The sequence below is a fragment of the Aythya ferina genome (genome assembly GCF_964211825.1).
Source record: "Aythya ferina genome assembly, chromosome: 3".
NCBI lineage: Eukaryota > Metazoa > Chordata > Aves > Anseriformes > Anatidae > Aythya > Aythya ferina.
Genome location: NC_140298.1, coordinates 10,944,612 through 11,008,815, shown reverse-complemented (window position 1 = coordinate 11,008,815; position 64,204 = coordinate 10,944,612). Strand labels below are relative to the sequence as shown.

Genomic DNA, 64,204 nt, shown 5'->3' with positions numbered 1-64,204 from the left:
TTTTGTTTCTTTGGGACAGAATTTCCACTCCATGCTTTATCAGTCACTGCTTCATCTCACTTCATTTTCTGAAATGCCCTAAGCTTTTCTGTGTGTGATGGGTGTTGTTTTCAGCTGGTCCTTGGGAACGTCTTTTGCATTCTGCCTTGCTCCTGCCCTTACCTCAGCAAGGATTTGTGAGGCTTAGTTACTCTTTAAGAGTTGCTCAGAGTGCTGAGCAGCATCTGTCTTACCCTGGGAAAGGTTCTGTGCTATGATACGGCTGCCTGACAAGCAGTAGTGAGCATTGAAGGGTGCCAGCACTTGGCTGCTGTTAGAATATTTTCAGTAAACACCCATTATCACCAGGAATTGAGCTTTAGCTGAGTCCCTGCTAGCATGTTGGTAGTTGCACTGCAAGATTCAGTAATTCCAAAGGGCAGTGCCAGAGTTAAACATGATCCAGTGCTGACCATTCTTAGATTACTTCTCTTGTGTGTGCTTTAATATTTTACAGTAGAAAAAATGAAAGCTGAGACTATTCATTGTTGAAAGGAGAGCTTCCTCTTTCAGCTCTGCATATGTTGGAGGTTGCCTCCTTGTGGGCTTGCCTAAGGTACAAAGCCACTGCTTCTTTCTGCACAGATCTGTAGTGTTAGTCAACACTTTGGGCTGAATCTTCACTCCCATCTTCTGCTAGCACCACACATTTTTTCGGTCCCTAGAAAACGTCCTTCTGGTGGAAGTCATTTTTTTCCCTGACCCTTCCACAGGTCATGAGCAATGTGCTTGAGGTAGGAAGTCAAGGGGTCAAAAGACAAGCTCTCGCCAAAGAAAAATGTCACATTTTCAGGAATTTTAACTGGGCCATGGCAGCTTACAGTCACTTCCAGACGTGCTTGTAATGACTGATCCTGTGACTGATGGAACAGCACAGAATTAGGCAGGTCACACAAATTCTCTGCCTGTGCTTCCTTTTCTGTAAATTAGCTTTACAGATACTTACCAGTCTCTCACAGGCAATTATGTGGTGGATAGTGTAAAGCACTCTTAAGATACAGAGCACTAAATCTTGGATAATAATAAATTTATCCAAAATCAGAAAGGAATCAAATAATTAAAGTATGCATCATGAAGTCAGAGTTGCATTGTGCTAAAATGTGAATGACTGCCTGACAGGAGATCCATTTGCTGGGCTAACTCATGGGAAGAGTGGGAGCTGGAGTCAGATCAAGTTGCTCTGCTTTGTCTTCCTTCTTCCATCTCCATCTGGGATGCCACGAAAGCCCACGTTTAGGTAAAACAACAGGCCTCTCCATGGATTCAACACCTAAATTAAGAGCCTTGTCAACTTAGTTTTTATCTAGCTTCAATGGAAGAGCTTTTCATCTAACGAGACAAGTCATCTCGGTGGCAGTATGGGAGAAAAGGTGGAGAAAAAGAAGATCTTGAGGATTGGAGGCAGAGCATCACAAAGGATAGGGCAGTTAAAAGTTCAAAGAAGCTATGGCACTGAAGGAAGCATCTTTTCCTTGGCAGTTTGATATGGTTGGCAACAGAAAGACTGCAGGCGTTTGTTCAGCATGTATTAGAGACGATGCACATCCCTGCCCCCTGACTGGCAAGGCTTTGCAAGGGGAGGCAGAGGCTGAGTGCTGATATTTCTGAAGCACACTGTCACTGAGCAACAGCTAAGCATACAGCAGAGCAGCGTGGGGCTCTGATAAGCTGCTCCTGGCTGCTCGCCGTGACCACAGAGAAATGACAGTACAGCTCTGGATCAGGGATTGACCCACATTCCTCCTCGCACAGTAGCTGAGACAAATTCTCTTCAGATAAATGCATGGTAGCCATTATTCTCTGAGGACAAAGACGAGCTTGTTGTTATCTACATGAGCGTATTGATGAAAGCCGTGTTCACTTGCTGCTCCTGTTTCAGGGAGGAAGGAAATGGTTAGGGCAAATGGTCTTAAACTTTTTCTAAACATTAGGCAATGCATCGAGACAGTTGCCCCTGAATACTTGCACAAAAAGTGATCAAGAGCTTTATAGGACTCCCATAGCTTTCTCTCTTTGCATCTGAAGCACCATCTTAGCAAGTTAATTTCACAGCTCCAGCAGTGAGTATGCGCAGAAAAAAGGAAAAGGATGATTTCTTGAATCACGTGAAGAATCATCAGGTGGGCTAGGAGCAGACCTCGAATCCCGAAGGGCTGTTGGTAGCTAACAAACTTCACCCCCCTAAAGAAGTTAACATCTGAGGGTTTATAAATACATTTGAGTATTGATATCATGATCACTCATCTTTTAGGGAGGATGAAAGACAAGAAATGTAGAAGTACAGGTAGAAGTACTGTGATTCTGTGATTCTGTGAAGTAGGAGGGTTATCTTCTCTCTAGGGTGGATTCTTTAATATAGAAAGGAAAATCTTTTTCAAGAGTTCACAGCATGGTCCTTAAGGGCCTGATTCTATCTCAGTGTCAGCAGACATATCATCCTCATCACCTGTGAAATCTCATTTGGATTTAACCACTGATCTTAGCAGCAGCAGGAGGTGATGGCTCTGAACATTTCAGCAGGCCAGCTGCTCTGACTCAGCGTCCCACCCGAGAGACTTTTATACTTGTATTCGCCAAGGCTGCAAGTTCCCACAAGGCCACAGATGCTGTTTGCAAGGCAAGCAGGCATACCAACAAGAACCAGCACGAGGAAATGAATTTTGAGCCAACCCTGTTGTAATGCAAAGTTAACGGTGTGGTTTAAAGCCACAGAGACCGAGAAATTCAGTATTAGATGTTCCTTAAGGTGGCTTTCACTTGGTCCTTCTGATAACACTGAGAAAAACAATCAGCTTCTTTGCAGACATGTATTTAGTAACCGAGGTTAAACTGTGTATGGCGTGTTGGTACAACTTGATTTCTGTTACACATTGCACAAAGAAATTGAGAAGGGAAATCTTTTCTTAAGGAAACTGTTTGCACATGGCCTGAAACCCCTGCTGTACACTCCCATAGAAGAAAAAAAAAAAGTGCTTAACCATAAAAATGCCCCAAGTATTAACTGGTACAGATGGCAGCTTTTTAAGAACCCAAAGGAATGCCACAAAATACACGAGCCAGGGCCTTTGCTAGCGTGCATTAATGTAATTTCATGAGCTTTCAGTGGCCTATGGACTTCTGATGGGGATGATACCTCCCCAGCAGCAAAGGGGTTTGAGTTGGTCCTCTTAAGAAGATGATGTTCTTGAAAGTGCCTGATAAAGGAACATTTTTAATACTTGCTGGCTACGGCTAGAGGCATTTTATGTGCTCACAGTACTCTCATGAATTTGTGCCTCACAGAAGAAAAATGTGTTTTCTAGATGGTCAGTGTTGATGCAGAATCAAGGCTTCCTGATATTCGGATCAGTTTTCCTTCTCCGTGTCCCTCTTGCAGGGTCTGCTGCAGTCTTTAAAATCTGCAGAGACCCCAGCAGGACCAGGCTTCTATAGCACATGGATTAAACTTAAAGATATTCTAGCTCCACGTGAGGTCATAGACAATCTCACATCCTGTTATTGAGGGGACAAAGACAGAGATTCAACTTCAGAGGAGGAGCTGGACCGAAAAAAAACCAAACAACCCTATGTGAAGGCAATACCTTAGTGACATTTTGCACTTAATAACTCAAAAACTTGTGACCAACCTATCCCTTACTGCCTCCTTGGTCTGCCCCACAATGCATGTTCTGTTGACCTTGCTTCCCTGAGCACCAACATAGAGGTAATGTTTGCCATTCCTGAATATTCCAGTCTTTGAAGAATGTAGTCTTATTTAGGCTTAAATCTGTTGCTATCCTGGCTGCACTTCTGTAAGGTCATGCACAAAGCGTGTGCTGTGCAGGATGGAGACTGTGAGTAGCAGTACAAATAACCGTGTGTACCTCTGCTAAGGGGAGATGTGCCTCGTTTTTGGAATTGCTTCTTCTTTGTGGTAAACTGAGACTGACTCACTCACACTTAGGGAGGAGGAAGGTTTGGATTAGCCCTCTAGATTCAGGGACAGCAGGACCACCACTAAGACACGAGGTGTCTCCTTCTGCCGCAGAGGTACGCGATCTGCCTTACTACCCTTAAAGGTGCCTTGTTTGGGTTTTTATTGAAACTATGCACCAAAGGCAAGAGACTCCGTTGTCCCTGCAGACAGGAGGGAGAACAAGATGTCCTGATGTGAGACGAAAGCCTGGTCTGTAAGACAGGGAAAGTGGGTTTCTTTTATCCTCTAAGTTTTCTGTCAGCAGTCCTGCCTCTGATGTGCATATGTATGTGTATGCTTTTATTTCTACATGAACACAAACCGCTCTAATTAGAAGGGAGGATCCTTGTATTTTTATATGCTAAGCCATTTGATTAATTACTTTAATAAAGTGACACACGGATGAACTCTGAAATTCACTGCCATCTGCTCCAGTACAATCCAAATTGACAGATACAAAGGTACCTGCCTTCAGATAAAACCTCGTGCTGAATGCATGTAGAGCAACCACTCCATTGAATGAGTACGTGTGCCATGTGGGTGTGTTGACGCTTGTGAACTTCTCTAACTGTTCCTGTTCTAAAGCAGTGGGTTTGATCCACGTGACTCTGTATCAGCCTTTTTATTATCTACCGAGAACAGATGGATATGCAAAAAGGACCATATTGCTGTGTCTGGGGGGGTGTGACCCTGGGGTAGATATTACAGATGTTTACTGTGTAGGGCTCTCCTCGGTGTTAAAATTCTCCCTGCCTGCCTGGGGAGAAGACAGTCCTGTGGTTCAGGTTGAGATGGTTTGCTGCATTAGAAGGGTGACACAATAGGATGCTCTCTCTTTTTCCCTTCTGTCATGGAAATGTATATTTGTTCTCTCTTTGTGTAGCTTCTCAATCTGAAATAAAAATCACCCCAAATAGAATTCATGTTTTGGTCTTTGTTTGGAGAAGACCTGGCTTTTTAGCTGGATCAACGTTTGCCCTAGGTGGCTAGGCCTTTTACTGGACTGGGATCTCGAGCTCCGTGCTGATACCATAACCCGAGCAAACTCTGATTCCACTGGAAATGCATCTGAATTAAAATCGTGTACCTTGGTGTTTGGGTCCACTTTGCAAGATCATGACCTTCACTGGCATGCCGATGTCACTGGTTAACTGCCTACCTGTCCATTTACCTCCTTCCCCTGCAGCTCGTGGTGACCTGATGCTAGGTAACATTTCTTCAAGCCCTAGGCACAGATACTCAGCTCTAAAGGGTCTTCAGGAGAGCTGAGACTAGTACACAGTTTTTAGAGACGTGCATCATAGTGGGGTACAGGGGCTGACAGACCTGTGGCCTGTTGTGCCAAATGATCAGACATCATTCCCTGGAGGAGTACTGAGGAGTGGGAGAAATCATGTAGCAAATCCTTTGGGATAGATTGGTACGTTTGGGGTAATTTTGCATTTGGTCCCCATACTCAGTCTGATCAGTCTGATGGTTTCAGAACTGAGGCCTGGGTTTGGAAACAAGTGGTTTTGATACAACATTTCCATTAAAAGCTTGTATGTAGGGTAGATTTTATCCTGAGATGCAGAATATCACAAATCCTGATAAGAATCTACTATCTAAGTGTATTTTTGCTAGCTTCAAGCATTAAATTCAGGTCCTGGAACTAAAAAAGAAGGGTGCGAATTCATAAGAATTGCAAGCTCCAGAAGAAAGAAGTGTAATTTGAAGGACCTGTGCGTGTGGGATTTACAAATTGTAATGGTATTGTGTCTTGGTATGTTAATTTTATGAATCTATGAATGTGATGTTTTCCAAAAAGCCTATCTGACCTCAGGGTTGTGTCTTTGTCTTCTTGCTTCCCTGCTGAAACCCTAAGGAGATACCTGGAGGAACGCTGCTTGACCAGCGAGCTGCCAGAGGAGTGCTCTCGCACATTAGTTGCTATCTGTTCAAGTGTCAGCTCTGGATACAGAGATGGCTGCTGCCTGAAACAAGCAGGTTTTCGGACACTTTCTGAGGTAAGTGGTGATTGTCAGAGCTGTAGTGCCTCACCATTTGAAAGCCATGCAGCTTTATGAGACCTGTGGAAAAATGTGGAGTGATTGGTTTGTCTTTAATGAGAACCAAGTCAAGCACTAGGCTGAGTCCCAGCTGACTCAATCCAGACATTTTTAGAGCTTGCCAGGCATTGTTATTAACACTAAACTAAACAGATGAAGTTTTGCATGATATTTTTACCACCACCTGCCAATCTGGCCGCATGCTTTTAAATTTTGTAGTAATTCAATCGTTTTTTAAGAAGAGAGCTTTCAGGAAAATGTACTTCACTTTTTCCTTCTAAAAATTAGTGATGGGTTAAAAAGGCAGACCACACATTTTAGTAGTTCACGTGAAGAAAAGCATTTAAAATAAATTTATAACAAAAGCAGCTGCTACTGCTGTAATTGAATATGTAGAGATGAAATCCAATTATGGCCAAGGAGCAGATTAGTTCTTTTATTATTATTATTATTTTTAATCCTCAGCTTGCTTGATTAAGGTAGATATAATTGTAGGGAAGTGCTTTGTGAGTCAGCTAAAAGGTTGAAAGACAACACCATGTTGTTCTGCTATCAAATGACTAGTTTGGGTCTAACAGGTTGCGTGGTGCAGCTGTGCTAATAGTCAGGTCACCTTTCAGATACGTGGAGTGATGTTAGGTTATTGAAAATCAGATCTCTGCTGTCTTCCCATTATGAGCATTCAAGCGAATGTATAAGTACGTTGCACCTCTTGGGAGTCTCGTGCGCTGTGATCTGCATGAAAAGAGCTTGGCAAGTTTACAGCTAACTTGCTGTTCTTGCAAGTTCTTGCATCTTGGATGTCAGAGTAGAGCCACCATGCTAAGGAGGATACCTGTGGTTTTAGACTGGGCAGGAAGGGTAGCAGCTGGAATTTATTTCCACATTTCGAAAGTTATCTCCACGATCGTAAGGGCTGGGTTTGTCAAACTTTGTGCCAGAGACCAGACACATTACAAACTGGCTCTGAAACCTAGGAGCAGAGATGCAACACAAAGCCACTCCAGAGTCTTGGGTAACTAGACTTCACCATCTCCACAGGATAGTGATCAGCGATGCTATGTAAATTACTGTAATTACTGTGTCACAAAAACTCGTACACAATCAGGCAGATCTGGATTCTCTTCACTGTGGTATGCTACAATATAATTAGATGGAGATGCCCACAGCTACCAGAGGTTGAGGGAGGCCTCCAAATGTTCGGAACTCAAAGCTTGCAAACTGAGCAGGTTCCAACCAACAGCAACAGAGCCACTGAGATTAAACATTGCTTCCCTGGTACTGTAACATTAATTAGCTCAAGTAATTTGGCTCACTGAGCTTCCTTAAGGTATGGGGCTTGGTCCTTTCAGCAGTACCATTCCTGCTGAGTTAGGAAACCAGTGTAGCCAAACTCAGAATAAGATCTTATAGAAGGGGAATATAGTATTTATTTAAAGAATTTGCATGTAAGCCAATTTTACCCGCTCACACTCATTCTTTTATAGATTTCACTTATTCACACTCACAAGCCACAAAATGTGTGTCCAAGTGGTCTGGTCCCAATCACCTGAGTGCCACATAAGCAAAATGGGATGATGCCTGTCAAATCTTCACTAAATCTCCTTGTTTTTGGAGAGTTCTTTAATAGTCTTTAAGAATTGTTGGGTTTTGGTGGTCCTATGCTACAGTCTCTCTTCCTGCTGGGCTGCCAAGAGAAGGACTAGGAGATGTGGAATGCTGCGACCCTGATGCCGTCCTCCTATTACCAGAGAGCAGGATCTTCTTTGAACAAGTTGACTGTGCTATTATGTGCAGGCCTTCTGGGCCTGGAAAAAACAACAAAGGCCAAACCTTTTGCTAGGCATACCATCATTTGTTATGACTCCAAGCCATTCTTCAAACCACTGCTTTGCTATTGTGATGCTTACATTAACTAATTTTAAATTTATACCAAACCGTCTATTTCTTTTACAAAGCTCCGTGCTGATGATTGGTTCGTGCAGATCACAACTCTGGTTTTGAAGAGTCTCTGAGTTCTGCTCAAGACAACATACAAATAACAATACAATACAATCCTGGAATTAGAATGAAAAAGAAATCCATCAAGTTTCCCATCAAAAGCAGTGGTAAAATCTCACACTTAAAAAGTCAAATTAGTCCCAATTATTCACTGTCCCTTATAATTTATATTGACTGAAAGCTGTCACCACCTCCTGACCGCTTGGCTCATATTTATTCCACAGCAATGCGTCACCTTCATCCAACAGGAGGGAAGTCAGAGCATTTCTGTCCCTAGAGCAACTCCGTCGCATCCATCCCCACCTGCACAGCAGCACCGAGCCTTGATCTGCACTGCCTGGGTGTTTCAGAGGGACGACAATGCTGCCTCGGCCTGGACAGAGGTAAGGAGATGCTTTGGGAGAAGATGGAAACTGGCAACACCTGCCTTCGGGGCTGGATTGCCTGTTGCTGGCAGTTAAGCCAGGATGTTTATGGTGCGATGGGTACATCGTGTGGCCAGAAAGGAGAAGTGCAACTTCTACTTGGCCTTTTTCTAGGGCTAAATCCTTCCATTCTGTCCAGCTGAGCAACTAAGTGGTAAAGAACTGAAGTTGTCCACCTGCTAACAGTACATTTCATTTCCCTGCACTCCAATGTTGACACTCAAATAGGTATCACTCTGTTTTTTCTCTATTCTTAATTAATCCTACTTTGTATGTTTTATTTTGTGAGCTGCTTTGGGTTCCCTTAAGTCAAATTTTCTGGTGTTCCTGCAAAATTAGGAAGGAGAAGAAGCAGCTACCTTTTTTTTTTTTTTTAGGAAATCCTTAGTAACACTGCAGTAGTGGTTTTTATCTAAATGTTTTACGTGATCTAAATGTATGGGTAGGAGAAGGTTTCTAGGCTTTTGGTGAGCTTCTTCTAACTAAACAGAAGCTAAAGCAACATGGCAGAAGTGAAGCTGCTTACTCAGACATTACTAGAGTAAATGTGCAGCTGAAGGACTGGATTCCCCAGGTGCCTACCATATGGCTGTAAGTATTTGATTAACGACAACCGTTTTGGAACAGAAAACCTGCAGGTCCCACCTGGAAGAAAAGGTCTGGGAACAGGGAGGAGGGCAGGGCTGAAATTGAGAGCAACATCAGAAGAATTGGCAGAGGGTCTGGAAAAGAGAGGATCTGAAGAATTAATCTAGATGAGAGTAACGAACTGCACAAATACTGTCGGGAAGCGGTGGATTAAGGAGCCGGATCAGGAAGTTACGGGCAGTTTGAAGCATGAGTCAAGTGCCCTGCTCTGTGAATAATCAGGTAGCATACCAGGATGTGTAAACAGGAACACAGCCTGCAGAACCACACTAGATTTGCCTTATCATAGCCAGGCCTGTGCTGGCGTTTGGGACAAGGTTTGGGTTTTGAGTTTCAAAGAAGCATGTCCCAGGGAGAGTGAATCAAGAGAACAAGGGGAATGGGTCCAAGACATGGAAATGCAGACATCTGGGGTAAAAAGGGTTGTTAACCCCAGGAAGAAAAGGATTTCTCCCAGTCCTGTGAGACTGAACCGTTTAGGAACACGTCTGGCAGCAGGTTCACTCACAGCATAGCTCAGGCAGGGACCGAAGGACTGAAGGACTAAAAGAGTGAGTACAAATTAAAGCGAGGAAGGCCTAGGTGAAACCTTCTGAAAGGAACTTTAATAATACAACAGGGGGTTTTGCTGTCTCCTTGAGGTGACAAGCAAACAGAGCCTGTCCTGTCCTGTTGCCCAAATGAGCTGGCACCTCTAAAGGTGTCCAAGTGCCAACGCCAGGGCTAATAGCAAAACGCACGAGCACATCACTGCTGGGCTGCTAGCACCTTGCAGAGAGGGGTCGGAGCAGTTCTGTGCCCAGACGGCTCCTGCCCACGAGCACGGGTCAGAGTTTGCCCACAAACCTGTCCTGAGGGAGCGAGGAATGCGGTGCTGCCAGGTTACAACACAGCTATGTTGCAACTCAGTGCCCGAGCCGTTCTAACACAGGAGGGGGATAATGTGAGTCACCTCCTCGCTGCCAGAAGAAGCAAGGAAGACTTGTGGCAGCTCCTTCCCACTGCAAGACAGGCAGGTGAACCGATGGGTTACACATAACATTCACTCAGTGGCTCTTAAGGGTGGCGAAGCGCTTCCAACTGCTCTTTCTTCCCCCTGCAGCACTATTAATATCCCTAGCAGTGCTCTGGGAACGAATAGGTCAGCCCCAAGCCCTGCATTTGCTGATGTCTCCCCCAAACGTTCACGTTGTCAGACTGAAACTTGATGCTGAGGCCAGTGCGAATGCACTGCGAGAGCATGTGGTGCACGGCCAGGCCTTGGGTTTCCTCGCTGAGCATTAGCAGCAGGAGGCCACGCAAAGCTGAGCCCGCAGACCGAAGTGGTGAAACGGACAAAATGGAGACTTCCATCCCAACTTCCCAGAGAACAGAAGCAGTGCTTCCAGGTTTGTTCATCACAATCAAGCACTGCTTTGTGCTGTAGGTACGGGGATTGCTCCTTGAGTGCCAGCACCCGCAGAATGGGTTAAATAAATCCCTTCTCTTCACTGCAGAGACTGCTGGCTGGGAAGCACAAGGTCCTGAGCTCCCAGACCAGCAGGAAAACGCCTGCATCGGCGCTCACCAACCCTGAGCGACCCGGGGTAGGGGCTCGGCTGGATTTGGCAGCATTATATGGACGGGAGAGCAGGGTCTGCTCCCTCCCAGCCCTGCCCTGCAGCAGCCCCAAAAAGCAGAAAGGGGAAAGGGGAGGGGGGGTTCTCCGGTAGGGGAGGGGGGAGCACGCCCCGCTCCCATTGGCCGCCAGCTCGCCCCGCTCCCATTGTGACGCGGCTCCTCGCGCTCCCATTGGCTAAGACGCGGGGGAAGGGGGCGCGGCGCCGGGGCCGGGGGAGAGCGGGGGCGCCGGGGCCGCTGCTCGGTAGGTGCGGGCCGGGCACGGGGTGCGGGGGCTTTGGGGGGTCCTGGGGGGCTGCTGGGGGGGATCCGGGGGGCTCCGTGAGCCCAGGGGGGTGTCCGCGGGGAGAAGCGAGCGGGTTCTGCTGTTTTGGCCCCTCTCCGTTACAGGTAGCGGTGTTGCAGCTGTGGTTGCTGCGTTAGCAGGGCGTGCTTCGGCGGGTCCCGCTGCTCTCCCCCTTTTTGGGGGGGTTAATGTGCAACTCCGATTATTTCTTTTTAGCCGTAGAAGGGCTTTTTGGGAGAAAAGCATGCCAGAAAAAAAAAAAAGGAAAACTGTAATAAAAAGGAAATCCTGCAGGCCCAAAAAGCAGTGTTGGTGTGGGTGTGATCCCAAAACAGCAAAAAACTGCCCGCAGTGTGTGTGACCCCAAACCACAAGCAGTGCCCCGCTGAGCAGGACCCCAGGACGGAAGCTCCGGCCACGTCGCCGCTTTTGTTGCAGCCCGTGGGCCGAGCGCTGGCGGTGGGACGCGGCGGGTTGAGGCACAGCCCTTGTTTTCCACCAACTTCTGTGGCGACTTTTTGGCAGGCAGCTTCCTCTTGACAATGGGGGAAAGTCGAGGGATCGGTTCCCGGAGAGATCCCGTTACTCCTTCTGGACGTGCCCCCCCTGAGGTGAATGAAAAGCTTTTTGTTTTCATTCATTGTTTTCTCCGAGAAGTGGCCATGGGTACTGTTTCTGTGCTCCTCCATCGCTGGTGGGACAACTGTGGTGAGGATTTCTGGCTGCTTTCCTGAGGTTTTAAGGCCAGTGGAAAGTCTCCGCTGTGCCTAAAGCCCTGGCTGTACGTCACTCTGTGGCTGTGTCGAGCTTCTCTTTGTCTGCCCTGGCCAAGGGCTGGGGCTTGCATCCCATCGTGGGGCTCTTGGTGTGTCCTGGCCACCAGCAACATAAACTTCGGCATTGCTGCTGTTGGAAAATGGTGAGAAACCCAACTGTCTAGATGCTCTTGGGAGGTGCAACTTAGTGCTTTAGTAGGAGGAGGAGGAGAGTTTGAAAACTTACAGAAACTTCATTTTCAGTCTGTTTTTAAATGCAGCTTATTGTCCAGCTGCCCGGCGTGTGTGGGCTGGAGGTATCTGTTATTATTGGGCTGGCTGACGCGAGACTTAAGCCACTAAATCTGATGGAAATAGCAAGGTACAGCAGCCCTTTAAAAGTAAGGAGGTGTGCCAAGGTTGGTCATTAACTAATGCATGCGAAATTTAAACTTTTAAATATGCTTTATGCCTTGCTAAGCTTTGCTTTCTCTTCTGATTTTTCTAATTTTTAATTCACTGGTTGTAGAGGCATTTGTGTCCTAACCTGTGGGTTTCTCGAGCCCTCCTGGCTGGTAGGATTGGGACGGAATTGAAAATCTGGATCGTTTCTGAATGTACAGAGAGGGCGGCTTCCTGCTCGTGTGCTGGCTGCAGGGGATGTGAATGCATCTTCCTGTGGTAACTCCAAGCCCCCGGGAGGGTTTAATTGAAAGGATTATGTGCATGTGAACAGCGTGGTGTACTATAAATACATATTAATGACGAGAGAGAGTTGCATAGAGAAGGGAAGAGCGTTTCTTAAGGCGTGAAGCCAGGGACTGAGCCTACATCCCAGACTGTTGGATTTGTGTTAGCTTCTTGGAGATCCGGCCACAAATGCCTGCCTGCTGCTTAATGACGGCACGGGGAAGGCACTGCGAGCATGTGAAACACGCCGACAAGGAGAGGAGCGAGCTGCTGGGGTGTCTGCTCACGTCCTGGCCGCTGGTGATGCCCCCTGCTCAGTCGGGTAAGAAAGCACCAAAAAGGGTGAGCGCGAGGTGGGAGAGGGGGGCAGGCAGGCTGTTAGGCTCTGAAAGTGACACTGGGATTTAATACGTGGTACCCATTTGGGTTAGAACAGCAGGAATCCCACTGCGAGTGTCACTTCTCCCCGGTGCAAAGACCCTGGCTTTCAAAGCCAGGCACACAAATACCCTGAGAGGATTTCCTGGGCATTTAAATCACCTGGAAGTTGGACTTGACCTTTTGGCATCCGATTCGCTGAGGCTTCTGTGCGTGACTTGTTCAAACAAAACGTGGAAATTAGCTCTGAAAGCAAAGTGGCTGGCTGGGAACCAGTTAGGGCTGACAAATAGCAGCGTGCTGCCTCCTGGGATCCAGAAGACCTCCGTCATCAAAACTGTACAGCCTGCTTGGAGAAACTCTGCATGCTGCAACAGAAAACAGAGGTGGATTTGGGAACTTGGGAATGCTTTGGGATGCTGTTGCTGTTAGCATCACAGATTTACCTACTGATAAGCAAGCTAGCTAAGCAGATGTATCCTTTTATGATACTGTTGTATAATATGTCAAAGGGGCAGGTTTATTAGTCATTTTCCTCGCAATCACCATGCTGTTTTATTTGTATATCCAAACTTTTTTTGGGGGTAAAAAGAGCACAATATCACCAATTTTAGGATAAAATGGTAGTGTGTAGGGCTGTATGTGATAGTGACCGTGACAAATAAGTGAGTGAATCCAGGTGATGGCTGGAGGAACAGCCCGGGGCGGAGGGTTGGGAGAGCCCAGGCGTTATCTGCCCGCCGCCGCAGCTGCTGCCACGCTGAATATAGCTGCCCAGCACTTGCTCTCACACGGCGATCATGTTCCCTGAGGCTGTCAGCATTCAGGAAGGAGGAAGGTAACACGGGAGCAGCAGCTACAGCGCCTGCCGTGGGTCACGTCATGGATCTGGTCTCCCCTGGAGCCCCAGCACATCATCCCGCTGCCCTCATGCTATAGAATCGCGTTGGCTCTGCCCGTGGGAGCACCTCGCTGGTCGGAGAGGCAGCTCATAAAGCCAGCTCCCAACAGAGGTGCCACACAAGCAGCTGCCAGCCCCATCTTCTGCAGCCTGCGCTGAAATCACTCTCAGAGCACGCAGATCTCACCCTGGCGGTCGCAGGGTCAGGCAGCTGCTCGGGGCCTCGTGCTGGGCAGAGCAGTCACCAGGGCTGCACCTGCCTTGCCTTATTTGAAGTCACACAGAGCTCCAAAATGCTTCGTCCTCATGGTGTGCTGCTACTTGAAGCCACCTCTTGCTGCCGGCCCTGTACGGTGAGAGGCCAGGGTCCTAGGGAATAAAAGGGAGAAAAAAAGATGATTTTAAAAAAGTAGTAATAATAATAATTTCATCCTCTTTCTTTCCTCAGCGCTGGCAAAAAAAGACTCCCCATGTGCTATTTCCAGTCGCCTTGCTTTAGCTCAATGTAGTGAGCCCGGGTTTCTTTGAGCCAGGAGCGTGGCTTTGCTGACGGAGGTCACCCCGTGGCCTGAACTGCTGCCTGTTCCCATGACTTCTGCTTTCCCCAGAGGGGGGAGCATTTGTTGCCTGAAGTTATGATCTCCTTGAATCTGCCCAGGCCCAGCTAACCTAATTAGTAAGCGCTTTAAAACCTGCCACATGCTCGTTAGCTCAAATTGGCTCTGTCCTCTGCAAGCCTGTGTTGGGAGCTTCCACCTGAGGGGGATTAGAGAGCGCCTAGGCTCCCCGTTTGGGGACCTGCCTAGCAGTGTGCTGGCTGACAGGATGGATCATTCATCTCTTACCATTTTATTGCTTTAATGAGCATTAAAGGACACCAGCCAAAGCACTCTCTTCCTTCCCCTAGACCCCAAGTGCAGTGAGGATCAGCACTTTGCCCCACAGGAGGCGAGCAGAGGCCCTGCAGGCCCTAACCTCGGAGAGGCTGCAGGTGGGGTTTGATGCTGCCAAGTGCCTCACCCCACCTGGGGGGAGCCCTGCCCTCTTTGCAGGGTGCTGGCAGGGGGCAAATTCAAGGTCTGAAACGCTGAGCTGCTTCTGCATCACGAGGGTATGCAGACAGCACAAGTTCTAGCCACGGTGGTGGGCTGTGTGCTGTAACAAGCCCATTTTTCACGCACTTTAAAAAATAAAACTTGGCTTTTAACCAAGATTCTTTGTTTCCTAACAGTGCTTGATGTGCATTATCAAAACCCAACTCTTCTGCCCTGTTGCAGCTCCTCACCAGAGGCCCAGCAAGGGCAGGTGGAGGTCCAGAGAGGGTGCTGGTGGAGCATCCCTGTGCGTGGAGTGCCTGCGGAGCCCAAATCCATCCCCAGCAGGAGCTGGGTGCCCATCCCACCTCCCCAGCACCCGCTCAGGACTTTGCCCAGGCGCCAGGAGCACCCGCTAAAGCAAACAAACCCGACACAAGGGCAGCTCCACGGGGCTTCTCGAGAGGCTGCGACGCGTTGCCTCGAGTCATTCGGCCTGCAGAGGCAGCAGGAGGTGCTCTCCTAATTTCCCAAACCGTCGCTGTGCGGGTGGAAATTAGGAGTGGTCTGGAAGCCAGTCACCTGAGGTGGCTTTTGTCAGACCTGTCTGAGCTGACAGGCGTGTGGCCAGGCACAGGCGTGCTCTGGCGTGTGTGCGTGTGTGAATCAGAAGCCGAAACCAGAGGGAAAGGAGCCCCACCGACCTGCAGCACCCTGGAACAAAAACCCAGGCTGCTGCGGGTGCTCCGAGTGAAGGGACGAGCCAGCAGGCTGGTGAACCTAGCTTCTGTGCTCAACAAACCCTTGAGAAGAGGGAGAAATTGCCTACATTTTACCAACTTCTCCTTCAAATCTAGGGCTTAGAGGCAGGCACAGGGTGGCACAGGTGGTGTTGGCATCCAAAGTATTTTGGTTGGGAGGAGGTGAGGCTGTGCTATCGCCGTTGTTGTTGCTGCTGCTGGCTTTTGGTTTTAAACTTGCTTCCAGCTCTTCCACAGCTGCTGCTTCATTCCCCATGTGTCAAGGTGAGAAGGAAGCGGGCAGTGTTTCAGGTGTCCTTAGTACAGAAATCCAGCCCTCAGAAGCTGCCAGAATCAGAATAAGAGGATCATGTTGTTTTTAATTTATTTTTCCCCCCCCACCTGATGTGTTTGTTAAATTGGGGGCTTGCTTCATGAAGCTGAGAGCTTGCTGCACGCCTATTTACAGGGCTCTGGGGCTCAGGCTGCAGGAGTAATAAATGTCTGATGGCTCTGCAGTGCGATGCAGTGGGCTTGGCTCTACGGCAAATGTGCCATCAGCTGAGCAAGTGTTTCCACTAATTACTTTCACAAGAAGTTGATTTCATGAACACTTGTGAGTTGGGGCAGAAGTTGCACATCGAAGTGCCAGGATTTGGGTTTTATAGCCTCCTACCTCCCCCTCTAACTTATTTTTTATACACTTTTGCCTTCTGGGTGGCTTCCAGTCCACGTTTTTTGTATTTATCTTCTCAAAAACTCCCTACCTCGGCACCCTTCGGGGCTCAGCCACGTTAATACAGGCTTTAGGTTCTAATTACCGATGTCTCATCTGGGCCCAGCAAGCTGTTGGTGAGACTGGCTGTGCATTCAGGACAGAGCTGCGAGGTGTAAAACACAGGTTTGTTCCTGGCAGTAAGAGCTTGAATTAATTTGTGCCTGCACCGTGTCACGGAAACCAGGAAACACTGGTCGGACTGGACGGCCACTTTGCTCTTCCCTGTGTTCGCTGGATGTACCAAGATATGATTTTTATGATTTTGGGGGCTTGCTCTACAACACGCTTGTGATCTTTGCTATTAAACGTAGCAAAGCTTCTTTGCTGTGCGTGGAGATGAGGGGAGGTGACGATGTGTTGTGTGTTTCAGAGAGCCCAGGCCGCAGCAGCACCTCTCAGGAGCTCCGTGCCCATGGCCTTGGATGTGGGAAAATCCCTCTCCGAAGCCTCGCTGAGCCAGAAGGCCAAGTGCTATGGAAGGTGGGACTGCACAGACGCACGGACGGACTGCCCGGAGCTGGCTGACAGCGTGCACTGGCTCTTAGAGGACGCCAAACCCTCCCTGAAAGGGATGGAGAGCCTGGCGAGGGCTGGACACGGTTGCTTGGCGGCTGGTGTCACCCAGAGAGGCTCGAGCTACTGCAGAGAAGCGTCTGCAGCCCTCACGTCCAGATTGCCCAGGGTCCCTTCGTCACCCACGTCCAGAGCTGCTCGCGGGGGTGATTCCCACCCTCACCTCAGCCACCGTTTCTTCTCCTCGGACGAGCAGCAGGTAAGGGGGCCGTGCTGCCTGCCGCTGCTGGCTCAGACCCAGGCAGGGCTGGGATCTGTGTGTTTGGGCCCTGTGGAAGAGGGGAGGAGTGTTTGCCCCCGAGAGCTTTCATCTCAAGTGGCAGGAGAGGCCCAGAGGTGAAGGGCTTTGTCTGACACCAGGCAAAATCCTCCTGTAGCACAGCGCTGAAAAATGCGAGCTGGGGGCTGCCCTCCTCCTGCAGTGGGCACCGAGGCCCAAACCCTTGCCCTGGTTCCTGCGGTGCTGCCGTGGGGCTGGAAGCTGCTGGGGATGGAGCTCCTCGAGTAACGGTGTCCCCGGGGCTGCCAAGTGACTCACGCAGCCTCCCGAGGCCTGGAGATGCCTTTCCCTAAAAACAACTCCCGTGCAAGCCCACGGGAGGGGCAGGGTTTGCATTCGAGCCTTCTCTTTGGGCAGAGCCCGGGCTGGGTTTTTATCTCTGTAGCCTGGCTGCATGAAGGGGCTTTTTGTCCGGGCGCAGAAAGCCAGCATTATTCACCACCCCCTAAGCGTCAGAAATGTTTCTCCCGGTTCTTTCTGCTGGGATTTCCCAGCGGCGCGGGAGGCATGTAACACAGCGGAGGTTGTAAACGGAGCAAACATGTGAATTACCTTCATTTTATGCCTCTCCTTCTCTTTTTCTCCCCTCCCTGGGTGCCTCATCCGTGGATGTCCCAGCAGACAAAAACGTTGGGCTGCTCGGAGCCCCCCTGCAGCGCTCCCAACGCGCAGAGCTCGGCAGAGGAGAGCAGCATTGCGGACATCTCTCACGACATCTCCACCAGCCAGTGCAGCCAAAGGCCCCCGTCCCCCTTCTCCTCCACCTTGGACTCCTTGCCCCAGCCGACCCCCCTCAGCCCCAGATCGAGCTTCTCCACCCTCTCTTTGGAAGAAAACAGCGCCTCCGAGCAGCAGGAGGTGAAGCAAGCCCCGGGCTCTCCAGCAGAAGGGAAAGCACCACGGGCACGCGAGCCCCTCGGTGCCCTGCTGGCTGAGCACGTACCCGTGGGGCGTGCGAGGAAGATGTCGCCCTACCAGGCTGATTACTGGGCCTGTGCCATCCCGGACTCCTTACCCCCTTCCCCAGACCGTGGGTCTCCCCACTGGGACCCCCACCAGGAGTACGAGGACTTGCTGGATTACGCCTACCCGCTGAGGCCCAGGTACAAGCTCGGCAAGGCGCCGGAGCCGTTCTTCCACGATTCGGGGATAGATTTGGACAGCTTCTCCCTCTCTCCTGAGGGCACGCTGACGTCCACCAGCGTCTACGGTCAAGGTTGGCAGGCTCAGGGAAGCAGAGAAAAAACACATCGGGGGTTTGGGGCCTCTGCGAGGAGGTACTCGACCCCGGTGTCTGGAAAACCAGGCTGCGTGAGAGCGATCTCCTACTGCGAACCTTCAGCCGCTGCAAAAGCATCTGTTGCAAAGAGCGCTTCATCTAATGGCCCAGCGGGTCCTTCCAGAGGCTTTCTGAAGGATTTCAGGACGGAGTTAGCGGGGCTGAGTTCGTTTGATCACCCTGACGTGGGTGGGAGAAGCTGGTGCCACTTGAAGGGGAGCCCCTCTTCGAATTCCAGAGCACAGGCAAAAAGCGCTCGCAGGTTTTTGCCCACAACACAAGTGCTCCCCCTGAGGAAGGAGTGGGACGGTGACGAAGAATTTCTTGCCCTGCCTCCTCGGCTCAGGGAGCTGGAGAGGTTGTCTCAGATCTTGTCCGATCTTTCCTTCACTAAAAGGACGTCCAGGCAAGGCCACCAAACCCCCCTGCCGTACAGCGACAGCAAGCCCGAGCGGTCTCCGTTCAGAGCAGCGGGCAGCAGACACCAAAGAGAGAGCACCGAAGGCTTTCTTGGGCTGTGTCATCCCTACAGCCCCCAAAAACCCGGCTGGGAAGGCACTGGATCGTGTAGCCGGGCCGATAGGGATCCTCTGAGCAGGCTTCAGCTCCCTGCAGGCATCGGGGGCGCGTTGGATGGGACGTGCCCCAGCGAGCTGGGTGCCAAGGGGAGCCCTAAGGAGAAGGGCCAGCAGGGCGAGTCCCTGGCCCAGTGCATTAAGGTAAGAGCAGAAACTGAAGCCTGTTCTGGGAAGCTCTCATGTGCAGCCTGCCTATATTTAGTTCCTGGCCTCCCAGTGCCTTCTGCGTGATGTTTGGTCCCTGGCAGCTGCTAGTAATTTATGCAGGGCGGCTCACTGGAGCAGATAATTTCTTCTGATGGAGCAGGAACCTCTCTGGCAGCGAAGGGTTTTGCAGCCTCACAGCGTTTCTGGTGTCTGGGGTATCCCTGCTGCTGGTCTGGGCCCACCTAAAGGTGGTCACAGCTTTTGGGGAGGGCTTGGATTTCAGGGCGCAGCCACACAGCAGAGCAGAGGCGTGTGCCTGCCCGGGCCCTTCCCTGTACCGCTCATAGCAGCGGGTGCAGCAGCACAAACAAATTCTTTCCATTTTAGTGCCTCGCTTTCCAGGCTCGCCTCTCCCGGGGCTCAGCGTCGTGGGGCTGGGCTTGACGGAAACGTGGTGATTTGTCTTCCCAAGCCCTTCCTTCCTGCGGCGAAGCTGCGAGATACAAGAGCCGGGGGCAGGCTGGACCTGGCCAGCACAAAACCCGTGTTTGCTGCCTGCTCCAGGGTTTTTGAGGTGGTGTGGCTGTCCCTGCAGCTCAGCCCTGGCTCGTTCACCTTCCCCAAGCTGGGTTTTGCCCGTGGATACAATAAGGCCAGGAAGTTTCCCAGGTGTATCTGGTTATCGTGCCACAGAGGCAGGGAGAAGCAGCTCGGCTTTTTAACAAAACCCAGCTCCCGAGGAGCAGAAGCGGGGCTGGAGGCTGGTTTCAGCAGGAGCAGAGGCCCCAGGGTTTTGCACAGCATCCTGCAAAAACAATCCCTTACCGAGACGCTTTAAAAATAAATGAAAGCACTTAATTGAACGAGACAAACCCTCAGGGAGAAGAAACTGCAAATTAACTCGGTGGGTCTGGTTTGCCACGGGGAGGAGAGCGTTTCTTTGGCAGGGAGCTGGTGGAGGCAAAGCCCCTCCTTCAGCCTGGGTGCCGCTGGCTTTTGACACCTCTCCCTAGCAGCCACTTCACGGCACGCTCACTTCTTTCCACACAGTATTTTGGGTATGTTTAGGGGGTTAATTTGCTTTGTGCCTTTTTTTTTTGTCCTCTTTTTTTCTGTTGACCTGAGCGTAGGGATGTTTGTGTGCAGGGAGGGATGGCAAACGCCACCAGCTCCGTGAGAGGGGAGCAGCAGGGAGCAGGCGCTCTCCGGGAGGCTGCTCAGCCGTGTATCCCTGCTGCTGCCTCTTCTTTGTTAGAGAAATAGATCACCAACACCTTTTGTCGTGCTTTGTTAAGCAGATGTTCTGCTGCCAGCTGGAGGAGCTCATCTGCTGGCTGTACGACGTGGCAGAGCTCACGGACAGCTGGGTACCACCGACGCCGGACGCTGCGAGCGTGAAGGCAGCGCTGCGCCGCTACTTGGTAGGTCTCACCCTCGGCTTCCCTTCCTCCCCCCACGGGCAGGAACGCTTCGCATCGGCCTCCACTGGCTCTGTGCAGCGGCAGCGAGGCCGGGCTGGGCCTCTGCATAGGGGAGATAAGTCCCTGAAGCTGGCGTCGGGCGCTGGGAGCGCAGGCTGGGTGCCCCACGCCCTCTCGGGGCTTCCTCTGGCAGCACGGAGCGAGGCACCCCCCGGGCAGGTGCTGCAGGGGTGTGCAGAGCCAAATCTGGGACCTGCATGGGGAGAAGCCCTCCCCAGGCAGCACGTGGCCACGCAGCGCAGGCCGGGCACCGCAGGCGGGTCTCCTCCAGGCGTGTGCTGCCCCAAACACCTGTAGGCAGCGCTCCTCTCCTCTCCTCTCCTCCTAGGAGTTCAGGAAGGACGTGGCCGACCACCGCAGCCTGACGGAGAGCGTGCTGCAGCGGGGAGAAGCTCTCCTCGAGTGCATGGCGTCAAATTCACCAGGTGAGAGGGGCCTTTGGGTGGGGATTGGGGGCACGGGCACCTCCAGCTGGCTGCTCGCGGGCACATCTGGCAGTGCTGGCATTGGCATCTGCCCCCAAATGCACCTCGGTCACAGCCTGGAGGTGCTGATGCTGCCCCGTGCCTTGACCTTGCTTCATGCCACCCCATCCATCACGGGTGCTTGCTGCTCGTGTGGGTGATGGATTTGTTTTTGCCTGGCCAGCTCCTGCCGGGCCCTGGGTTGCTGTCAGCCTGCAGCTGGGAGAGAATTCTTTCATCCAACACAGGCAAAGGTGATTTTTATGCCCTGCTTGCACTGGGTGAATCCCAGAGCTGGTAGCAGCAATCTGGGGCCCCCTCGTATTTCCAAAGGGAAGGCCGCACAGACTGCTCAGGGTGGTAGGGACACTGGAAAGGTGAAGGGAGCCCACAGACCGTGTGTGGCCACACGTGGCTCCCTGTAGGGTTTTGGGTCCCCAAAAACTGTGTCTGCAGTCACTAAAGGGCTTCTACTGGTCTGGGTTTGCATCCAGATGGATTTTTTATATTTTTTTTTGATGGTCCTAAAGGAGGTTTCCCACGTCTGTCTGAGCACAGCTTTTGGAGCCCCTGTTTTTGTCATCAGCCTTAAGCTGCAGCCTCCTGGGTCGCTTCCCGCTGTCCCCGGAACATTGCACCCCAGTTTGGAAGGGGCTTGGTGCTTCCTTCAGAGGCCGGTCTGGGGCAAGCAGAACCCCGTTCTTTGTTCCTCCAGCCTGGATTGTCAGGGTAATGCCGCCTCCTCCATCCTTTCTGTCCTCCAGCTTTAAAAGAAACGCTGGGCTTGATCGCGAAGCAGTCGGAGGAGCTGGAGAGCCACGCGGAGCGCCTGTACCAGTCGGTGCTGGCTGCTGTGGATCCCGGGCAGGGGCAGGACAGGGAGCAGGGTGACGGCACGCGGCAGGCAGCAGCTCAGTGGGTAAGCAGGGGGGCTTGGAGGGGGGAGAGAGGGAAGCGTAGGAAGAGAGGCACTTAAATTAGCACGCTCTGCAAATCAGGCGCTTTTTTTTCTTTTTTTCTTTTAATCTGGTGTTTGCAGGGCCTGGAAGGAGAGGAAACTGAGGGTGATCTTGAAATGGGTGCCCTTAGTCTTCAGATGTCAGGGACAGAGCAGTGCGTTGGTGAATCCCCTGCTGAGAGTAAAGAGTGTGGTGAGGGCACTGCCAGCACATCAGGGACACACCGAGCAGCGGGCACTATGCAGGGTGCAGGGGATGGGATGTCAGCAGCCCGGGCACAGGCAGCTGCTGTACCAAAAGCAACAGGGAAGCCTGAGATGGCCCTTTTGTTTCCTCACAGAAAAATTGCACTCCTCATTTAATGGTGGGAAAGGGAAGCGAGGCGATCCAGGTGTAAAATAAGGACTAGAAAACTTGTTGGCTGATTCTTTGAACATCTCCCTTCAATTAAAATGGCAGAGACAGGAGCATTTCAGGAGGGAATGACAGGAGGGAGAGTAAGGGGTGAGGGGACATTTGCATTGAGTGGTGATTGAGGGCAAAGTCCCATCAGAGTCGATCCGGACAGATTTCCCTAAGGCATTGGAGCTGTAACTGGGAGTTGCTATAGAGCTGTGTCCTTGTGAAATGACTGCAGGTGCTAGCAAGGAGCCCGGTGCAGAGCCGCAGGGAGGCTCGTGCAGCTCCTGCACGCCCAGAGGTAGGAATTCAGGAGCTGGAAGATAACCTCCCTCCTCCCCCGGAGCCCAGATAGCTCAAGAATTTTGATTTCTCCCTGGCCCACTTTAAAATTTCAACCTGCAAAGGGGAAAGATATTTGCAGAGCTTTAGAGGAGTAACAACATATTACATAGCTCTTTTTATTATTATTATTTGACTAATGAATATAGCTGTAGCCTACACACTGCAGGGGATAGGTGGAGTTGATTGAGGTACAGCGGATTCGTTGGTTTTGTTTTGGGGTTGCAGCCACCACACAGGAACAAACTTTCTGCTTTATTTCAGGTGCTGCCTCCGTCAGGCCTGGGCTTTGTCGGCTGCTCTCAGGACGGCTGAGCAGAAGCACAGCACACAACAAACCGCTCCGTCCACCTCCTGCAGAGCTGCCAAAACGCGTTGAATCACCGCGTCTGCAGTGAGCCAGCCCGGGCTGATCTCAACTTGTTTTTTACTGTGGCTCGAGCCAGGCAAGCAGTGCAGTTACTTGGCTACTTGTATTCCTATTTAATATTGCTGACTAAGTTGGGGGGGTTTCTGAGTGAGGAATGTACAGCTGGTTCTTTTCTCCTTTTTTTTTTTGTTTTTTTATGTAGCGTTCCCTTTCACTGAAGTGGCCTGTTCCATGCCTTAGCAAAATGTCAGGCACACACTTTTTTTTTTTTTTTAATCTGAGTAATCCGTAGTGTGCAGTGCAACTCCTAAGTAAAGCCGTGTGATTTTAATAGAAGCGTTCTCATTTTGTGTTTATACCCTTCAAAAATAGCTGCTGGAAGCCAAGAGCCAGCAGCTCTTTCTGGTTCTTGGGCGCAAACAGAACTCTTCCTTGTAATTACCGTCCGCTGCTGCGGCAGGGCCTATTCAATGGTGTTGTGTTAGGCAGAAATGCGGAGCCAGTGCTCTGGGTGGCTCCTGATAAAGCAACAAGCAGGTGTGTGTGCTCAGGTGAGTTGTGTGTGCGCTGCTGCTGCCCATTGCAGCCGTTCTGCGGGCACACTGCTGGTTTCCCTGGGTGGAGAGGATGGAGCCATTCCTCACAGCTCCCGTTGCCGATAGGCGCTAACGAAGCCATGGGAAAGGGCTCCCGAACCCTTTCTGCAAGAGAAAAGGGCACGCCTGCACTAACAAGGTAAGTGGCCAAAGAGAAAAAGGTTACAGCCAATTACAGACGGTTGGCACGTGGTTTTAATTAACCTTTAAACTAAATGGTTATCAGTGTGGTCTCCTGAATGCATCATTTCCTCCCATTCTTATGAACACAGCCGATGATGTTTGGGTATCACGCAAGTAGACTGTGAAAAGCACAGTGAAATTACTCAGAGCTCTTCACTGTTTTAGTTTAGGGGCTTGGGGTTGTTGCTTTGGTTTTTGATACCTTCCCATGCTGTCCACCCCCCTCCCCCAAGCTTCAAGGGCAGGTTTTTAAATCACGAGGTTGCAGGTGACAATCCCAGCTCGGCGTGCACCAGGACAGCGCTGCAGCGAGGCTGCTCTGGCTCTGGCCTCACCACCACAGGCTCCCTGCCTGAGGGCCCCGCGGGAGCCTTACCGCAGCAGGACCAGCCAGGAATTGCCCAGCCAGGAATTGCCCAGCCAGCATCACCCCGGCTTTGCTCAAAGGAAACGCTGCTGCTGCCTGTTTGTCTCCATGTGCCAGTTGCAGGCCTGGCCCACGCTGCTGAAGCCCTTGGGTGAGCCAGCTCACAGGTGAGAGAAGCCCTCAGTAAGGATCTTCTGAACCTGCGCTGTGCTCCAGCCTGGCACCCAGCTGGAGCATTTAACAGTGCTGCCCTGTCAGGTCATAACTTAGGGGAAAAAAAATAAGCACCGAACAACTGGTGTAGCCCAAGTTGGTTTTGCAATGCTTTTATTACTGTATATATTAACATTGTTTTGGATAGCATGTAGCAGGCATCTTGACATTTAAGTTCATTTGTGCAGTTCTCTGGAGGGAAGATGTTTTACCCTCGGTACACCTCCTTCTGGTTCGCTTCCTGATCTCAGCAGCACTCACTACTCCTAGCGCTCCTGCTCTCCAGGAGGAGCGAGTCACATTGTAATGAATTATACCAACAAGCACATCTCTAATAGAAAGCACATCACTTTATTTTGTGAAGGTCTCACGTGGAAGAGTTCAACTTAACCATGACAATACTTTATGTATTACAATTGCCTGTTGATTGATGCAACTATGTTGAAGAAAGCTGTTAGCCAAAGTTCCCCCCCCCCCCCAAAAAAAAAAATCAGAGGATATTTGCACCAGTTTTAGTTTATACCTCACAACATACCTAGGCTATATTTCTTACTATCACAGGGTGTATTTACTACTCGGGGAATGTTACATGGTCTTTCAAACATGAGACTATTTACAGAATAGGCTGAACAGTTGAGTTTAGATAAAGCTGAACAATTTTACATGTATAGGAAGTGTTATAGGCTAGCTTTCCTGTGGCTTTTAGCTAGACATCAGGCACTAATGATTTGATTAGCTCTGTACAAAGAATCACACACTGCCCAAAACCTCTTGGCTGCTGGTTAGGTCCAAATTGTTTGAAAGAGCGCCTACGTGAGCAACAGTCTGGTGGGGGAATCTCGCTGTCCCCATTTCATCCTTCTGATGCCACTATGCATAACCAAATAGAAACTAAGCTGTTGCATTAAGAAGAGTACTAATTAAAAGAGGATGGAATTAACAGTATATAGAAAAGACATAATATACTGGTACAAAGGTTTTACCACCTCAAGGTTATGCTGAAGTATGCACGTCAGGGAAACACCCTTCTCTCCCCTGCTACACAAAGCAGACAGGCATTCCCTACGTCAAGTCCTTGAGAAATAAATTAAGTTCCAAGACTAAGTTAGGGAACTGTAGAGTACATTCAGAGTGCATTATGCCTCCATGGACACTGGCTAGGTGCTCCTGGTACAGCGCACGTGCCTTAAGCACCACGGCACCTCAGTCTTTTGGGCCATAGTCACTAGTTTTGTCGCAGGGAAGGTCTCTGGTCTACTACCAGGTCTGAGAGCCATGGCTGCACAAAGATATGTTTTGTGCACAATGCAAGCCTGATTTCCCCCTTAGCCAATACAAATTAAGACAATATTTATCACCATACAGTTTGATATTACTTCCAATAAGTACAATATTTATTAAACATTTCTTCAGTTTTGTTACATATTGTGCAACAAATTACAATATTCTGCAGCCACAAATTATATGCAGAGTATGAAGAAACTATTAATCAGAGATAGTGTGATCTTTCCATTTATAATTCTACAAGAAGGAACTAGCAAATCAGATCTTACATATATCTTACTAAATTTTATGCATGGAAACTGACAGACACTGTTGTGCTGTTTGATACAAAATGGCTAAACTTCATCTTCAGAAGACTAAACCTGACATCTAAACATGCCAATAGAAACATCAAAACAAAAATACATCCTAACCAACCACAGGAAACAGTCTGGTATCAGGAAAAGCAACAAGGATTACACGTTTATAAACCAGCACACAAAGGTTTAAAACAGTTCTGAAAATGAAGTTAGCTGTCTTGAGTCAAGGGAATAAAAAAAGTCAGTATTGACCATTTACAATCTCTGACCTTTGTGGAGACGGTAAGAATCTGTTGTAGTGCAGCTACATACAGTACAATTCAGGCAATTTTTTTTCACTTGGGTTCAGATTGCAAATTCATTGTTGTGAGACAAAAGGGGGGAGGCAAGTTTTAGCAGCAACCTCCACTAGACTGCTTGACTGGAGTGCTCTGAATTTTAACATTGGACTTCTCCGCACCACCAGCTGTTGCTCCAGGACCCATTCGTTTTTTAATCTCAGCAGCCATGGTCATGAAAGACTGTTCTACATTTGTGGCGTTCTTTGCACTGGTTTCCAAAAACGGAATTCCAAGAGAATCTGCAAATTCCTGCGAAGCGAGAAACAGCAAACAGTGAGCTCACACACCAACTCACAGCTCACCTGCTTTCCTGGTGCATCTCCCCACATTCCCAGACCCCCACCCAAACCCAGTTTGACTTGTACCAAAGCATTTAGCAGGTCACTGAGCCGCCTGCATTTATGGCACACCGGCATCCGCGTACCGAGCTGCTTCCCTACCCTGAACTCCACTGCATTTATGGCCCAGCCTAGCACCGAGCCAAGCCCCCCGTGTCAGTGCCCACATACCTTTGCTGTTGTATAGTCTACTACTTTCTTTGTGGTCAGATCACATTTGTTCCCCACCAACAACTTGTTGACGTTTTCACTGGCATAGCGGTCTATCTCCTGCAGCCACTGTTTTACATTATTGAAAGACTCCTAGGAGACAAGAGAGCTGTGAGCAAGGCCCCTCACCACCAGGGAATTTGGGCACTATTCAGCAATAACTGGAAACAATGCAAAGCAACATACGTATCAGTGTGCTCCACAACCACAGGGGACAGAACACCAATGCTACTGTATTCATCCACAGCACCACTCCTGATTCCCTCAGGACAAGGGAGTCGCCGCAAGGCCTAGGCAATTCTTCAGGCCACCGCTCCTTCCTCCCTGGCTGGGCTCCCCCCGTTATTTTTCCCTGCTCCATACTGAATAGCCAACAAATACCATCAGGGACTCCTCCTCCTCTTCCTGGAGCAGGCAGAAGATACGGTACACAGCTGAAAGCAGGGGAATCCCAGGCATTTACAGAGCACCAGCTATTAGGTGCTTTATTAGGTGCAAGCTGCATTGCTGTGGAGAGATGCTGGAGCAACCTTTGACTCCAGAAATACAGAACTTTGGCACTGAGCTGACGTTCCAGTTAGTGACAGAAGCTGACTGTTCCCTTCCTATCAGCTCAGGAAACTCTACACTTCCGAAGAGCCCTTCAAACAGGACAACAGCACCACTGATCTCCAGAGATTCTTTCACAGGAAACACTGCCTCAGTTGTACGCTGCACGCTTGCTGACATTTTTCTGTTTCAGATTTGTTTATTGTAGACCAAAGTTCAAGCACATTCAGAAATCTCTGAACAGTATTAGTAATTCAGACTTCCCACCACTGAAGGCAGGTTGAGAAGTATTCACACAATCCCTTACGTACCCAGCAACTTCTAGGTTAAGCCTAAGACCCTGCTACTTTACAATAGTATCCCACCTCTCACAGCTCCCTGTGCTTCTGTTTAGCCCCAAACCAGAGACTGTTCGTTCAGCTCGATAAATTTTAACACAGCTGGAGACCAGTCACTGTATGCTTTGTAAATGCTGAGTTGTTAAATCCTACGCAGGGCATCAAATTGCATCTTATTTACACGTCAGCCTCGTGCATTCCACCTGGAGAACCCCTCCTGGGGCAAGGTCACCACTTACCTGATCCGTAACATCATACACGACTATGATGCCATGAGCACCTCTATAGTAACTGGAAGTGATAGTTCGAAACCTCTCCTGTCCCGCCGTGTCCCACTGCAAGGCAAACAGGGTCAGTTACTGCAGGGCAGGCTGCCGGGCCACAGGAGCTCGCAGAACACAGCTCAGCTGACCCGACACCACTGCAAGCATCTCCCGACTGCAGGAACTGCCCCCAGATGGTCAAAAGGATTCAAGATAATCAACAAACTTTAACTGGGAAGTACACTGCAGCAGGTGCTTTCCTAGAACTGCTCATTTGTTTGGTTTTGGACAAGTGCACTAAAGAGATCTCACAGAAAACATTTCAAGTCATTTTGACCCAAACAGAAGCCCTTTCTGCATATATAAACAGAAGCCATGGTTCAGCGGTCAAAACAAATGCAAAGCAGGGCTTGAAAACCTGTTCAGACTAAGCTCTGAGGGATGGGGGGTATCTAACATCACCTCTCCCTTCAGCAGCCCTGCTGCAAGAGCTGCAGAGGCATTTACAGAAGATGAAGTGCAACAACTCAAACCTGGTTCCTTCCTCCTGCTGGCAGAGGGGAGGAAGGGCATTTGGTGCTTCACCTCCCCCAGCAGGGCAGGAACAGCACTCGCCCAAACACCGCTGTTCCCAAAGCCATGTCAGGAGCAGGGCTAGCACATTAAAAACAGTCAGACTCGCAGACAGGTTCCTGGTGGGCTGCTCTGGGGGTCTGCAGGCTCACAGCCATGCCCAGGCTTCTGGCTGGGAACTAGAGGCTGCTCCACAGCGCAGCCTGGAATCCCTGAGTCATTGCCTTCCAGTCCTGAGAGCCTCCGCTGGAGCTGGAAGCAGTGGCTGACAAGGATTGTGTGACCTTGCATAGATATTAGATTTCAGTACACAAGTCACCGTTTTAGAGCACTTCAAGATTAGAGGAGAAACCTGCCAAGTCTCTGCCCCTGCCTACTGCAGGGGGAAGGCCAAACACTGCCAGAAGACACTACTCAGCACTACGGCAGACAAGCCAGTTGCAAGCACGCCTGTCAGGTTTTCCTTTCAGATCCACGAAAGCACACTCCCAGCACCAGGCAGTGCACACAGCTGTTAACAGCTGCTGGAGAACTCAGGCATCTTGGACAACTGATGTTCTTGTCGTTATACATGGATCCTTAATAATTACTGCAAAACTGTACTGGGTTTGATGAGAGCAAGCCAGCACAGGATCCTACCCCTCAGCTCACTGCCCACGGTGCCTGTTACAACTCAAGCTTTTTCTTCCCAGAGGAAAAGAGATTAACATCTCACTTCCCCTCTCAGGCAGGCAGCACTGATCACATCCTTCTTCAGGGACACGTCATGGGAAGTCCTGTGAAGGCTGCCTAGCCTCTTGGAACAGGGAATACACTGTACTTTAACCATTAAAATAGAAACAAAGATAAGTACCAGTAATCATGAATGCAATTGTGCTTGAACAGATCAAGGTGCCCAGGGGTTGAGAAATACTACTTACTATCTGAAGTTTGATTGTTTTCCCATCTAGTTCTATAGTTCTGATTTTGAAGTCCACACCAATTGTGCTGATGTAACTTTCTGTGTACGTGTCATCCTAGGAAGAAGAGTGAACATAAGTCAAACCTGCTGCACTTCCCGTCACCTACATATTATGCAATAGGCAAACACCAAGCAGACACAGGTACTTCATTTCCTAGGAAAAAATGGTCTGATCATCCATTGCAAAGTCCAGCAGCAATCGAGATCTTTTCACTGAACGCTTACTCTTTAGAAATTCTTCAGAACTTTTAAGCACCTCATGCAGCAAGGTTTGTGTTCCCCAGCTAGTCAATACAACTCATTCCAAAAATGCTATAGCATTAAGTCCCTCTGAATTGCAGTTCAGAAGACAGCCTTTGTTCAAGCTGGCAGACTGAAGAGCTGCTTCGAATAACCATTAAGGTCATTAAAGTGCCTCAGATTTTTATTTGCCTTTGATGTTTTTTCACGTTATGTGGCAGCTACCTGTAACAAGCGAGAGGCTTTGCCTCAGTTGCTCTCCGCATCTGAATTTCAGATCCCCTGCCACCACAGCTGGTTGCTACAGCAGGTTAGATTTACAGCCTGGGTGCTCGTGATGGAGTCCCTGAGCGAGCACAGGCAGCACGGACCTGGCTGCTGAGGCCCCACCTGGTCTTACAGCACACGGGAACCTCTGGGTCAGCCTCTGCTACATGTGAGCGCTCATTAGCCTACTGGCATGAAGGAAGGTTATTTCCAAAGCACCAGCAGGACAGAACTTCAGGTTGAATGTGCCACAAAAGGCTTTACGTAACCAGCAGCTCCCACAAAAGCAAGGGATTTCTTTGCGCTGTGAATGGAAGACACCTCAGATAATACAGCTGTCTGAAGGAACAGACGCAAGTAACGGGAAGCATTAAGCCTTTTACAACGACATGACATTCATTTCCTTAAGTTCCAGTACTCAAAGAGGTCTGTTTGAAAAGCCTGCTGCTGTTTAACCTGCAGCAGGAACATATGAAGTGACACAAGACAAGGACTTATTGCAGCGTTCGATGTAAAAAAGCTCAGTTAGGAAGTCAAATTTCTACAGGAAAAAGCTGCTTAGCTGAAGAAACACCAGATAACGGAGCACAAACATAAGCTGGTTATCCAAAAGAATCGTTGGATGTTTTTGAAACAATTTTGACTTCACGTGAAACATCTGCAAGAAAACAGGCTGGGCTGATGTGGGAGTACTGCTCCAGCCTTGGTGTCACTTCCAATGCACCGCCTGAGCCCTGAGCCGAGCAGCTGACACCTTTCTGGTGCTCACACTGGTTTTAGCATTGCCCTGTCCTACTAGAGCAGTGCTGCAGCGGCCGTGGGGGCTCCCACTGGTGCGATGCTATTTGCACACAGCAGACACCCACTGCACAGGAGTAACAGGGAGCTTCCAGAGGTGCCTGGAGCAGCTGGTTCGTCTGAAACTGCTGCCATTGTCTTGCAGTAGTATCAAAACTTAGGATCTAATCTCCTCCCACAGCAGCATTTTAACCTAGATGTAGATGAAGAGCTCTCTGGACTCCAGCTCTTCCCACCAGGAGCTGTCAAACATTTCAAACTCTCCCTGTTGACAGAACACTGGAGCCTCTTGCATGAAGTTCAAGACAGCAGCCCACCAGCAATTTTAAAATTTAGTATACATTCCTTCACCAAAGGAAGCATTAGGGCCTTTTTATTCCTTCACTATTATTTTAATTACCTCCCCAGGCTAAGTAATTGGTAGGCCCTTTCAATGCAGATGTCACACTTCACCCAGCTGAAAATATTCAGATCAATTAGGAAGTGATTAAGGTCTTTGGCAGACATTGCAACCTTGAGAATGAGGACTGAGACCCCAGGACTCAGAGATTTCTTCCATCTTCAGTGTTCTACCACCAGCACAGTGGTGGAACGTAAATTAGGATATTTTGTTCTCAAGTACCAGGAAAATGAGAATCAAATTTAACCGGGCATTCCTGGTATCATCTCTGATTTGACTCGTGAATGCGTTAGCGGAAACATTCAGGAGGCAGGAGGGCTTTGAAGCACTTTGATTACTCCTTGGTACACCAGGCCTGACAGCCATCAGTCCTCTCAAGCTGTTCTTCTAGGAGAGAAATTCTCGCTAAGTACCTGGGGCAGCTTTTATATAAAGTTTAAGCATGATCACTTACTGCAAACCTAAGTAGAAGGCAAGATTTCCCAACACCGGAGTCTCCAATCAGAAGTAGCTTGAATAAATAGTCACTGCAGGGAGAAAAAAACAGCACTTAGTGACAAATGCTGCCGGCAGCCAGCCCATTCAGTCAGGGAACAGCCCCTCCAACTCCAAACCCCCGTGGCCAGGTGAGGTGCTCCCAGTTCAGCAGGTCGCTGTGTGAGGGAGGTGTGAGGTGGGGGCCCTGGGCACAGCGTTTGCGTCGAAGCGTGCTGTTCCAGGAAGTTGCACCGGGGATACTGGCAGCTATCAGCAAGGCAGAGTCCTGCTGCAGCCCTTTGTGGTCTAGCTGCAGCTCAAACCACACTTCCCAGTGAAGCACAAGCCTCGCTGGCTGGTTGAGCAACACAGCAGCAGTAAGTTCTGGTGGACAGCAAGGCAGCCCGTGTCATCTGTAAGTCAACAGCCTCACTGCCCTGCCTGTCCCACAAGTCCCATGCAGCTGGCCAAAAGCAGCCACCTCTTCTCTCAGTTTAAGCCCAAACTGAGCTTGCAGCAGGATCCGACAGAACACACTATGAGGTGTAACGACCTGCTGAAGCAGAAGGAACATTTGCCTTCCATGCTAGGCCATTAACAGCCCTATTAGTGGCCACGTAGTGCACTCATCTCGTAAGAACGAAGCACACACTGCCAGGGAACACATCCACGCTCAGGTGTGGGGTCAGCACACATTCCTGACAGGTGTGGTGTAATGATCAGGGCACATCGCTGGGGTAACAGTTCTTGTTTAATGCTGAGCCCTCCCAGTACTGAGGGCAGAAGCACCGTATGGCTGACCCTGACCCACCTTACGTGTCAGAGGACTTCACTGCTACCAAAAGATGAAGCTGCATGTTAGTCACAAGCCAAATGGGGCACTTTAATACCAGAGACCAGGCAGGAGAGGAAAAACCAAGCACTACTCACAGCAACACCTCGTGTTAGGTAAGCCAGCCCCAGGCTTGTAGCTCCTCAGCCCCACACCACCCAGAATCCACTCCTCAGCTCCAGCCCCGGTGGCTCGCTGTGAGCACAGGCTGTGCTGGGACCCACTGCCACAGCACTTCTCTCAAGGCTAGAGAGAAGCCGGAGCGGTAAATGTAACAACTAATAAACTAAATCTTAAACACGCAGGCTCGCCCCTCCCCAGCATGAAGTGAAAGCACTCGAGGTACTTCAGAAATCAAAGTCATCTGAAGATACTTAGTTTCTGGTGCTCAAGCTCACTGCTGGCAAGCCCCGTGCCCTCCACACTTCCTCTCCCAGCTGAAGCAGCTTCATTTCCTGGGGCTCCTCTTGCAGCTGCCCCAGCCCCAGGGCCGAGCTGCTGCCTGCTGCTGCCTGCTTATCGGGGGCACACCACGCCAGGCCCAACTGCCCGCCCCAGCAGCGGGGCTGCCTGACCCTTCCCTCGGCCCCGAGCTGCCAACCGCAGCTCCCCGAGGCAGGACGGGCTGGAGAGCAGGGCGCTGGCACAGCTCCCACATCTGGGACCCCGTTAGGTTATCGCACAGAGTGCCACGCAGCTTTCAGCGCACAGTTTGGGTCAGCCAGCTCCCCGCAGTGCCACGCTGTTACTTACAGAAGGCATTAATGCACTTCCAAGCACCAGAGCCTGCAGCGTGCCATAATCCCCCTAAGAATGGTAACGCGGGAATATTAGCGGTGCTTTCACCCGAATTTCACTGCAAGACATTTAACTCCTCCTAGCTAAGACCTGAGCTACAAACCCACAAGCCCCCCGTGCTTCCAAGCAGGCCCCAGGTCTCCTCAGCCCCCAAACCCCTCAGGGTTTGTCCTCCTCTCGCTGCCCCCAGGCAGGCCCACCCCGCTGTGAAATCCTCCATTTCCCACGCAGCCACTCCCTGGCCAGAAGGGGACAGGAGCAGCTCGGCTGAACCCAGCAGCAGGAACCCAAAAGCCCTAAATGCTGCTTTTGACATCTCTACTCTCAAATCCTGCCCCGACTCTGGGCTCCGTCGTTCCAGACAGCAAACAGTCCCCGGGTGGCACAGCAGCTCCAGCCACCCGCCTCACCCAGAGCAGGGCCAGCACAGCCTTTATCGAGTCCCTCTTAGCCCAGAACGAGCTGCTGTGGCACAAACCTCGCTCTGCCAGATAAGCGAGGCTGAAACTTAGACCTGCATCAACTCCAAGATAATGGAAGTGCAACCTTGCTGTTTAGGTTTCCAAAAGTTGAAGTTACCGCAGGCGTAGTACCCCAAAACGCACCCCACGTCCAGACACGGCTGCTGTAGGGGGTTTTAAAACACCAGGGGCCTGCACGTGGGCCTCGAGAGCTGCCTGCTACACGGGGTGTGATGGCTGAGAGCACAGAACCGCAGCCAAAATCCAAGGAAAACGAAAACCGGTCACAAAGTTTTCCTGAAATGCATTCCCAGGCCGAACCCTGCTGAATACATGAGTAAACAGCTGGAGCTGCGGTGACGCTCCCCAGCCACCCAGGTTAATTGTGCTGCTCACTCCTGGAGCTGTGAGCTTTGCTCCCGGAGCTCAGCGAGCCCCCGCAGCACAGACCGGGCACCTTCCCCACAGCACCTGGAGGTGGGGGGAGCTCGGCCTGACTTCTCATCAGGAGAACTGCTAAAAACACTAAGGCTGGCTGCAATCCTTGCAAAACAGGCATCTCCAGGAGAGCCGTGCAGGACGAGGGGCACACGTGCCCCTGCAGCACGGTGTTTCTGCAGGCAGAAGCGCTCCTCTCCTAGCACCGGGAAGGTTTCATCCCAAACAGACACGAGGAGGGAGTCATCCAGCTCCTACAAGGAACTGTTGGAGTCAGCTTTAATCACTGATGTCAGCTGCAGGTTTATTGTAAACAGAGACTCACAGCAGCCTCAAATCCTCTGCCTTTGTTCCACCACCCAAGAAATTCTGAAGAGGAGCATGACTGTCACTCTGATTACACACTGTGCGTGCAAGTAAACAGAAGCCAGAAGACAAGAGGCCACTCTGCATCGCAGATTACGGCTTAGGAAGGCTGGAACAAACCATTTCGGATGCTTCCAGAAGCTGTCACTCACCTGTCACCCACTGACCTCCACCACAGAAGACTGGGAAGCCCGCAGAGGGGCTCGCTAACACCTCTGACCACCAAACCCAGCTTTATTCCAACACCACTTCGCTCCCTTAGGGAAGGCATCTGGAATGAGACCCCGGCAGGACAGAGCACTCATCAAGATCACCTCCCAGGCCTGCTTATCTGCGCGAGGGCTCACCCCCCGGCGGGTCTGTGCGAGCTGCCTGCAGTTGCACAAGGGGTAGGAAGCAGCAGGCCTGAAAGCCCTCAGCATGATCTAGTCACAACAGAGTCAATATTGACATTTGGACTATTTAAACACCGCGACGGGGGAGGAACACAAGAGGAACACCGCCCGGCACCGGCTGGGCAGATGTTTTGAGAATTTAGCTTGGCAAATGCTAGCGCTAAGGGCTCAGCCAGCCCTCCCCAGCTCCCTCACACACACACAGAAGCACACTGTCGGTCCACCAAGCTGTCCTGCAGCACTGACATTTCAGGGGAAGCTCGGAAGCAGACTCCCTTTTCAAACCCTGACACCAGCAGCTTCTAATCCTGTGGCTTTTTGAGTAAGAAAACTGAAGGAGGCAAGTTTAAAAAAAAATGAGCTATCCCCCTGACCTCTGACACGCCCAGGGCTGAGGGTGTAGGCTACAGCCCCTCCTGAAGCCCTGACAAGGAGCTGAGAACAAGCACTGCAGGCAAGGTACCACTGAAAGGAGAAATGGATACCTGCACCTGTTGGAGATGGACTAGGAAGAGCACTAGAACCCCACACATCTTACTGCTGGCTTAGCACTGATCCGAGTACACTTATTACAGGGAGAGAAAAACATCCTTAAATCTCACTGTGCTCTTCCCAGCTCTTATCCTCAGCCAGCAGGCACAACCCTGCCAAAAGTAGCAATTTATGACTCCAAATTAATCTTAAACTAGCCTTCCCTCTTCATTTATAGAGCCCAGTCCCTGCCACCAGGAACAAACACACCCCACTGAGAACGAGGCTCCCACAAAATGCTTCTTCACCTCCCTAGCAGCATTTGTTGCCTGACTGCAGGAAGCTGTGCTCTCAGTCAGCTCCTCCTAAAAAGCTGGGAGGCTTTAGGACAGGCCAGAAATGCTCTGTGGGGGAAGAGCCCCTTCCACCCAGGAGGGCCTAACCCTTCCCAGGCAGCCTTCCAGTGCCAAACCCCTTCTGTCCGTGAGATGAAGTCGAGTTTAACCCCGAGAGCCTTTACACCCAGCAAGGCACCGACCAACAAGTTGTTGTTTACGTCCAGCTGCTGTTTTAGTGCCTGCAGAAGCCATACCAGCAGCCCTGTTATGTAACCTTGCCAAGATGTAACCTGAGTTCCTGGCTGAACCTCTCGGTTTTCACCAACTATCTGCAGCTAGCTGATGATCACTTCGATTCCCGCTCGCTCTCCAGGTGATTTTAATGGGCACAGAGTGCTCGCAGTCACACTGCCACACGCGGGGAGCATAAAAGCTGTGACCGTGCACCAGCAGCCACTGCTGTGTGGGGAGACAAGGCCTGGGGACAGAAGCTGGCTGAGTGTCACCCACAGGGAGATGGTGGGATCTAGAGCAGCAGGGTCACACCACGCATGGGGATCAAGAGCAAAACCACTCTGGTTGCGTTTGAGGGCGTGAGAGCTTTGTCATCCCAAACTGGAGCACCAGCAGAGTCAGCATGGGTGAAGGGATCCTAAAGCTGCTCTTTGGCACTGAAGGAGAGAGGGTGAAGTGGCTGGCTTTAAAGGGATTTTTAAATGAGTCAGAAGTCCCTCAAAAAAAAAAATAAAGAAGATGAGGGAACCGAGGTTTGCTGCCCCCACCACCCCGGCGGGGAATCTGCTGCTCCTCCCGCTGCCAGGCCCCAGCCAGGCGCTGAGCCGAGCCCTCAGCCCTCCCCGCTGCGAGGACAAGGCCACCCTCACGCAGCGGCGAGCTGGTTTTTTGTTCCTCCTCCAGGACAACACCCCCCATCGCCGTGCCCTCCCTCCCCAGGCAGGCAGCTCCCGTTTGGGCTCAGGCCCTTTTCACGCCCGGGCCGAGGCGTTGCAAAACGCAGCGAGGCCCCGGGTGTTTTGCAAGCGCCATGTGACACACACATGACTGGCGGCCGGAGCGGGGCAGGGCGGCCCCCAGGGCCAGCAGCCGAGCCCGGGGGCCCTGCCCCTCACTGCCCACCCCCAAAGCAGGGCCCACGGGGGCAGTGCGAGGAGCCCACCCCCCCCCACAGCACGAAGGCACCGGGGGGGGGCTCCGAGGGCTGCCCCCACCCCCTCAAGGCCCCTTTCGCCCCCCCCCAGCCCCGCACTCACTACTCGGGGTTCATGCTGGACATGTCCGTGGGGCCCGCGGCCCGAGGGACGGCGTCAGGGCGCTGTGAGGGGAGTGCTGCTGCTGGCGGCCCGGCAGCTGCCGCCGGCCAGGCAGGAGGGCGCTGGGCGGATGCAGGGGGTGCGAGGGCTGCCGCCTGCGCCCGGCTCGGCTCGGCTCGGCCCCGGCCTGCCCCCTCCGCCCGGCCCCGCTGCGCTCCCGCGGCCTCCGCGCTCGCTCCTCAGCCCCAAAATGGCCGCCGCCGCCCGACCAGGAAACGGGGCGGCCGCCCGCCCAGCTGCGCTGACATGGCCGGGGGGGGGCGGCGGGGCATGCCGGGAAAGCGAGTCCGCGCGCCCGCCCGCCGCCTCGCGGCGCTCCCCTCGCCGGGACTCGCTTTCCCGGCGGCCCCCGCGGCGGCGGCGGCGCATGCGCGCCGGCCGGCCTTTCTTCCCTCGGCCCCGTCGGCTCGGCGCGGCGCTGGGCGCAGGCGATTGGGCGGGGAGGGGCCGGGCGGGGGTGACGTCAGCGGGCAGACGTGGCAGCCCGGGCGAGTCGCCGGGCGGGGGGCAGGGGGCGGGGCTTAAGCGCCGGGGGGCGGGGCCGGGGCCCGGGCTCTGAGGGGAGCGGAGCCCCCCCACCCCCCCCCACCCCGAAGGGGGCCCGCTGCCTGCGCGGCGAAATAAATAAATACAAAACACGAAAAAAATAAATAAAAACCACGAAAAATAAACAAAAAACACGAAATCACCTCATGAAATCACTTCACGAAATCACCTCATCAAGTCACCCCATGAAATCACCTCATGAAAGCAGGTTTTGTGCCCCCCCTTAAGTAATAAGGACCGGTCCCTCCCCACACAACAGCCGCTGCGTCGTTTATCTGAAGCGGGTCACAAGCATTATTCAGGCACAAAATGTCCTTTTTGTGCATTAAATACTGCTCATTTTCCTGCTGGGAAGCAAAGGGATGGGGACCCTGCCATACACCTGATACCTCAGTGCAAAAGACTCGCTCAGCCTCGAAGAACTCCGAATTTAGGAGCCTATTTGTCTAGTTTTCACTTAAATTCCTGCTAACCATCAAGCCGTGTCACTGGTATTTTTGGTTGCTGATGCTTTCAGGTGTATTCCTGACCAAGTCCCTTTCAATCGCCGTCAGAAGGAGCGCGGCACTGAAGCACTGCACGTCATCGCTCCAGAATCGCACACAGGGGACTGCTAAACCTTGCACGTCTTAACAGCTCCTCCTAATCAGCTCAGGAATTCAAATCCCCACTAAACGCATATCATCTGATGTTATTTCATTACAAAGGGCATAGTGTAACATGTTGACCAAAGTTTATCTCCCAGCCAGCTCAAAGGATGGGAGGAACAGTCCACGAGAAGACTCCCACATCACCGGCACATCCGAGGCAGGCCAAGGAGTGTGTGTAGTGCTTGTGTCATCTTCACGTGGCGAGCTGAGAAGCCTTACTGCAGCAATCCAGATGTTAATCTGGTCGCAAACTGACTTCCACAAGCTGCGAGTCACCAGCCATGCAAGTACGAAGGGTTACCAAAATAACTGATGTGAACAGGAGTCTTGCAATTGGGCATCGACAGAGCTGAATCCCCAGAGGAACTGAAATTGCATACTTATCCTTTTTTTTTTTTTCCACCACAGTAAGACAGTGAAAAGCCACTCGCGCTCCACATATCTTTGTTCTTTTAGTGGTTATATTCATTTCTTTTAAAGAAGTCAACGAACTATACCAACTATAAATGAAAATATTAAACATTGGTTAAAAAAATGGGTGTTCTTTGCTTTTCGTGTTGCTCGTTAGGTAATGATCTACATGTAAATCTATCACATAAATTACTGCTTTTGTGCTGCTTTTGTGGTGGCCACCACTGAAGACTCTTACTTCCCTTTCCCTATTACTTGGTGTATTTGTGCAACCATACCCTTTTTTGTGTGATGCTTGCCATCAGAAATCCAGTGAATTCTTTGAAACTCTCTTAGAGGTTAGACTCGATGATCTTGAGGTCTCTTCCAACCTAGAAATTCTGTGATTCTGTGTGATTTTCTCTCCCATATAGCATGGCTCTTGACATGCTCTGTGTAAGGTGACCCCATGTGTAGGAATATCCCAGATGACAAACTTCGTTTAGCAGATAGAACATCACTCTCTGCTGATACAAAAGGCATTTTTGCAGGGACATTTTTAACATTTGTGCCTTGACTTTTTTCCAGTGAAACAAAAAGCTCCAACCACCCCAATGCCTTATTTTTTTTTTCCTTTTATTTATTTTTTTTTTCTTTTCTGAGGAATAATGCTTATAGGCCACAGTAAATAGGGCTCAGCCATACTTGGCACTGTACAGATCCAGCGAACTCAGAGCAGGCAGAGGAACAAACCAATGCTAGCGCTAGCTAACTATGAAAGCTGCAAATTAAATTTGCTTCTGAAGTAGGGCACAGGTTAATAAGAGTGTGGGATGCTGTTTCATCGCAGAGAAGTAATAGCTTCCGTGTCTGAGGAGAGCATATTTTATCTGTGCGACTGAAGCAGCGACATGGCAGGCCCGGTAACCTGCCACTTGCAGGCTGGGTGTCAGCTCTCGGGGGGGGGGGCAGCACAAAAGGTGGGTCTCCGTCAGCTCTGCAGGGAGGTGCAGGGCTGACCTTCCACTGCCCATGTTGTAGGCTGAGGTCATCCCTTGCTGTCACAGTTCCTGCACTGTACCTGTTTAACCAGATGAACAGGCTCAGGACCCCTGCCTGGTTTCTCGCTGGGATCAGAGCAATAATTTTACTGTCCGTGTATCACGTTGTGTCCTGTTCCTCCTCCTTGCTGAATTGGGTATTCATGGTTTGTCCTGAACGCCACGAACCACTGGACGGCCCGAGATGCCTTGCTTGTCTCTCACTAAAAGGAGCATAATGCAAGCAGCGATTTCAGATGCCAGCTGGGGAAACATTATTCATATACCTCCAGGGCTGCATTCTGCCTGTGCCAATAGCAGCTGATTTTATCCTGTTAGGGAAATCAGCTGCAGAATTTCCTTTGGCTTTGGCTATAGTGCTCTACTGGAGCAGCCTAGGAAAAGCTGTGAGTGCAGATTACCTTGAACTGTAATTGCCTTCCCTGGTTCTGGGCACCCCAGGGCACTATCCTGACCCACTAACTCCTGGTTTTGAGGCTGAACTCTGCTGATCCCTGCTGTTGTCCCTGCTCAGGTGGCAGGATGAGACCTGCCATTTCCCATCTCTCTCCTCCCAAGGCCGCAAAAGATGCCTGAGGAAGCCACTGCCAGAGGATGCTCAGGGAAATGGGGGTAGAAGGGGACAGGGCATGGCTCAGGGGGTGAAAGGGAGGGAGAGAGCAAGTGGTGATGGCCACAGGCAGGTTTGAGGGGGTAGAGGAACGAGGAAAAACAGCACAAATGATGGAGAAAGAATGCTACAGCTGCATAACCCATTTCTGAGCACATGTTTTTTGCTGCAGTATGGAACCCACATAACCACGCCGCTTCAGTACTGTTGGTGGGACCGTAAGGGTATTGCCCCTACAGACTGCAGGCCTGCAGGAAGTGGGGACCTACATAGGAGTCACTCTGCCTTCCTCTTCTGCCCTTATTTCATACAAAATGGTCAATGTTGTGTTTTTTTGTTTTTTTTTTAAAGCTATATAATGATGCCACATGCTCATAGGGCAAGGGATGTTCTCAGGTCTGCTCTCTAGCAGTTCTTAAACAGTTTTTACCCTGAAAATGTTTTTCTCTGCCCTGTGTAAGAGTTCTTGAACCACTGGTAAGGGGAATCATGCCTCTGACTCAGGTATTGCCTCCCCATAAAGCTGTCATGTTAGTACAGTGGCATCCAGATATCATTTGGCCTCTGGCAGTGTCCTTTTCCCTAGACTATGCATAAAATAATAAGAAAAAAAAAATTAAAAAGAAACAAAGCAAAACCAAAAAACAAACAAACAACAAAACAAATGATTCAGTTGTTTATTTCCCTACCTGCCTTCCTCTGCTCTTCTTTCTCCCCCGCCTTCTCAGTATCTGATCCATGCTGTGGGAAGGTCACAGGCTAACAGATGCACAACAGCCAGACTGAGAAGGTCAGGTACCAGGAATACACAACAGCAAGCTGAGACGTTGCAAATGACTCCTTTAATACCGAGAGTGCTGGGGAACAAACAAACAGTGTTTTTGACTTATCAATAGCAGCGTGTCTCTCTTGTATTGCTCACAATCCTCCCATGTATTTAATCCCTCTGCAGTGCTTTTCAGCTATCGATGTTTTTTTTTTTTCTGACAATACAAGCAGCCCATTCCAGACGTGCTGGCAGCACATCTAAAACGGTGTTGGCACATTCTTCTCTTCTTTATTAATTCTTGATTTAAGAAGCAAAGGGCCAGGGAGAAGTAAGTTGCTGATGGAACTTTGGGTGCCGCTGTGAGGGGCAGAACCGATGAGCCAACACTCAGGTACAGTCTGATGTCAGAAAAAACGAAGTGGGGAGGGAAATGGTATTCTGGAACCATTAAAAAGTGCTGGTCCACTATCACACATTGCTTCTTACAGGAGGCGGGTAACTAGATGGTGTAATAGAACTTACAGGTCTGAAAATCACCAGGAATCAGCTGATGTCCATCTCTACCTCTTATTTCTGCCTCATACAGCCCGTGCTTTTTCATCCTGCAGCAAGGAGACAAGAGGTTTCACGTTGGTTCCAGTCGCAGGCAGAAGCAAGCAGGTACAGGCAGGGTGAAGTGTCGTTGAGCATTTGGTGGGATGGGAAGGGCATTCTCCTTGAAGAGCAGCCATCTAACTCTGGCCAGGAATATCTCTGTTGGGAAACTTATGGCAGGAGATCTAGTGCCTTGTTCTGGCTCTTTTCTTCAGAATCCACGCCCAGTTTTGCTTCAGTGCTGCGGTGAGCACATGAGGGTTCTCGAGGTAACTGTAACTCAAATTCAAAGTAGAAGATTATTCTGAGAAGCAGATTAAGCTGAAAAACTGTTAGCTCTGATACCTTTCTTTACTTTTTACTTTAGTTTGCAGTGTCGACACAGTTCAGATCGCGATTTCCCAACCTGCTGCAAAACTGACAAGACCACATTCTGTATTGCATGAGGTGCCACGGAGGAAGCAGGGGGTTTGGTAGTTAGACCTGCTGTTGCACAAGCCTAGTGGAAGCAGTTGAACACTGCAAGCTCAGGGCAGTAACTGAATGCATCTGCTAAAATCAGAGAAAAAAAGTAACGTTGGAAGAGACACCAAGAGACAATCTCGTTGTTTCCTCTGCTTCAGCTGTATCTATTTAAATCCCAATAGCAATATTCTTAAAGCCTTCCAGAAGTGGCAATTCCCCGGTTCCCGTAGGCCATTTATGACAGCACCCACAAGAAACCTAAAAAAGCTCAGTGGAAAAATGATTCCAAGGATAAATTAAGCAGCTCAGGCTTTCAGTTAAGGTTGCTGGTGAGTTCAGAACATTTTACTTCATCGGTTATATCCTGGGTATCTTTTTAATTATAATCCTCAGTGCCACCAGAGATAAAGAAGAGAGAGCTCAAGCTAGCTCAAGCTATTTCCTTCCAGTAAATGAACCCTTTCTTACTGATGCAGACTTTGGTTGACTGCCACATAAACACTGGGACAGAGTACTGCTAGAAAGCACACTTGAAAAGGGCCCAGAAATATCAGGAAGTAAGAACCCACTGGTTTGCTTAAGTGGGGATCAGAGTACTCCTCGCAGATACTGCCAAGGGCTATCTCCTACCTCTGAGTCATGCATTTTGCAACCCAGCGGAGATAGCAGGGTAGTGCACCCTGGAATTTGGTCTCTCTGCTCTCGTACCTAGGTAGTTGTTTGCTTAAGAGTTAGATTCATCACACCAGTTATCATCTAAATGCTCTGGCATGTATTCCTCCAGCTGGGCTGGCATCTCTCTGCTGGGCACAGATGTTATTTAAAACCCTCATTGCCTTAAAACCAAAGGTTGTTTTGTTGTGTTTTGATGCCAGGGTTCTTGAAGAGAGGGTTCTGGAGAGTCCTTTTAGGCTAAAAAGGTGGCATTTTCTTATATATGCATATGGCACCCAGAAGTGGGCAAAAGGATACAGTTCGAATGAACAGTGACAAGTCACATCATGGGCTGTACTTTCTTTCATCTTCTACTGCCTCACCCCGTTTCTTCAATACCAGCCTTTAATGCCATTATTTTCCCCTCTGACCTCTTCATGTTTTAAAGATTTCTTATTGTTCGTGCTCTTTCTTTTTTTCTTACCCCTCCACATTTTGTTCTCTCACCCCAAGCGAGCTCCATTTACCTTGGTTTGGGGCTTTTGTTAGTGACCTTGTGAAGCTGCTTACATGTGCACGCACAGCTTAGCTGTGTGCTGGAAGAAAGAGCCTCAGACCTCTACAATGACATTTGGGTCTGCAGTTGCTTAGTTGATTGTCTCCTGCAATCATCTGTTTTCACAGAGGATTCAAGTGCAGGGAGAAAGGAGGAGCCACCTCCCACACTACCCAGGGACGAATGCATATCGTCGTGAGGAAAGGACAAGCAACTTCTGCCAAGTCCCACAGGCACTCTCCTCTCCCCACAGTATTAATCCTCCCCTACAGAATTAATTTGCACCCCTGCCATGTCAATGGTTGGACATACAGTTTGAGAAATACCGTGACAGTTCAAAGGTACAGCAATAACTAGACCCCCCCAAACACAGCACATGCTGATCTTGTCGGTGCCCGGGCCCCCACAGACCTCTAAACACAAAAATCTGTCTTACAACTCTGTGTTTTTCTTGTTCATACTTCCTTTTAAGTTTCCTGCTCTATTTCATGCCTAAAAATGGCAATAGGGAAGAGAGAACTGGAGGCAAAGAATCAGTGAACAGGGGCACTTAGTCTACCCAAAGCTCTAAGTGAGACCTCTGTTTCATGCTGAACCTTCCTGTAAACAGGTGCATTTCACCTCAAGAGTTTTGCTTTGTTATGTATTATGGGATTTGGAGAGACTTTGAAAATAAGCTTACATAACTGGTTTATCCTATCAGTAATGTTGATAACTGCATACCTTCCTTGGCTGGCAGACTAAACTTCGAGTAGTCATACCCTGAATTAAACTAACAATCAACAGAAAACCAGATGGGATTCATCTTTTGTTATTGTTATTCAGCATGAGTCCTTAAATGTAACAAAAACCCGAGAGAGAAAGCTCAGGCTTTGTGTCTGTTAACAGTCAAATGCCTTCATCTTCATCCTGAAGCAGCGCAGACAATGCTAATTGAGGCTAGCTTACAGATTTGTAATTGCTAACCTTTATACCAAATCTTTCAGATGTCAGTTCAGGATTAGGTATCATCCTTATTATTTTAGCTAGAATCCAACAATTCTTTTCATCTGTATCATTTAAGGGTACCCTACTAGAGTCCTGTGAGGAGGATGGCATAGATCAGTTTAATAAAGCCTTTGAAGAAGCAAAGAGCTGTCTGAACTCTAAAATACTCTTTTTTGGAAACAGTTTTTGAAAAAAATAATATTAATAATAGAGGCTTAATTCTGCTTAAGACATTAATGACTGAATTCAAGCAGTAAAGCTCAGCGCAGTAGTAAGGCCAAGATGGGAAGCAAGTACTCACCAGGTTCTTTAGTCCACAAAAGGTAATGAACCTAGATTCTGCTTTATTGAAATAAGTACACCCTCACCTGTAGGCTTCAACAAATAGGTAATGCATTCTGTTTTACACAAATGATCATTTGCAAATTGTGAATAGTCATTTGATTTTCAAATGCAGTACCTGTAAGTGAAAATTAATATAGACATGAACCCTTTATCTGGATAGTACATGGGCAAAATTAGCAAATTACACTCAGAGTTCAGCTAAGTGTGAAAATTTTCCACTGCAGTTCAGTGTTTTAATGATTGGGTGGATTCTTTTATCCTTCTCTCACTTTCTCTGTCATGCTCTCTTCTTCTTCCCTCTTTCTTTCCTTCCTTCCTTCTTTCTTTCTTTGGCTGAACAGTATCTATACTGACCCGGTTCACCTATCCATACTATTCAGACACACAAACTAAATAAAGCATTAAATTCAATAGAGGTGTTTCATTTTCAAGCTAAGAGACAGCAACATTTAATTACTAGCAGGCTAATTCTGCAATTGGTATTCACTGGCACCACTCAGCATGATGGAAGGGTGTTTTGTTGGACTCAAAATGACATTGTGCAATGTCTGACAAACTTTAAAAAACAAACTGTGAAAGCAAAGGCTTTGAGATACAAGACACGTTACCAAAATGAAAATATAATTCAGGACTAAAATGTCCACAGTGGAAATTAATTATAACTTTTTTTTTTTTTTCTTATAAGGCACATAATGCTAAATTCCAAATTCTATATTTAGGTGCTTAAATAATAAGACTGATTTCCAGGTATACCAAAAAGTTTGCCCCAGATCTCAAAAGACTGTTTACCACTGTGGGTGAGGGATGACCAATCCATCCTAGAAATCACCTCTGGATTTTCTCATAAGATGTATGCTTTTATGGCTGGTAGTGTTGTTGCACTAATTCATCAATGCAGACCTTTTCCTGAGATCAAAAACAAGTATGATGAAGCAGCTTTGGTTTCTCCGTAAAAGCAAACAAAAGAAGACAGAACAGATATGCAATTTCAGGAGCTATAAATTCACTGCAAAGGAATTTAAACAAACAAACATACAAACAACTATTTACATTCCACTGCCTACTGTGCTGAAAAAAATAATTTGAAAGAATGTTATTCAAGATCAGGTACTGAAATTATTTCTTCCTTTTAGCTTAAGAAAAAAAAAAAAAGAACATTTAAAGATGAAGTAGTTCACAGTTAAACACAATCAATCCCTACACACTGCATGTATTGTCTATGTTCATTAACTAATGAGAGCATTTTTGTACTGTAGAAAAAAAAAGTCACATTTTGAATACACGACATTATTCAGATTCAGCTGCTATCTAACACAATTCTGTCCTATGTAATATTCATTGCATGGCTGGGGTTTTATGCCCAAATACAAAATCTGCTAAAATACATGGCTCAGAAGACGTAGCAAAATCATATCTAAATCAAGAGCATCACCAAGTGGGGTGGGTCAGAAAGCCACATGGGCTTATTATCTGAGATAGCAGCTGAAGAATAAAAAATCAGGACAACTACACTTGCTTCCCTGCTTGGTATCCACTGGAGATCCTCACGGAAGAGATACAGCACACGAGGGAACAAGGGTAATAGCTTCCGCTGAGATGATTTTCAGCTGCTTTTAGTTCTAGTAGCATGGTTCAGAAAGAGCAGGGGACTACTGCAGTTTCCAGCATGTAATTACCATTACCAGAGACCCCGGCCTCCATTCAAAGCATTCCACACGATCTTTTCTAGAGTGTGCCCATGCACTAAAGCAACACACGTCAAATCGAATGACCCCAACTCAGAGCAGGCATTCTGGGAGGCACCAACTTCTGCAAAACTACGAGGCCATCGTTCTCCCCCAGCTCCTGCTTTGAGTAGCCATGCAAAATTGTGCAAAATGATGTTCCACCCTATTTTAGTGGTTACATATTATGCTTCATGTCATAAACGTAAAAGATTGTTGAGGAGGATGCAGCCTATCTAAAACTAAGAGACCAAGTGAGAACTCCACAGTGGCATTAGGTGATATTGCAATATACGTCGCAATCAGGGGAGCAGATAAAGCTAGACCTTTGTAACCGCTTTCTGTTCATGGATACAACAAAACTTGTTAAGAGATCCTGTTTATAAAAAAAAAAAAAAAAAAGGAAGTGATGCATCTTCATTTTCTTTTGGAGGGCAGTCACTGTACACGATAAAAAGAGCTACATGAAGTGAACTGCAGAGAAGACATTTAGTCCAGCTATGGCTTTTTCAGTCCTGATAAATGCATTAAACCGAGACAGAAGTGACTCATTCTTCTCAATAACGTTGCTTCAAAGCAATTGACAGCAGAGAACCGAAATGTTGGCCTACAATAGCAAGACAGAAGAGAGGGATCCAAGAAAGTTCCAACTTTATTTATTTATTTTTAAAGTTCATTGCAGTCATGCCAAACATATTTCTTTCCCTACTCACTGGAGTCTATCTTGAATGGACAGCCTGGCAGGCGTCCATGAGAGACAGACCCTGCAAGAAGCGTAGTGGGACACATGTTTGTAGTTTGTCTAATGAGAAATCCCTATTAAATGTTTAAGTCAAGGTTGATCTTAATTTGCACCACTTGCTTAATAACTGAGACGGATAAAAGGGAATGACAGGATAAAAAATACGCACTTTGCCCTGCACTGTATCTAGACATATGAAAGTCACCCCGTACTTTAGACTCCTTCCCACAGTGGAGCCAACAGCAAAGTGCTGAAGGCAGAACTGGGCTGTAGGGAACAATCCTCTGCTTTTATGACACGATTCCTCCTGCTCTTTCCATGCATTTTAGCAAGGTTACACACATACACAGCCTGCTTGGCAACTGCGCTATTAATGTTCCATTTACATTTTTAATTATTTTGCTTTACAAGTGTAATTTTTTATGTTAACATTAAAAAAATAAAAGTGCGATTGATATGGAAATGGAGACTGAACCACTATCGTGACTGCTGAAGTTTCGTGTTCAGTGAAAGAGGAACTACTGCCACAACCTGCTTGTGTCTGACATAATCATAACCAGCTAGATAAAGATGTTCCCTTTCATTACAGCAGCATGTTTGGACACTTTCATGCTTACAGAAATGTTAGTTTAGCAGGAATTTGCTATCTAAAGCAAGGAAAAGTAGTTGCATATGAAAACTAGCAAATATGATGGCCCAGTTTCACTTTTGCTTCAGACTTCTAACATTGCAACTGCAAAGCAGCAATCTGAAAAGGCTCCGTTTTGATTCTGTACAGAAGTCTCAGTAGACAAGCTTGCAAAATAGGTCTCCCCAGAATATATTCTGATTAAGAAAGGAAAGGAAAATCATATATATATACAAATATATATATATATATAATATATATATGGGCTATTCCTTGAACCAGACCAGCACAAATATGCCACCTGAGAGGAATCAACTCATTCTAACCAGCAATTTAAATAACTGAGATTAAAAAAGTGTGACTATTCAGCTCTGAAACAAGTCTTTCCATTATATCATACGAAGAGGTGTCAAATTAAAAGGAGACACTTGAAGCTGGACTTCTTGAGTATGTGAAAATGAGATATGTGGAGGGGTGTAAGGACTGGTAGGGAACCTCCAAATTTTACAGGGCAGTCAGAATATTTTGGGAGACTGCAATCTGCTTCCCTTGCAACATGAGTCCTGAAAAAGTTGGTCTGAAATATCCAGGTTCCTTCCACAGGTCAGCAAAGTAGAGAGCAAGTTTTACTCCTTTCAAAAAGTATTGAAGCTCTGCGGCATGTGCAGAAGTAGTGTGACTTACCATTTCCTGGCAGAAAGATCTCATCCTGAATAGACCTCAGCTTGTGCAGTTCAGGTTTGAGATAAATGACCTTCTGCATGTGAAGAGGCACTTCTGTATCAGTCTGCATCAGTGACTGGGGGACAGAAGAAAGGAACTTTCAGTGGTTTAATGTAAACTGATACGTGTAAAAAACAACAACAAGAAAAAAAAAAAGAACAAAACTTTGTTTTATCAAGAATGCTGTTCTACAAGATAGCAATGGATTGATAATTACTCGATGTAAAGAGAAACTTTTGATTTATATTATGCTGGCAATTTATGCTGTTTTCAAGAAATAATTTTAAAAATGCATCCTTTTACCAATTTTTATACATAATATTATCATATTCTGGCAGAACAAAGTACATCTGCTGAGAAACTAGCTCACAGTGTGTGATGTCTAGTATCTCTGCCAATATTAGCTTTATGGACCAAGTAATAATATTATGTTAATAACTGCTGATTGCTATTTGTGTACCAGACTGTTCCAATACCATGGTGATGAGCATGCTGCTAGTGTCTGGAACAGATGGACAGACCACGAGAGATATTTGCCTTGATTTTAAGACAAATAGGATTACCTGTTTCATTAACAAGGCTACAAGAAAACGTGGACAAAAACACATGATCCTATCACCATCTCTAATAGCCAACAGGAAGAAAAAGACCATGCATCTGTAAAGACACACATTGTATGCACTGATTTGCCCTAACTTTCAGAGAGCAAATCTCTGAAGCTCGTGCAAAGCCCATGCAGCTGTTTTATGCTGTTAAGAGTGGAAACAAAATTCACCATCTCCTTTCACTCCCTGCCCAGCAGCACAGCTCCGTTACACTTCTCTCTCTGCAATGGTGATGCTTCAGGCTGGACATGAGGCAATGTGTGCTGTGATTCCCTACCCACCGACATTAAGGACATCTCATAAAGAAGTTGCGACAGCTTCCATCCTCTCTGGAGAAGAGAATTAGAAGAACAAACGTGCCTTTATCTCGTCTTTTTGATATGGACAAGAAATAAGGAGAAAAGCACACTTTGATCCTGCTGTGTTGTTTCTTAAGCCCTACCACACGGAGGTCTAGATAGCAACTTTATTCTGCACTCTCTTCTTCTCCCACAGAAATGGGAAAGAAAGGCCATGAGACAAAAAAAAAGGCAAATATTTTTGCTGCAGGTTGTGCATCTCTGTTTAGACTTAAGGCTATGATATTGGGAAAAAATATCTCAGGGCAATATAATATTATACAACTCAAGATATGATGCCATACACTATTGACAAACTGTTTTTGAGTGACTGAAAAAGCTGTTATGTGGGGAAGAGAGCTCTGACACGGAGCACTGGGGACATAACAATAACAACTCCTTTCCTATCTCAGTGAAAAGCCAAAAGAAGAAACTGGAATCTACTGCTTTCATATAAGAGCTGCCAATTTCCCACTGGTATCAGAAGCCAGTCATGTTTGGAAAGGAAATGACCTCTTGCTGCATTGCAAAACTAGCAGGTGCAGATGGCATGTGAACAACTTTCCCAATCGCTGATCCGCCAAGGTCACAAAACAGAAAGTACAAATGGTTTTAAGGACAATCGTTCGGTTCCTGCCAGGTCCTTTACGGATTCTGGAAGCACCGTATTCCATTTGGTATGCAAAAAGATTCAAAATAAGGCCACCAACACAGATGAGGTGTCAGATCACTGCAACGATACATTTCCCCCTCCCAAGACAAACAAACAAGTCCCTACAAATTACATATGTCACCAAACACCAGCATGCGCTGAAGCACCACAATCATTCAAATGAACAGTGGCGATGCCTAGTCTTTAAATTTAATCATCTGTTGACACAGCCAGAAATTTTGCTGAGAAGTGCCTGCTTGTCCTGCAGCACTGTCTGGCCTGCAGACAACTTCCCAGTGTCAGACTGCAGCAAAGAGCTGGGAGAGGAGCTGCTCGGTGCTACTGCCAATGCTACAGAGGCAAGCTCTTGCTGTCTCACCGTGTGGCAGTGTAAAGCGTGTCTGAGGATGAAACCAGCAACAATCATGCCAAGTGCTGAAGGTTTTACCAGGGAACGAGATTTAGGATGCAGCTTCTGCTGAACATGCCAAGGAAGATCAGCATGGGTGAGGGCTATGGGTGTTTACCATAGTGCGTGGACAGGGAGGATCAAATCTGCAGAACTAAAATGAGAAAACTTTCTGCCACACTTTCACTTTCCTTTGCTTTTTCACTGGCAAGTAACACCCATCGACATCTGTCCAAGGCATCATATCATACTGCTACAACCAGAGGCTTTGAGTAGGTCCCCACTCACATCTGAAATACGCAGCTTGAGAAAATAACAGGAAATAGCAGAGCAAAGGCAGTTTCCAAGAACCATAGAGACAAATCAGCACTTCGTTCTTAGTGGGTAGATTAAAAAAAAAAAAAAAAAAAAAAAAAAAAAAGAACTTCTCTTCCTCTCTGTGAAGTAGGGTGAAATATAGAAGAATTAATTCTGTTTCTGCAGAGCTTTGCACTTGCAAATACTGATTGTATTGTCATCTGTTCCCAGTACCAAAAAACAGGTCAGATAGGCTAGTTAGAGTAGAATTCATTTAAAAGCTAAGCGACGATAGCTGCACGTACAAGACAAGTATCCCTTCCTCCTTCTAAGGGACAAGTTCCTCTATCCCGATATGGGTGTCTAAGATAAATGGAACAAATCATTTTCTCGAATGCCTGCTGCTCCTTATTGACTATTGACCATTTGCTGAGAGAAAATGCCTGAAATTTAGGGTGTGATTCATTTTATTTTGTCAATTACTTCTGAGCTGTCTTCAAAAGGAAAAGCCGTGTACAACACCATCATGGGACTCCATCTTTATTGTCTCAGTAATTCAGTCTTCTTATTTTCACCAGAGAAAAGCAGACATACCTTGCATTGGCACTAAATTTTTAACCTGGGTTCTAGAAAGTAAGCGACATGCTTTTTGATAGCTTTTTCAATATCCCCGTGTTTTGCAGAGGTACTGCTAAACGACTGCCACAAACTGGCCTGGAATGATGAGGCCATATTTCAGGGCATGAGACCAGGGAGTAAAAATCCCAACATGCAAGGCTTTGACAGCTTCAAGGAGAAAAAAAGCATGGGGAGAAGGAAAGAAAAATAAATGGAATGAAAAATTGTCCTGAAAAATTGTCCAAGCTATAGCTTTCAGATTTTCTTAGATATTCACCAATGAAATCAGTGAAATGCTCTTGAACAATACTTATTTTTTAAGCTGGCAATATTCTTCAGTATTTTTGAAAGATGCATCATTTTTTCCTACTAGCCTTATTCCTACATCAATTTGAACATATTTTGAATATAGGGTAATTACTTAAATCTTTTGTGTGCTCTTTCTCCTTCACACAGTGTATAAAGTGTTACTACAAACAGAAGGAGGGCATTTAACCCTCATAATATTTCACGGAGGTCTCAAACTATATTTTCTTTTCTTCCCAAACTCGTTTTTACATATAAGGAGTTCTGGTCCTCACTGAAAGAATACTAAAATTATAAGCTAGTAGAATTAAAACATCGTAACATGACAGTTGAGTTTTTGAATAATGATGCTTTATATCTTTTGCATTAAAAAATACGAACCCTCATTAATTAATTAATACTTGGGAATAAGGATTATTATTAGTTTATTTTTTTAAGATTCAGTAATTCTACCTTTTTCAGCTCGTGGTGTAGCAGCTAGCCATAGGTATCAGATGAGTATTTTTGTATTGGAGCAGCAGAAGTAGAGGCCAAGACTTCCTCCTCTCACTTAAGAAATAACCTGCCAGGCCTTTTTCATACACTGCAAAGGAATGAAAGAGAACAGCTTTCTTTCTTCTAAGCACCTCTCAGGTCAAATTTAAGGATTTGCTATTGACAATTTTAACTAAAAGGAGTTCTTTGGAAGACAACTCTTTTTTTACTGTACATACCCAACAAACTCACAGATGATATCCAAGGTTCAGTTCCATTCTTTTGACAAACCTAACACTCAATGCAGGAAAATGGTCTAATGAGCCTAATAAAAAAAAAAAAAAACCAACACTGCTACCTTTTTTATACCAGGAGTTAATTTAGATGCAAGCTTATGCAAGCACAGATCTGACCAGTCAAGGTACTGCATGTTTACAACCACCCCTGCACTGCTCGACAGGAGTCAGCTGAGCACACCAGTCATGCCATCTGTGTCAGGGTGTTGTAAAGGAGTCATCTGGGGGGTTTTGCAATGCCCTGAGTTCCTTAACGAGGGGAATCCCAATCTATCTGCATCAGCATTGTTCAATATTATGAACTTCAACTGTAGATAGAAGGGCTCGTGCCTTGCAAGCTGACTGCTTATTGGGATTGAAGAAGGAATGATTGGAAGGCAGGAACTGAATACAGAAATCTACTATTTCACAGAGTAATGTTAGAAATTATATAAAAGCAGGCACTAGAAATTAACTTTCTCAGGTTTAAAACAAATTAATCCTTGGATAAGAGCTGTGTCATCAGACCACTCCAGCAAACGTGTACTAAGGTCTGGGCTATGTTTTGTTGTAGAGGCATTACCGCTTTCTGGAAGCTTAATCTTGCAGTTTGTTTAACTGCAATGGCCATTCCATTACCAGCCCTACTAGCTGGGAGGATCTTACAGTTTCGCAGAGGCGAAGAAGTCTTTTTATTGCCAATATCTACAGAGAGTCTCCTCTTCTAGTTACATCAACAGATGTTTGGTGGGAAAACTTGTACTTGGATAAGCATCTAGATAGAGCAGTTTGCTTTGTGCAAAGCATGTGTATCTGTTACATACAGTGATGTAATCTACACAAAGTCTACATTTTATTTTACTAATTCAGATACAATATATTAATGTATACAGTAAATTTTTAACTGTTTTTGAAAATATGAACTAGACTATCCAACCCCATGGCAGGAGCTAAATGGATTTTTCAGAGACAGAGCTGTTGTGTACAGCTCTTCTGCCAGTTTCTCCTTTCTTGTTCCATTGAAGCATTTATTTTTTTACCTAAGACAAAAGAATAGCCTACCTCTGCCACATATTTCAACTACGGGTTCTAAAATAGTCAAAGGAGGGTTATTTTTCAAGTTAACAAAAACATTAGCAAAACAATGGAGTTTTGACCTACTGGAATGAAGAATTGATAAAGATGCTGATAAGAATTAGAGAAAATTGCTCCAGTTTACAAAATGTGCCTATTAAAATTGATCTAGATGCATGCTTAGGTAGATTGTTTTATGCACCTGTTACTGGATTTTGTTTTCCCATACATACCTGCAACTCTCTCACAGAAAAGGAAATATATATTGGAATGACAACAGGTTAAGCAGAATAAATCGCATCAGTAATGCCAGCCTAACAAAAAATTAATCTATACATAGATTTAGAGCAAATCTGGAATTTGAACTATGCATATTTTCACCTAGAAAAAATCAAGTTTAAAACAAAACAACAAAAAAGAAAAAAAGAAAAAAACTCCACCAAACCCACCACAAGAGTACAATGCTATAAACTTGTATGCCAGCTCCCTATGAAACAACTTCTTGGGCCACAAAGTGAAAACAGGCTTCAGTGCTGCTTCCATGTCTATGCTCTGTCTGTATGAGGTGACCTTGCCAGTGCTGGAAACTGCCATATCTAGGGAAGTGCCTTCTGTAACTGTTCCGATTTCCTAAGGAAAAAAGGCTTACAGCATCATTTTGTGCGAGCGCCTATTCTGCTGTCTTCACTTCCTCTTCAAATAGCTTTTGAATCCAGCGCCTGCTTTTCAAATAAATTTGAAAGCGTAACACAGACTTCAAGATAGAAGTTTGTTGCAAGTTTAGCAGAAATAAGCAACCAGCTAGGAAGAAGAGATCCAAATTCACCTCCAGCCATGGGAAAGGATGCAGCAAAAGCCCCATGCTTGTCAGACACAAGACAATCCAGCTAGGACAGACATAGAGAGCATCCAGGCCAGGGGAAAACCATGGATCAAAACTTGCATCTGACTAAATATAACAGAATCCGGTATGGGACACGAATCTATCAGAAATCAGGCTTCACTGGTTCCATTGCTCATGGATGTACTTGCTCATTTCTCTTAAACTTTCCTACCACGCAGAGAGTTAGGGTTCCCTAAATACCTGCTTGAGCCATTCACAGTCCAAGATTATCCCTTATATTCCAGCTACTCCTTCCTCTTCAAATCTTTGGTGTATATTTAGTGAGGACTTCTTTCCATACTCAGAGTAGATCTCCTTAGTGCCCCAAACCATTGTGTAGTTTAAATACACCTCTTCCATCCACCTATGATTTTTCTCAGTGTACGAAACCATTTACTCAAGTGGCCTAATTTAAAATGTGATCCTGCCTACTGACATTGGTTTATATACGTGTATGAGTCAGTCTTTTTCTCTCTGTTCATTGAGTCCTTAGTAGTCTAAAACATTATTTTTTTTAAAAGGAAACCATATTTCTCTTGCACCACAGACATTATAAGGTTCACGTTTATTGCACTTTTTCATAGAGCAAAATCTTGGTATATTCTCCAGCCCCAGAAACATGACTGTGAAGGAGTAAAAATTAAAAAGTTTAGTTTAAAGACATACCCAGAACAGCTGCTCTGGGAGAGCTTGAATAATTTTTCAGTTGGCAAGTAAGAAATGAGCTCACACTACAAACTTTCTTTCTCTTGAAGTTAGTAGCAGGATCTCTTCCCTCCTCCCAGCTCCCTGTTTTCATAAAATTTATCAATTTCATGTGCTGCAAGACTGGAGCCCTCTGTCTTTCATACTTAAGTGAAATGGCCAAGGGGGTTCCGTGTTATTAGTGCTGAGTGTTGGCATAGGCAGAGTATGATCACATAATCCTTATTTCTTTAGGGAATAAATCAACGAATCACCCCCCTCACTTTTGCACTAGAAAAACAGCTATTAACTCACTGATCTATCTCCTACAGATGAAGGAGGCTGAAGAAGCAAAACAAGCAAATGATGTTAAGTGAGGAATAAATTACTCTTTGGTAGTCAGATGGAAGAAAAGCCTCTGAGGAAATTTCATCACCACACCCTGCTAGTTATTAAAAGGCTGTGTGGAAGCCATGGCTAGGCGACTGCTTATGCAAACTCACCAAAATGTTTGTTTAATGAAAAGATTACACAAAAGGTTTCACGACAATGTCTGCTACGTCTAACAGGACTGCAGTATCACAGAAAACCCAGTCTTGCATTTACATCCGTCCAGGTAGACTACTGTCTCTGTGGGGAGCAGGCAGATTGGTGCATGCACAGTCTAACTGAAGGATTCCGGCCACAGGGGAAATAAAATAAAAAAATATATTAAAAAAATAATAAAAAGACTTTTTGTCTATAGGCTGTGACAAAAAACAAGCTTAGGAAATGAGTTGTGTAGTTCTGTCATGGATCAAGGCTTGCACAAACGTATGCCTTCTATGCAGAACAGAGTCACAACGGATCCTATTTGAAGGATTTTGAGTGTAATTTCTGCTACATGTAAACATTTGAAGGAAGACTTTTCATGTGCATCGGAATGAATAAAACTATAAATGGATATTTTGTCAAAAATACATATTTTTAAAGTGTGGGACTCTGGGGAAAAAATCAATCAAGAGATGCACAAATTTTACAGTAAAATTTACAAGTTAAAAATCCTACAGTTAATACCCACTGGGAAAAAGCAATGTTGCAGAACTCTCCTGGCTATGTTTTGATCATCCCAGTGAGTGGGCCCCTTCAAGATTATTCAAAGATTAAAAATGGGATGTTGCATGTAGCTACCGTGATTCACTTGATCTTTTTCTGTCTTTTTCCAGCTAAGCTTTTTCATTCACAGGGAAAAAACAATGATGTCATCCAGATCCCCACTCTGCTGAGACAGGGTAATTGCAAGGTTTTGCACTGTCTTGTGGATTAGAAAAATTCAGCCAGTGACATTTTTTAATAAGAGTAGGTTCATTTGCCATTACTTTGTGGTAGTTCATGAGAGAGACAGAAGTGTCTTACTATCTGCTTCTGGCCACCAAGGAGCAATGGAGAAACACCCAACCTTCCTACAGGAGCACCAGCATTAGATACACCTATTTTGAAATAAAATGAGACAGTATTTTATGTTGCAAAATGATTTTCCTAGTAAGAAGAAACAAACCCAGAGGAAAATGGGATAGATTCTATTCTGCTTCTCTGTGTTACAGTCTTTCCCTCTGCAGATATTGATACAAATATAAAGAAATCTCAGAAAACTCCTACAACACCAACATTATAGCCATATAATAACTTAGCTACATTTGTAATTACTAGACACAAAGCACAAAGCTAGTTGTTGCTGTCTTCAATATCTAAGCAGCTTGTCATTGCAACGTTTTAGTGAAAGGAGCCAGATCCCGATTTATTTGTGCCTACCTCCTTATTACAGTTCAGATCTGAGCTTAACTCAGCAGAGACAGCAGTGAGTCGCTGCTCAAGGCTGCCACCTCCTGTCTTAAATCCCTAGTCACTCACTGGCATATTAGTAACCTGATCAAGGAGCTTCTCCTACAACTCCTTTGTCTGTAAGGCTAATTCTACAAAGAAAGCATGTTTCTTCAAAACCAATCAGTCACAAAGATTTACATGAGCTACAGGACGTAGAGCAGCTGTGCAATATGTTGGCAATATAACTTACCAACCGTTACACTTCCACGGACATCCATAGCTATTAGATCTAATGAAAATCAAAAAAAAAAAAAAAGAGATGATTTCCTCCTCAGGCAGCACCACGCTGTGTTTCACTATGCTGTGTTTCAAAAGATGGACCTCTCCATTTTATGATACACGTTCACCAACTGGCAGATAAAAATGAATTACCAACATCTGAAACATGTTACAGTGCTTGCAAACTGCTGATTAAAGGAAGAAAGATTAAAGACAGAAAGGTTGCATTTTTTTTTTCCCAATGATTAATCCTAACCTTACATTCAAGTGGCATGAAAACCCCTGAAATTAAGAAATTAGAGGACAGACTTATGCTTTGCACACTTCAGATGTCTGATCTTTGCTTCTTTGCTTCTAATCAATTAGGCTAAAAACTTGCAGCCTTTTATTCACATCTGAGACTTTCTTTCCATGAGCCTGGCTACTGGAATCAAAGGAAATGTGCCTGACTGTGTTAGTTTCTAGCCTGAAACCTTGATATTCTCCTTGTAAGGAAGCAGAACAATTTTCAGACAAAAGTTTTGGCTACACTCATTTTCACCTGAAATTTACAAAAAATAAATGCCTTTATTTCCTTTCCTTCCCCATCTGTTTTGCCGTATTTCATTTGAAATGTAGGGCAAATAATCTCTGCTAAATTGCTCATTGAAAGTTTCAGATATTTTTCAGTGTATGAACAGAAGAAAGCTTTTCCTTATTTTAGGCTAGTGGAGCATCCACTTATTTTAGCTATTTCCTCATTTTCATTCTCAATCTTAGTAAGTTTTAGCTTTCATCCAACCAAGGTAGCTTCCAGAGGCCTGCAGTGAGGAATTTCAAGGGTATCACTCACTAGTTCCCACCTCAACACCGAACAAATTAGTTCTCTTGTGCCATGGCAGTAAGCAGAAGATAAACAAGCAAAACCCAAAAACCAATCAAACAAACATTATTTTTGAAACAGGTCTTGGGTTGCTTACATGTAATAAAGTTCTTATCACTAAATGGAGTTTGGTAAAAAAGTGAATCTGCTGAGCATCTGCGCTGCATATAAATCAATCAACTTTGCAAATGTCCAGCATTTCTGAGAAATCCATCCTAATTTTTAAAATCAGTTTGGTCTTTGTTAAAAACAACAGGGTTTTAGAAAGCTAAGAAAGCTAAGTTTTTCAAAAACAAATGAAAAGTGCAATTCAAGCCACGTAGCAATATCACATGACAAATCTTATGCCTTCTGGAAAAGGTATTTAATGAAGGAGACTGCATCTCGTTATAAAATGTCTCTCCTTTGGTCAAACCTGCCTGGTCTTCAAAGCACTGCGTAAAGCTCTCCAAGGACAGAACAAGCACTGTGAGGAAGGGGAGCTTGAAAGACCCTGCAGCACAGTAGCACAGCAGGCTTTCCTGCATCCCACGGACCAGGAAGCCAGCATACAGATGTTTCCATCTCCTAACCTCTTGTATGCTGTTTCCAAGTGATGCAGGAGTCAGGATTTAATCTCTCCGATATTCTCACACGTGGCCTAGTTACCAAGCACCTGGCAGTCTGCCCTCACATCCTACTTCCATGATATAGTCAGCTCTGAAATTTCAGGACATACCTCATCTTGCTTCAGTCACTGCAAGTCATCAATTTCTAATTCACACTATGCATGGAATGTCTTTTTTTTTTTTTTTTTACCCCTGAAATTAATTGAAATAACAGATTAATTTAACACACTTCCATGCTACCTTTCCTTGCCCTTGCCATCACCCTCATGTGGAGTTAGACTCACACATACCTCCTAAAATCCACGCTGGTTCTTGAATTGCTGATACCTGTGGAATGCTGCAGGATGTCATCTCTACAAAAAAAAATATATATATGAGCTGTTGAGTACATCATAATCATTACAGATCAGTCTAGCATCTACAGATCAAACCCAGCAATGGGTTTGCTGACAACAACTTCCGATTGCAAATTTAATATCCTTATTTTCACATATATTTGTGCACAAATGGAGGCTAGCTTGATTACCAGTGACTTCATTTTGTTCCTGAAGTCGTTAGTGCAAGCAAATGCAGTCTAATTAAATAAACCCCATGAAGTACTGCTACCTCAGGTGTCATGTTCTCTGACTTTTTTTTTCTTTTCTAAGTCTTGCTTTTAAGAAGAATATAATAGGGGCTACTCTTAAAAACCAACAGCATGTGGCAATATTTTCCTTCTAAACAGCAGCATTGCATTGGCATGTTTTTAATGGGACCAAGCATATATCTGTGTAAAAGTATCCTATAAAAACTGAACTAAAAATTTAGAAAAATGGTAAAAAAGCAATTAAAAAGGTTACCTGTTACTTGTTAAAAGTAACCTTTACTGTTATGGGGGTGAACTCCACAGCAGTGAGGAATGAATTGATTTGAAATCTCTCTCTTTTTTTTTTTTTTTTTTAATTTGAGGTGTAAATAGACTTCAGTAATCAGAAATCTATCACCACAAAATTATGTCAAAACATGGCTCTGCATATGCTTTGGATAAGTTTTGAAAACGCCATTAATTTTTGATAAAGTCACTATTCAAAAGTCAGCACTGTGGTTGCATCAGATGATATAGGGTCTGGTCTGGGCTCCGTCTCGGACATCCCCTATGTGATAATCACTTAAAATTACATTTTCAGAGGTGGCATTTAATTTTGGATAAGCCAGCTTTGCCTGCCAGACTTTAATATCTGGTACCCAGTTCTCGGAAGGTGGTTTCATTGGCTTCAGCTGGTATGAAGAGAACTCCAAATCTTTGCAAATCAGATTCCCAAACGTCTGAATGTCCATTGTTTGGTATTTGGATGCTCTGCAAAATGTCCATAAAACATTACCAAGGACATAGAGGAGAACTCAAGTTTGTATCCACTGCACGTGCCAAAACTACTGCTGAACATTTAGGGTGATGGGGAGTAGAGCTCAGAGCATCCAGAGGCTTGCTGTGATTTCCGATGCCCAGGACACCTCGTCCACACATTTCAGTGCTTTGGTTTAGGCCACAAGAACTTAAAGTGCTTCAAAAAGAAGCCATAGCTGAAAAAAAAAACAGGTTTGCTCTGTCATAAAGCCATCCATGGCCCCTAGCTTTCAGTGAAATGAATGGAAGTATGTGCCTTACAGGGATCTGGGCCTTTGTGACAAGGCATCATCTCATGTATCGTGATCAAAATTAATTATGATTTGCAATGTCTGAATGATATAACTTTGGTTGTAGTTGTCTTTCAAGAATTTTGAATGGCAGATGCCAAACAGGCTAGAGATACTACATGGAATTGAATTAAACTGAATTAAAAAAGAAACAAAAACATGACCTTTATAATGTGTTCTTTTGTTTATCTGGAAACAAATCAACAAAAATAAGAGTTTGCACTCTGTAATTCTGTGATACTAAAGAGGCACAATGTTTTCTCTATATTTGGAAGAAATATTATTGAAAAATGCCCACCAAAAAAAAACCTGTGCTCAACATATTTTAATTCTACGTCCAAAACCCCCGCTTACCAAGCCCAGTGTTACCTACACGGGATCATATGATCGAGGTGAAGACATTCTGCAACTGTTCCACTGTTTCCAGCACGCATGACTCAGAATGGGTGTTGCTAACAGGGAGGAGAATCCGGTGCCTTTTGTCCTGCACACAAACCCAGGCCTGCTGAGCACTCTCTTTTTACACAGCCTGACACCTGAGCTGCCTTTTCTGAGCAGGAAATGTATCCTGTGCAGGACACCTGAGCAAGCTTGGTTTTGATAACAAGGAGAGTTAGATATTCAAGATTTGGTAAAAGTCAGGGTGCCTTAATGCTAATGAGCTAATCTGCCCTTTAACCCATAACCGATCTGGAAGCATTCTGACTTCCTGAATATTTCTGACTTACTGCCTCCACTAGTTCATAAATCCAACAAATAATACTCAGCGTTTAGTCAATTCTAAGACATGCTTTCTTTGAATCTCATTTTTAAATTTTGATAGAGCAATGAAATAATTCTGAGGCAAAGGTCAAATGCCTCAGTAGGAAACAAAACCAATTAATGAAGAGAAAAGGATTAATGCCAACACTTGGGTGGGGTGTCTTTCCCCTGCTCTGCCAAAACAACACCGGAACCTGCCTCAAATACACAGGAAAGGGCCTCGGGTTCCCCAGCCTGCACAGAGCTGGCATCAGCACCTCCTGTACACCTACACCGAGCCGGCTCAGTTAGAAGTGAAAGTGGGACTAGAAACACACCATTTCCTCTGCTTTCATACGCTCCAGGCTGCCACTTCGTTTAAAGAAGAACTCTTCTCAGGCTGATCAGACACTAAGGAGATGTCTTCTGTTCCTCCCAGACCCTCTCTTCCCTGCTATACCGAGCAGAGCTCTGGGTGTCCCCAAAACCCTTTTCCCCTGTCTGTTCTGAGCATTTCCTGCCTCTGTTCATGCGGTTTCTCTATGCCTGCACATTTGGATAAACACAGATTACTAAATTGGCAATTTCATAAAAATCCATTCAGCTCAGTATGAGATAGATGCAGTACTTTATCTCAAAAACTTCAGCACTCCACTTAGTCATTATACTTTTATTATCTTTTATCACAAAGCCTTGCTCTCTTGCAAAAGTCACAGCAAGTAACTGCACCACCTCCCAGCAGGAAATGGTGTGTAGGTCTCTCCACGGCTTTACAAGAACAGCTAGTGGGCACTAGCTCCTTGCAAGAGAAGTTGTTCATTTACACAATATTATACAAAGGTTACTTTACAAGTTACTGCAAGAAAACAAAGTCATGAAATACATTTAAAATTTACTCTGAAAATGGAAATATATATATATATTATTTTATTTTATTTTATTTGTTTCTTTACAATCTTCTAAGCAAGTTTAACGAACTAGAATACACACAGTATGGAAAACATGCAATGTATGCACAAAGAGGACAATTCAAATGTATATAGTGCCCTATATTTGCACTCATCAATTCACTGATTTTTAAGCTTTCCCCTTCAAGACTTTGCGTGACTAACCTACAAAAGAAATACCAATCCCTGTACAGTTTGGATCTATCTAGTTAAATTAAATCTCTCTTACTACGATTTATTTGTGAATACATTGTACTATTAGCACAGGGCAAGCACTTCACAAGTACCAACGCTGTGAAGCATCTCCGGGATGGTGTGGTGTTCCTCAGTGCCACTCATGCAGACAATGGATCTCGTGCCCCACTGATGCACTGGCATCCACTGGCATGGAGAAGACATTCTCCATTGCCCTGCTTGCAGCAAGTGGCACTGACACATACAGACCACAGTACAACTTCTCTCCCTGCTACAAACTAGGAGCTGACACTTTCTTCCTTACAGACTTCACGTTTTCTTTTTTGCTTTTGGACATTAAGTAAGAGCTCAGCTCAACTAAACTGGGTGAAGTAAGTTTTTAAATAGATTTCCGTTCAAACCACGTTATATTTCCTCTCCTGCATTGTGCATGACCTTTAATAAAACACCAAAACCTTTTAAGGCTATCCAGCAACTGCCAGTAAGAGTTGGTAGCAAGAACAGCGTTAGTTAATGACTACGCTGTGCAATACACAAGTTCCTCCTTAACAGGCCTATTTCTGGTGCAGAACTTGCATCCTTTTGATGCCTAATCTTATATGTTATGCAAGAAGCAGCAAATTAATCATATATTCTGCAGTCATTGGCAGACTTCAGTGTCACTATTTCTTGAGTGACTTTAATTACACTGTGATTTCTGACTGTGGTTCTTCACCTAACCCCTTGTAATGCAGGCTTTTATTGAACTAATAGTCTAAATCCCTGGCAGGAAACGTCTCACATAGTAAAAGTTATGGGGGGTGTATATTAATGTAACAAAATTAAACTCATAAACATACTTACAGAGATCTAGTGATCTCAGACAAGTTAGAAAATGCATTGTTTGTTCATCCTTTTTCTTCAGGTCTCTCAGATTAAACTCTAATTTACCTCCAAGCAGAGCGCACTTTGCCATTGCTCCACATGAGGAAGCACTGCGGAAGCATTCTGGCAGACCAACAAGTGATTAAAACCCAAACTGAAACATCTCTCATTCCCAGAGCTCAGGGGCTTTGCTCATGACCATTAGAACGATACGGCACAGTACATGTCCAGCTTACTGAAACTGAGACTTGGGCCGGTTATGCGATGTGTCCAAAATTACACAGCAAGTCTAACAGCTGTGTGCAGGCAAGCTCACCATACCCAAGCCCTCTTTGCTGGGTTCAATGAGCTGAGTGACTTCAGATACACGGATTAACTACTTTTTCTGGACGAAGAACAGGCTTTTAAAGCAATTGCTTAACATATTTGACTCCAGCCAACAATATAAAACCTTCACTTTAAAAAATATTAAAACATCATGCAGTGAAAAATGGAAAATATTAAGGCTAAGCTTATTTATACTAGAGTGCAAGACATACCCAGGTGCAGCTGCTAGGCTCCAGAATGACCAGAAGTCCTTCCGTGATGGCTGCAGCATGCAGGATTGGCCCACGTTCCTTCGGATTGCCTCCTTGTCCGATGAGGTGGTGCCTTGCCTTCGCATCACTCTTAATGTGTGAATGCAATTAAAGCACGATAAAAAGGCACACATTCTGCTATTTTTTTTTTAACATTTCAAAGCATGCCAAAAAATCAGAACTATTATTCGTGTGTGACTTGGATGCGTAAGTATACAGAAAACGTGTGTGCTTTTGTTGTCTCTGTCTAATTATAGCATGCTGCTGTTCAGGGGATCACAGAATCATTAAGATTGG

At 46.8% G+C, this 64,204-nt stretch overlaps 2 protein-coding genes and 2 long non-coding RNA genes across 14 annotated transcripts; 1 reads left to right on the top strand and 3 right to left on the bottom strand.

Annotated features, from left to right (window-relative positions):
* Positions 1 to 6,226: 6,226 nt before the first annotated feature.
* Positions 6,227 to 8,477, bottom strand: LOC311433529. Its single transcript, XR_014690807.1, has 2 exons — positions 8,279 to 8,477; positions 6,227 to 7,850 (listed from the first exon to the last, which is right to left on the bottom strand). It is a non-coding gene; the product is annotated as an uncharacterized lncRNA (long non-coding RNA).
* On the top strand, positions 8,305 to 25,004 carry CEP68 (centrosomal protein 68). 8 transcript variants are annotated; one of them, XM_084512742.1, is made up of 7 exons: positions 8,305 to 8,426; positions 16,669 to 17,070; positions 17,770 to 19,149; positions 20,454 to 20,576; positions 20,965 to 21,061; positions 21,865 to 22,019; positions 23,065 to 25,004. In XM_084512742.1, the coding sequence occupies exons 2-7, from the start codon at positions 16,711 to 16,713 to the stop codon at positions 23,113 to 23,115; spliced, it is 2,166 nt and encodes a 721-aa protein (XP_084368868.1). In that variant the 5' UTR covers positions 8,305 to 8,426; positions 16,669 to 16,710; the 3' UTR covers positions 23,116 to 25,004. The 8 variants fall into 8 exon arrangements, with proteins under 8 accessions (XP_084368868.1, XP_084368866.1, XP_084368862.1 ...); XM_084512740.1 differs by lacking the exon at positions 8,305 to 8,426 and adding an exon at positions 10,943 to 10,980; XM_084512736.1 differs by lacking the exon at positions 8,305 to 8,426 and adding an exon at positions 11,084 to 11,633 and having other exon boundaries at positions 17,773 to 19,149.
* On the bottom strand, positions 24,627 to 37,484 carry RAB1A (RAB1A, member RAS oncogene family). Its single transcript, XM_084512744.1, has 6 exons — positions 37,238 to 37,484; positions 31,845 to 31,917; positions 29,645 to 29,740; positions 28,128 to 28,223; positions 26,963 to 27,094; positions 24,627 to 26,702 (listed from the first exon to the last, which is right to left on the bottom strand). The coding sequence occupies exons 1-6, from the start codon at positions 37,258 to 37,260 to the stop codon at positions 26,505 to 26,507; spliced, it is 618 nt and encodes a 205-aa protein (XP_084368870.1). The 5' UTR covers positions 37,261 to 37,484; the 3' UTR covers positions 24,627 to 26,504.
* Positions 37,485 to 39,731: 2,247 nt separating this feature from the next.
* Positions 39,732 to 63,995, bottom strand: LOC311434436. 4 transcript variants are annotated; one of them, XR_014691488.1, is made up of 6 exons: positions 57,148 to 57,203; positions 48,699 to 48,817; positions 45,714 to 45,869; positions 44,881 to 45,039; positions 41,244 to 42,469; positions 39,732 to 40,147 (listed from the first exon to the last, which is right to left on the bottom strand). It is a non-coding gene; the product is annotated as an uncharacterized lncRNA (long non-coding RNA). The 4 variants fall into 4 exon arrangements; XR_014691489.1 differs by having other exon boundaries at positions 41,244 to 42,190; XR_014691486.1 differs by lacking the exons at positions 39,732 to 40,147; positions 57,148 to 57,203 and adding an exon at positions 63,869 to 63,995 and having other exon boundaries at positions 41,218 to 42,469.
* Positions 63,996 to 64,204: the final 209 nt, after the last annotated feature.

Coding starts and splice junctions, on each gene's coding strand:
- CEP68 (XM_084512735.1), top strand. CDS start 11,565: ATGGGGGAAAGTCGAGGGATCGGTTCCCGGAGAGATCCCGTTACTCCT. Junction 11,634..16,668: donor CTGGACGTGCCCCCCCTGAG/GTGAATGAAAAG, acceptor TGTGTGTTTCAG/AGAGCCCAGGCCGCAGCAGC. Junction 17,071..17,769: donor TCTCCTCGGACGAGCAGCAG/GTAAGGGGGCCG, acceptor TGGATGTCCCAG/CAGACAAAAACGTTGGGCTG.
- RAB1A (XM_084512744.1), bottom strand. CDS start 37,260: ATGTCCAGCATGAACCCCGAGTA. Junction 31,918..37,237: donor TCCAGCATGAACCCCGAGTA/GTGAGTGCGGGG, acceptor TTCTCCCTGCAG/TGACTATTTATTCAAGCTAC. Junction 29,741..31,844: donor GCCTTCTACTTAGGTTTGCA/GTAAGTGATCAT, acceptor TCTTCTTCCTAG/GATGACACGTACACAGAAAG.